Below are 71,694 nucleotides of genomic sequence, written 5' to 3'. Positions count from 1 at the left end.
TTTATACAGATTTTTTTGAAACAGATTTTTTGACAGGGATAAAATTGGATAAATTAGCATGAGATACATAGCAGTTAGATACCAGGCCAGAATGTACTGTAGCCAGTGATTGAACGCTGCCTGTCATGAGTTAGACTTGGCCTTACCCATTTAATTTCCATGAACTTTTGCATGGCAAGTTGCCATAAATGAGCAATGGAAAGAGTGTGGTACCCTCTACAGGGCATCTGGGATCTGCATGAACAGGGCAAGCAACTGTTTGTCTCCTTAACCAGTCAGATTGAAGCATTGTTAATGAACAGCTTAGAGTCTGAACCAGGAAGTGTCAGTTAGAATGTTGAATTCAATATCAAATCAGGTACAGAAAGATAAATAAGGAGAGGAACAGAAACATTGAATTAAGAGAGAGAGAAAAGTAAAAAATGTATTTAAAAAAAAATCTCCAACAATTTAAAGCTAAAGGAATGAGACTCCACACTTGTAAAAGTTAATTTTCAGTGCCAGAGAGGTTGTTTTGCAGCAATTAAGAATTATCACGCTGCTCAAAAGGGCACTTAGACTGAAATGGACAAGCCCTAACTTTCTGTGGCAAGTTTTGTTTGTATGAACTGTGCAAGTCCGGGAACTTTGCGCTGTTCAATGCATTTCAATTGTGAGGCAGATAGTGAGATGCTGTTTTCACGAAGCTAATGGCATCTCGGACAGCAACTTCCGGATTTTCGTATTTAACCTCTCATCTGCCCTCACCTGAAATTGCTGTGTGATTTGCACATTAGCCTCCCCATTGTTTTGACAGTAAATTTTGGCCTTTCGGCTTCCTCAGCTGACAACACATATTGTGTGCTTTGGAATGAGTTTCTTATTTTATTTTATATTATCACTTTTTGCTTTTTTCCTAAACTATGTTATCTTTCTTCAGCTAGCCAGCTAGGGAGTCGGCAATAATTTGTTTGACTGAAGGTTTAAAATAGGTATCCTTAATGATTTTTCTCTACCTTGAAATGGAGCGGTCTGTTGCCTTGAGGCACCCAGTTTAATGATCCAGGAAATAACCAACACTTGATTGATCAAGACTAGACCAATATGAATGTCAGTGGAGGATGGGAATTAACTCAGGACTCTTTTGGGAGTATGCCTTTCTGCTATTAAAGTTATTGGCTGCTCAAGTCAATGACATATCTGAGTTACTATGCCTCTATCAAGCAACTGTTTTAGTGCATGGCCTTAGAGGACCTCAGGCTTTAGTCCTTTTGATTCCTTCTCATCTACCTGGCTCACACTTAGATGGATTCCTCAGGGAAGTGTGCTTACTCCCACTTTGTTGTTTAACCTTGATCCATGACCTGGTGGGCATCATCAGAAGCAATCTTGCTTTCTTTTGTAATAATGCAGTTAACTGATAGACAAGTGGCAACTGATTCTTTGAAGGCAGATATAGGAAGAATGGGACAACAATGAAAACTTGCATTTATATAGTGCCTTTAACATAGTAAAATGTCCCAAGAAGCTTCACAGGAGCATTATCAAACAAAATTGGACACCGAGACACATAAGGAGATATTAGGACAGATGACCAAAAGGTTGGTCAAAGTGGATGGTTTTAAAGAATATCTTAAAGGAGGAGAAGTAGAGAGGCGGTGATGTTTAGGGAGGGAATTCTAGTGCTTAGGGCCTAGACAGCAGAAGCCATGGCCACCAATGGCAGAGCAGTGGAAACGGGGATGCATAGGGGGTCAGAATTGGAGGAGCTCAGAGATCTTGGAGGGTTTTTGGGCTGGAGGAGGTTAAAGAGAGGAGGTGCAAGGTCATGGAGGGATTGGAAAATAGGATGTGAAATTTAAAATTGAGGTGTTGGCAGACCAGGAGGCAATGTAGGTCAGCGAGCACAGATGGGTGGATGGGACTCGGTGCAAGTTAGGATATGGGCAGCAGAGTTTTGGATGAGCTCAAGTTTATGGAGGGTGCAAGATGGGAGGCCAGCCAGAAGAGCATTGGAATCATCAAGTCTAGATTTACAAAGGCATAATGTGGGTTTCAGCAGCAGATGAGCTGAGGCATGGGAGGAGACAGGCAGTGTTACAGAGGTGGAAAGAGGCGATCTTGGTGATGGAGAGGATATGGGGTCAAAAGCTCAGCTCAGGGTCAAATAGGTTAGCAAGGTTCTGAACAGTCCAGTTTAGTCTCTGTAGGGTTCTCAAAATTCCCACATTCCCCAAATGTTATGGATAAAGGGACCCTGTATGGACAAGTTATTAAAAAAGGGTACCCAAAATGGCTTCTGAAACCTTGTGACCAAAACCAACAGGATTTTAAAAGCAAGGCCCTGCAAAAGGCAGGCCCTTCCAAAACCTGAAACGAAACCTAACATGCATGGATCTGTGAAAGACTTTGTAAAGCCAGACAGCTAGGTAAACACAGAATATGCATTCTTCATCTTGGAACAGATCAAGTCAGGATGGACATAATCTTGAGGCCATTAACTTTCTGCTTAAATACTCAGTAACAGCTCAAGATAGCTACCAAGCCAGGAAAGACGATTAAATTTCATAAATAACAAACAGCCAGGATATTGAAGCCATTAAACCAGTAAACAACCACCCCAAAACCCATTAAAGTGGATGAATGTAATCACTTTAGGCGAGCCCGCCAAAATTTAGACAAAGAACTGACCTGATTTGGTGTGCAGATAAGGGGTGAAGAACCGGGTATAATTATAGGCCGACCGGTAGCCAAGCTCTCTCTTGCCTCGTCGCTGGCTCTCTTCTCCCTCCCCGTGCTGCTCGACACCGAGGGCGCCCATCACAACACGGGGGGCCAAACGTGGGAGAAGACCGGCAAAACCGATAAAGCAGAGAAGGGCAGCGAAAAGGAAGCGTTGGGGAGGAGCGGGTACACACACTAGCCTAGTTGTAAGCTGGCATTTGAAGCACGAGTAGGAAGATTAAAGTAATGAGATAAACCGCCAACCAAAACAAAACTGTCGGCGACTAAACCACCACCAGAAGAACAACCATCTCTGCAAAGTAAGGTACCCAAAAAAGACTTTACACCATTTCTCTAACGGGGGAAAAAGAAGGGTACTTTACACAGATGACTCCACCGCCGCGCCCTGGGACCACATGATGATGGCAGGCCCCAAAGGACAACAAGAGTGAACCCCAAAACCACAACCGGTTTAATCGACAGGTTTCGAATTGGTGAGCATGAATCCCTGGCCCCTCATAGCTTAATCTAGTTAGGTATTGGGGGTGGGATAAGGATAAGGGGATTGTTCCCTCGATGTGCCGTGTGTTCCCCATTCCAATATAAGTGTACTTTTATTTGCCTGTAATTATTCTAGCAATTCTCAGTGTTGTGACTTTATTGTGCCTTTAATAAAAATTACGGTTTTCTTGCACCAAGCCAGTTGTCTACTCTATTTTCTGTATCGCCGCCCGTACCTAAGTCCGGTGTCTAGAACCCAGGGGTGTGGGAGCGATTCAAACCGCTCAGAGACAGTCAGGGGCAGAGCTGACTGGGCACACGCCACCCCCTACAGAAATGGCGACCACGGCAGGACACCGGCAACAGGGGTATGATACAGTAGACAATGGTTCAGAAGAGCAAACCATGATGGAGGAAAGGATTTCTGATTATGTGTTCAGCAAGGTGAATATCACGAAGAAGTGGATCACCAATCTGTTAAAGGCTGGGCGTCCGGTAGATGCCGCAGCTAAATGGACAGAAGGGAAGAGGCACAAGAAATCCCTAGAGAAGGCAGTCTGGCTGATGTGCTTCAAGAAGCAGGTCCAGCTTTTGGACAGGCTCGTTGCAGCACAGGCAGCCGAGATAAGGGAGGCAGCCCTGGAGGTCCAGGACAAGGCTCTAGCAGGGGAGAAGTTACTGGTAGCATTGCAGGCCCTGAATCAGGAAAGGGTAAAGTTAATGGGAGAACATAAGGCCAGGTTGGAATACCTACAGTGCCAGGTCACCGAAGCCAAGGGTAATGAGCTGAGGTTGTGGGAAAAGAATGCCCGCCTAGCGAGACAAGTAAGAGAGCAGGAGGAGAAAGTAAAAGATGTGAAGGCAGCCTATAAGTTAGCGAGCGAACAGGGGTTTGAAGATGCAGACCATGGCCCCTGCAAGGAACAGATAGAGAATCTGAGCCTGGCCCTAAGGAAGGCAAAGGGCATGGTGTGCCTCATAAGCCCGAAGGCAGGCCAGGCGGATTTTACCGGGAACGAGAGGAGAGCGGTTCAGACACCACAGGTAGTGCCAAGGGACGACCCGGTTGAGGAACAGGAGGTCCCACGACCACCACCCGTAGCGCCAGGTTTTAGCGGGGTCTGGCAGCAAGGGGGGGGTGAAGTCAGGGGTAGAAGCGGAGCTGGAGCAACCCCCGCAAGAGAGGCTGGAACCAGGCCCGATGTGCCCAGCCCGGCATCGGAGGTTCGGCCTACCCATTAATGGTGAGGATGTGGGACCCCTCCAAAACCAGTTCGTATTGCCCTATAGCACCCAACAGCTTAGGGCTATGGTGAGCCATATCCCAAAGCTCGCTGAAAAAGGGGACCCCTCGGTCCACTTCAGGGAAGTGGAACAGGCAGCCAGCATCAACGAGTGCGACGATGCTGAGCAGGCCAAAATGCTGCTGTTCTCTTTGGAGAGTAGGCTCCTCCAGTTCCTCTCTGATGAGTGTAAGAGGGGGCAGAGCGGGAATGAGGAGCTCAGGGATGAAGTTCTGGAGGCCATGGGGATGAATGAGGGAAGTCCTTTCTCCCGTGTGGAGAAGACAGTGCAGCTCGCAGGGGAAGCCCCGCAGGCTTTCGCAGACAGGTTATGGCCGGTATAAAGGAATGCCTGTCCTGGGGCACCTAACCGGGCATTCCTGAACCGGGATCAACTGGCCCACTGGCTCCGTTGCCTGGTGGCAAACAGCTTGCCACAGGTCCGGGCCAAGGCGGAAGTCTGGTTCGACCCTAGGAATCCCCAGATCACCGAACTTACGGTGATCAGACAGTTGACCCTAGCCTATAAGAACGGTAGGGGAACCGATGCGCACCCACCTAAGGGGAAGGTGCATGAGGTAAAACCCGGACAGGGTAGGAAGGAGTGGCATCAGGAAGGGAATAACCCTTCGAGCACTAAGCTCAATTGTTACGGGTGTGGGAAGGATGGACACTGGAGGAAGGAGTGCAAAAACCCTTGGAAAGATAACAAGGGAAAGAATTCCACAGCCCCAGCACAAAAGGCAGAGACAGGAATCTCTCCCGCCATGGTCGAGTCATTTTTGGACACCATGAGGTCCCTATGGACTGGCCAGAGGAGAGTAGCAGCCGCTACCGGTGCTCTGACCCCGCTCAGCCCCATCCAACCCACAGCCATGACTAGAGCCAGCGCAGCCTGTTTACCTGTGTTCCGTTCGGTACGATGTGTGGAATAGACCCCTCGTGGAGATGGAGGTAGAAAAGGTGAAGGGGACCTACCTGTTGGACACAGGGGCATCATGCACCGTGGTCCATTCAGCTAACTCCACCACCTCACCTCTATCTAGCGGGGTCCCATACAATCTGGCGGGATTCACAGGCAGAGAACAGGCCGGCTCGTTTTCCATCCCGCTCTCCATTTGTTTAGGTACGCTCCGCTCTAAATGGACCTGTATCCTAATGAAGTGGGAACAGAAGGGTGGAAAGGGGATCCTGGGAGGTGACTTTATTGTAGGCCACGGGATCCTGGTGGCTTTAAGAAATCATTGCCTATGGGGGGGCAAGTACAGGAAAGGAAGGCGAGGTAGTAGTCATCCCAGGGAAAGAAGGGAAGGGGACCCTGTGCACCATGAAGCCTAAAGAGGGTTATAACCTTGAGCTCATGGTCAGTAATACCCCAAAAGAGTTCCAGGCATTTGTGAGAGCTCACCTAGCCGCATTTGCCACGTACAAACATGACTGTGGGAGGGTCAATGGGTTTGAGGTCAGCTTAGACGGGGACCCCATGGCCTGACTACAGAAACAGTATAACTTCCCCAGGGAAGCGGAGCCAGACATGGAAGCAGCCATGTCCTCCTTAGTGCAGCAGGGGTCTTGAGACCGAGAGCCACCCATGTAAACTCTCCACTGTGGCCGGTTAGAAAGCCGGACAATTCCTGGAGGGCCGCGGTGGACTATCGGGTGTTCAACAGCAACATCCCAGCCTGTGCACCCACAGCAGCAGCAGTTGCCGACCTGATAGGAAGTATCCCAGCATATTTCAAACGGGTTTTGGTCCACCCCTTTAAGGAGGGAGGATCAGTACAAGTTTGTCTTTACATTTAAAGGGCAACAGTACACCTGGAATTGTTTGCCTCAGGGCTTCCACAACAGCCCCAGCATTTTCCATCAGTGCATGGCAAACATTTTAAAGGGCTTCAGCCAGCCCAGACAGTTGGTACAGTATGTGGATGACCTGCTCCTGTTCACGGATTCGAGAGAGGAGCATGGCCCACTATTGGCCGAACTGCTGGAGCTGCTCAGGCAGGAGGGTTTTAAGGTAAACCCGAAGAAAGCGCAGATCGGCTAGCAGGAGGTGAAATTCCTGGGCCTGATCATACGCACTGAGGAAAGGGCCATAGATAAGGCTAGGAGGGAAGCGGTACAGTAGTTACCAGTCCCCAACACAGTCACAGGTGTGAGGTCATGTTTAGGGCTAACCGGGTACTGCAGAGACTTTATTGAGGACTATGCAGCCAAAGCAGCCCCTCTGCTCCGACTCCTACACAAGGGAGTGGAGTGGGCGTGGGATGCCGGTTGCCAGGCAGCATTTGTCAGGCTCAAGAAAGACCTGCAGACCGCACCAGCTCTAGGGGCCATAGATTGGGGGAAAGAGTTCATCCTGGAGGTAGCAGCCAGCGGGGACAGCCTGAGTGCTGTGCTGCTCCAAGAGCGGCATGGCAGGCTGAGGCCGGTGCTCTACTCCTCCAGGATACTCACGGATGTGGAGAAGAGCTACTCCAATTGAGAGGCACCTCTTGGCCACACATTGGGCTGTGAAAAGATCACTGATCTTCACAGGCACCTCTCCCATCACCCTTCTCACCCATCACACACTCACCCAGATGCTCCTGGATGGGAGGATCAAGGATGGGGCAGTGAGCAGTGCCCGCATTGCTTGCTGGACCCTGCTCCTCTCACAGATGGACCTAAAGGTGAAGGGTCTCTGCGAGCAAAAGCTCACAGCCTACCTGGTATATCCTGGAACAGCCCACCGGGGGCTACCACAGTATGTGGAGTCCGACCAAGGGAGCCACTTTACCGGGCAGGTAATGCAGAATACCCTTATGGTGCTCGGCATCAAGGGGAGGTGGCACGTTGCTCACAACCCACAGTCATCAGGGATTGTGGAGAGGATGAACAGGACCTTAAAGGAAAGGCTAAGGAAAGAGATGGTGGACTCACCTAGAAAATGGGCCGAGGTTCTACCGTTGGTCCTGATGGGGATCCGAGCCAGCCAGTCAAAAAGCACGAGGTACTCCCCGCATGAGCTGATGACTGGCAGGGTTATGCGGAACCCCACCCATGTACTAGCCCCAGTGCTCACAGAGGGTCAGCTCAGGGAGGTAAACTGGGACAGGTTCACCAGGAACCTCTTTGAGTACCTTAAGCAGGTCCACGGGCGGGCAGCTTGGAACATGGGAAAGCAGCATCGGAGTAACCGATTGCTGTTAGAACCCCGAAAACACCACGAGTGGGAAATAGGGGATCAAGTCATGGTGAGGAATTTTGCTCGGGTAGGATGTCTAGAACCGCTATACATGGGGCCCTACAATATTGTAGACAAGGCCAGCCCCATGGTATACGTCATTAAGATGCCTTGGTGCACCAAATGGTTCCATATTTACCAGTGTAAACTGTTTAAGCCCGAGAGGAGAGAACAGCCAGTTGGGGCAAGGTCTGAGGATAGAGATCCTCAGCCTGCAGCAGGAGCAAGTTCACAGACTGCACAGGCAGGCGCTGTGGCTTGTTTAAGGGGAGGGGCCATCCTGCCCACCACTTGGGACACTCCCCCACTCTTCTGGGATTCAGATGAGGAGGGACCCGAGGGCGAAGACCCCGCCCCTGACCCAGGTTTAGAGGAGGAGGGACCCGAGGGCGAAGACCCCGCCCCGGACCCAGGTTTAGTGGAGGTGGGACCCGAGAGCAAAGACCCTGCCCCGACTCAAGTTTAGAGGAGGAGGGACCCGAGGGTGAAAATCCCGCCCCGGACCCAGATTTTGGACCTGAGGGCGAGGACCCTCAGCCTGCAGCACCAGGCTGCGAAGAGCTACCTGCCCCTAGCCCAGGTTCAGGACAGGTAAAGCCTGAGGAGGAAGATGCCCAGCCAGCGGTAGTGGTAAGTGCACAGACTGCACAGGAGGGGGCAGTAGCTCGGGATAAAGAACCACCAGCCAGGAAAACCCCACCCGCCCAAGTCCCCAGAAGGTCCCACGGATGCCCCAGCCAAGGAAACCATGGTCACTGGCTCCCCATATAAAAAGGGCAGCCTCTCGAGTGAGGGATCGGTATGAGGGCAGAGGTCCCCAGCCAGTAGCCACAGGCTGTGAGGGAATGAAAGTACAGGACAGTGCGGCCACACTGAAGGGAGCGGTGTGTCGCAGCCCAAACAGGAATTAGGCTGGCCGCCCGGAGATGGGCGGCAGATGTACATAGTTTATGCAATTTAAGTGTGATATTGTTAAGTTTGGGTGTTTAGTTTAAGTTTAAACGAGGTGATTGGTAGTTTTATATAAGTAGTAGTATTGTTAAGAATGTTCGTATTGAGTAGAGGTCGCAAGACCCGACTATGCTTCACCCAAGCTAGAGAATCTCCTCAGGACCTGACTATATGTTCTTGTATCTCTTTGCAGAGAGGATTTCAAGATGAAGGGGGCGTATTCCTACTCACCCTGATAGGAATGAGCATTGGAATGCGAGGTGACGTGGAGGACTCCCACATCTATGGGTGCTCAGGAGAGAGAGCACCAATAGTTACCGATGGAAGTGGTGAACGGGATGTGGAGGAGCTCGCTATCTACTTCCACGAGGGAAGGTGGCCAGCGTGGTTGGGGTCCAATTCGACTCAGTACTCCAGCCAGACCGGGTTCACGTATGGGGAGGCCTCCCTCCTATGCCCCAGTGTACAGGTCGTTGCCACAAGGGTCAGCGTCACTGTAGGGAAATGTGTATGTTTAACATGCAAGGGACAGATTCCTTTGGCTAGGTGGTGCTGGCTCAGAAAACTGAGCAAGAATATAGGAAATGCCACGGTCGAGTGGGAACGATTGGGGAACAATACCCATCAGACTATTACAGGGACTCACGGGGGATTGAGTGTGTGCTGGGACAAGTGGTGGGAACCGAATCAGGGGATTTATGTCTGTATGTGGGGGTCAGAGAAGATCTGCCCCACAGGCATATCCATCATTTTCCACCGGCAGTGGCAAGATGCCGGGGAGGGGGTGGAGTGGGATTCCAGCCTGAAGGCGTGCACGGTCCCATACTCCCCGATCCCAGTGAATGCCACTGAATTTGTGGCCTGCCCCCGAAAGCCCCTGCCCACGACCCAGGCAGCAAGGACACACAGGGAGGGGTGCCCCGCCACCACCAAGGGACCAGGGAATGGGCTGGTACTAGTGCCTACGGAACAGGTGCTATACCAGGGGGTATGCTACGCGGTAGCCTCCGTGATTTTAAACCTCACTGAGGTACACTTACCGGAGTGGTGCCCCAAAGAGACAGAACAGCTAAAGCAGGCCCTGCTAAAAGAGTTGTTTAGGAAATTCTACGAGTTCGATTTTGCCAATGTAGCCAACCCAAAACTGTACACCACACACCATGATTTTTTTGGTAATACGGGGAGACAAAGAAGGGGTGCCTGGAGTGATGTTTTCACAGTGTTTAACACAGGATCCTCTGTCATCAACAGCGTGGATGACATAGAATTGCAGACACAGATAAACGGTCTAAAGACACAATTGAGGAAAATCTTGATGGATGAAAATAAGATAGTAGGCTCAGAGTTACACGAGGACCAGGCCATGACGGTCCATTTAAAAGAGACCATAGCTGAGCTGGAGAGACACGCCAAGACTGTAAATGCCCTTATAAGAGAGGACAGAAATGCTTCAGACCAGGCTGCACAGAACGAGGTGTGCGTACTGTATGGGACATGGTTGCTCGGCGAGGGCCACAGTAATCTGGAGGATTTAAAACAGGGTTTAGTCCCCTCCTGGATCAGCAACAAGCACCTCACAGCCCTCCATCCATTCGAGAATGCATTAAGCCTGTGTCAACTCCGGCTAGCTTCTGAGGCCTACCCAGTCCCAGTAGATTGTGGACGTTCAAACCATACTATCATGGATATAGTAGTAAAGATGCCGGTCATGGGTGGGACAGCCCGACCCGCACCGGTATACAGAGTAGAGAACATTGGAGTCATTCAAGGGGGTGCACACATCCGTTTCACAGCGGTCCCACCTTATGTCATAAAGTGGGAGCATGCTATGACAGGTACTGACCTCTCGGGGTGCCTGAGCCGGGGAGCACACATAATCCTGTGTCCCTAGCACTTGAACGCCTATTTAAAACCACAGTGCGGGTTTAAAGCTGCTGGCGCAAAACCTATAAACTGTACCATGGAGGTAATGGCACAAGACCATGTTCCCCCACAGGTAGCATATATAGGAGGTGGGACATATTGTGTCACCACAGGTGCGCCCCACTACCAGCATGGATAGCATAGCTGGTGTCCGGTAAGTGACAGCAGTTTCTGCTTTAAACCCGAAGCAGAAGTTCAAGTGGCCCAGGAACGAATTGACCCATTGAACCCTCCACTGTTCACCTCACTGTAAAAGAGAATTTCACCAACCTGCAAAATTATGTAGCTCCAGCAACGGTTCCGCTGTCTGGAGCATTCTGGAGGAGCCCTGAGCGAATCTCCCACTTTGTTGTTGTGTGCTGCATGCTGCATAACTTGGCAATCCTCAGGACCCAGCCAATGCCACCAGGCCTTGGAGCACCAGCAGTGGAGGAGGAGGAAGAGGAAGAGGAAGATGAGGAGGATGATCATCAGCAGCACCAAGGCGGGAGGGAGGCACACAATGTAGAAACTGAAAGGGCCGTCCATCAACGGCTGATAGCAAGCTGCTTTTAGGCCCCTGCTGAGAAAATGGCTTCTGCCATTGAGAACAACATGAATAAAACCTGATGTGCCATCAATAACTCAAAGACAAGAAGTTAAAGGATTCAACTGAAGGCTTTTAATCGCTAAGAACATTGCACGCCATTCCACATCAGATTCGTCTGGCAGAATGACTCATACAGCTCTTGAGACCTTTATATGAAAAAAGACAGGGGCGGAGCCAATACACACAATACAATGCAGGTAAAACACAGGGGCTGATGAAGACATATATTTCATCACATTCACCCCTTCTACAGATTTAGTCTGTCCGGGGGTGTGATAGTCCTTCCTGAACGTCGCAACAGTACCTCGGGTTCCGACCGGGAGTCCGTGGTGCCCTCCTGGGCATACCCATGTGCTGGGGGTGTTGCAGGTGCTTCAGGGGGTGGTGAGGATACCTCTGGAGATGGTGGAGGTTCTTCTGGGGGTGGTGAGGATGGGTCGTTGTCACTTCCTGCCGAGGCGAGGTCCTTTATGGACACGGTGTCCTCACGCCCGTCGGCGTGCTTGACGTACGCGTACTGTGGGTTTGCGTGGAGTAGGTGTACTGCCTTCATGAGGGGATCCATTTTGTGGCCCCTCACATGCTTCCGTAATAGGACTGTCCCTGGGGTGGAGAGCCACGAAGGTAGGGACACTCCCGAGGTTGATTTGCGGGGAAAAACAAACATCTTCTCGTGAGGAGTGGCGTTAGTAGCAGTACACAGTAGCGACCTTATCGAGTGGAGTACGTCTGGGAGGACCTCTTCCCAGTGGGAGGTAGGGAGGCCTTTAGACCTTAGTGCTAAGGTGACCGCCTTCCACACTGTCGCGTTCTCCCTCTCCACTTGCCCATTACCCCAGGGGTTATAACTAGTGGTCCGACTCGTGGCTATCCCCTTCGACAGCAGGTATTGGCGCAGTTTGTCGCTCATGAACGACGCCCCCCTGTCAGTGTGGATGTAGTTCGGCATGCCGAACGTGCAAAACAGGCTGCCGAGGCACTTGATGACCATGGCACTGGTCATGTCTGGGCAGGGGTAGGCGAATGGGAAGGGGGAGTACTCGTCCACAATGTTGAGAAAGTACACATTGCAGTCGGTGGAGGGGAGTGGTCCCTTGAAATCTAAGCTCAGGCGCTCGAATGGCCGTGTAGATTTGATCAGGTGGGCTCGGTCGGGCCTGTAAAAACAGGGCTTGCATTCCGCACAGGTGCGGCAGTCCCTGGTCATAGACCGGACCTCCTCGATGGAATAGGGCAGGTTACGGGATTTTATAAAGTGGAATAGCCGGGTGACCCCCGGGTGGCAGAGGCCATTGTGGAGGCCCTGTAGCCTGTCCCCCTGGATGCTGGCACACATCCCTCGTGATAGGGCATCGGGGGATTTGTTGAGGGCCCCCGGCCTATATATTATGTCGTACTCAAACGTGGAGAGTTCGATCCACCACCTGAGAATTTTGTCGTTCTTGATCTTCCCCCTCTATTTGTTGTTAAACGTGAAGGCTACCGACCGCTGGTCGGTAAGCAGGGTGAAGCGTTTGCCGGCTAGGTAGTGCCTCCAGTGCTGCACTGCCTCCACTATGGCCTGGGCCTCCTTCTCTACCGAGGAGTGCCTGATCTCGGGCCCTTGGAGGGTTCTTGAGAAAAAGGCTACGGGCCGCCCATCCTGGTTGAGGGTGGCTGCTAAAGCGAAGCCGGACGCATCGCTTTCGACCTGGAAAGGGATGTTTTCGCCCACTGCCCGCAGCGCGGCCTTCTCAATGTCGTGTTTAATGCTGTTGAAGGCGGCGTGGGCCTCAGCCGTGAGCGGGAAGGACCTTGATTTCAGGAGGGGACGGGCCTTGTTAGAATAATTGGGGACCCATTGGGCGTAATAGGAGAAAACCCCATGCACCTTTTCAGGGCCTTGGGAGTGTTTGGTAGGGGTAGCTCCCGTAGGGGGCGCAATCGGTCGGGGTCCGGACCGATTCCCCCGTTTTCCACCACGCAGCCCAGGATACAGAGGCGCGTGGTGCTAAAGACACACTTATCCTCGTTGTAGGTGAGATTGAGTCTGAGGGCGGTTTTCAGAAATCTCGCAAGGTTCGAGTCGTCGTCTTGCTGGTCGTGGCCGCAGATGGTGACGTTGTCTAGGTATGGATAGGTGGCTGTTAACTGGTTCCCATCGACCATGCGGTCCATCTCCCGCTGGAAGACCGAGACCCCATTCGTTACCCCAAAGGGGACTCTGAGGAAGTGGTAGAGGCGTCCGTTCGCCTCGAAGGCGGTGTATGGACGGTCCTCCGGCCTAATGGGGAGCTGGTGGCATGCCGATTTTAGGTTGATGGTGGAAAAAACCCGGTATTGCGCAATTTGATTAACCATATCCGCTATGCGGGGCAGAGGGTAGGCATCTAGCTGGGTGTATAGATTAACCATCTGGCTATAATCTATCACCATCCGCTTCTTTTCGCTACCCTTAACTACTACTACCTGGGCGCGCCACGGGCTGGTACTTCATTCGATGATACCCTCCCGCTTGAGTCTTTCTACTTCAGACGCAATGAACCGTCTGTCCTCCCAGCTGAACCGCCTACTCTTGGTCGCTATGGGTCGACAGTTGGGTGCGAGGTTGGCGAACAGAGAGGGCGGCTTGACCTTCAGGGTAGCCAGATCACACACTGTGAGGGGCGGCTGGGACCCACCGTAGGTAAGCGTGATACTTCGGTGGTGGCACTGGAAGTCCAGACCCAAGATCACGCTCACACAGAGATCTGGCATTATCAACAGTTTAAAATCTCTGTAATCAGTGCCTTTTACCGACAACATAACCGCGCAGAAACCTGTAATTTTTGAGGTATGAGTCTTATCAGCCATGGCGATTTTGCCCTGTGTAGGGACTATCATTAGTGAAAGTTGTTTTACCAGGCTAGGATGAATAAAGCTTTCAGTGCTCCCGCAGTCAATCAAGCATTTAACCTTGTTCCCGTTTACCGCTATGTCCATCATCGATCTAGACAACGGATGCGGCCTGGATTGATCCACTGTGATTGAGGCCACCAGTGGGCCCTGGGGGTCCGTGTAGTCGGGACAAGATGGTGGACTCCATGAGGGTGGACAAGATGGCGTCCAAGATGGCCGCCCCCACGGCGCGCACGCGGCGGTGGCGGAGTTGGAGGCGGGGTTCCCTCTGCAGACTTTACTGAAATGTCCTTTCTTCCCGCATTTAAAACAGGTGGTGCCCTTCGCTGGGCACAGATGCCTGGAGTGTTTGTCCTGGCCGCAGAAGTAGCATTTCGGGCCCCGATGCATCGCGGCAGTAGTGGGGCTCCTGGGTGGAGGCTGGGGCTCCGACGGTGCTAGGCTGGCCTGAGACCTGGGAGGTGAAGATGGCTTCCAAGATGGCGGCCCCCACAGCGTGCACGAGGCGGAGTGGGCCGCGTGGCCTGAGGAACAGGGTTCAGAGTTCCTCTGGGCCATATCCAGCGATCGCGCTATGCCCATAGCCTGTTTTAAGTCCAGTCCCTCCTTTTCAAACAGTTTCTGCCGAATGTAATTTGAACTGAGGCCCGCAATAAAGGAGTCTCGGATCAGCTCCTCCGTGTACACGGTGGCAGACACGACCTTACAGTTACAGTCTCTGCCCAGTACTTTTAGGCTTAGCATGAAGTCCTCTAGTGACTCACCATGCCGCTGCGTGCGAGTAGTCAGAAGATGCTTGGCGTACACCTCGTTTATTGGCCGCACGTAGTGGGCCTTCAGAATGGTGCAGGCATCCTCGTAGCTGGTGGCATCTCAGATGAGAGGGGAGACCCGATGACTCACCCGGTTTCGCAGGATTCCCAGTTTCACGTCTCCGGTGGCGGTCGCGGCTGCTATGGCGGTGGCTGAGGTTTCGATGAAAAATTTGAATTATTGGAACCAGTGTCCGAACTGTGTGGCTGCGTCTGTGGCATGGGGGTCCAGGTCCAAGCGCTCTGGTTTCAGGAGTCGATCCATCTTGGTGTTTTAGCGATTAAAATTGATGTGCCATCAATAACTCAAAGACAAGAAGTTAAAGGATTCAACTGAAGGCTTTTAATCGCTAAGAACATTGCACGTCATTCCACATCGGATTCGTCTGGCTGAATGACTCATACAGCTCTTGAGACCTTTATATGACAAAAGACAGGGGCGGAGCCAATAAACACAATAGGGGAAAAGGGGACGGTACACACAATACAATGCAGGTAAAACACAGGGGCTGATGAAGACAAATATTTCATCACAAAACCAACCCGCAACTCCTAAGCCGGCCAAGGCAACAATGATTGCAAAGACCAAACATGTACATTTTGAATACAAAAACGTATCTATTTTACAAACTCTGTGTGTGTCACTTCCGCATGACAAACTAATAGAAAGAAACACAAAAAAAAGTCATTAACATAACTGGTTCTCACAACCTGGAGATAATGTCCAAAACACCAAAAAAAATTTGACCATGAACATAGAAACGTAGAAACATAGAAGATAGGAGCAGGAGTAGGCCATTCGGCCCTTCGAGCCTGCTCCGCCAATCAATGAGATCATGGCTGATCATCCAAATTCAGTACCCTGTCCCTGCCTTTTCTCCATATCCCTTGATCCCTTTAGCCTCAAGAAATATATCCAACTCATTCTTGAATATATTTAATGAACTAGCCTCCACCGCCCTCTGTGGCAGAGAATTCCACAGGTTCACCACTCTCTGGGTGAAGAAATTCCTCCTCATTTCAGCCCTAAATGGCTTACCCCTTATCCTTAGACTATGACCCCTGGTTCTGGACTCCCCGGCCATCAGAAACATCCGTCCTGCATCTAGCCTGTCCAGACCTGACAGAATTTTATAGGTTTCGATGAGGTCCCCTCTCAATCTTCTATACTCCAGTGAGTATAAGCCCAATTGACACAATCTCTCCTCATACGTCATTCCTGCCATCCCAGGTATCAGCCTGGTGAATGTTCGCTGCACTCCCTCCATGGCAAGAACGTCCTTCCTCAGGTAAGGTGACCAAAACTGCACACAATACTCAAGGTGCGGTCTCACCAAGGCCCTGTACAACTGTAGCAAGACATCCTTGTTCCTGTACTCGAACCCTCTTGCTACGAAGGCCAACATACCATTTGCCTTCTTAACCGCCTGCTGCACCTGCATGCTTACCTTCAGCGACTGGTGCACAAGGACACCCAGGTCTCTTTGCACTTCCCCTTCTCCCAATGTATTGCCATTCAAATAATAATCTGCCTTCCTGTTTTTGCCACCAACCTTGGCCTTTAATAAAAAAATGAACTACATTTTGTCACAACTACTTTTTGCCCTTCGAGGGTGATCTCCTTCCCTTGCGCACTTCCACCCTTCTCTCCCTACTGCTCCTCCATAATGGGACCCCAGTGGCTGCAGCAAGACTGCTGGAAGGCTGCTGATTGTCACTACCTGAGACTGCAGATGCCCTTGAAGGACGGCCTCGACCAGCTCTGGGCCTGGAGGGCCCAGCTGCAGACTGCACCAACTCTGCATGGGCGGCAGCAGTCTGTCCTACAGGTGGTGGCAAGTGCACTGGAGAAGTGACAGTGGTGGCAGCAGGAATGCTGTCATCTTGAGAGAGGACAGCAACTCCCTGCTCGGCCGACACACTGGCACTCCCACGGGGCAGCACTTCAGCATCCGGAGCAATCTGCTGGAGCACAAATTGCTGGCCTGCTGCGGCGTGGTGAGAGCCCTGGGGAAATGTGTCCGAACCAGCAAGGATGGCAGCAGTCAGTGCTCGCGTGGCCTCAATCTGAGTCTGCATGAGAACAGTCAGAGATGGGCTCATGGCAGCCAGTGACTGAATTGCAGCACTAAGCATTTGCGTGGCATCCGCCTGTGCTACAGCAAAGTGCTCCACACTCCTTGCCAGTGATTCAATGGCTTCGGGCACCCTTCCCACTGCACCCATGAGCTCAGTGTGCATGTCCACCGCCTGGGTGTTCATTTCAGCGATGAGCCGCTCCTCCTCTGCATCCAGTGCAGCAGGAGTCACTGGCATACTCTCCCTCCGGGGAGAAGGCCCCCAAGCTTCCCTACCCCCATCGCGTTGCTGCAGCCTGCTGGGCCCTGGAGCTTCACCCTCATCAGATCCTTCCCCCTTGCTCCCCTCCAGGGAAGGCGTGTTCCCAGTGTGGGCATGGGCTTCCTCGGGACAGGGTGGTGCTGATGCTCTGGCTTCCTCTTCCTCCTTGCCGGCAGCTTCACTCCCACTGGCAGCTTGAGGGCCTGTCTCCTCAACTGGTGAATCACCATCTGAAAGCAGGGAGGTACAAGAGTGGTTTTAGTGTGAGGACAGGGTGGCAGTAAGGAAGGAATGAGTGCAGCGATTTAGTAAGTTTGATTGAAAGTGTCAAAGGCTGGTGTTGTGAGGAACAAGTGGAAGGAGAGCGGACAAAAAGGTGATGACCTTACCATTGCTGTCCAGATCAGGGTCGGCGTCTCCAGTGGCGACGGGACCGATCACCCGGCTTGCCACAATCCTGTGGACGCACACCTCAAGATCGCTGACGGGTTGCAGCTGAGGCTGCCCTCCACCCATCCGTTGCTGCTGTCTCCTATTATGAGATAGCTTGGCCTGCAAGAAAAGGGACGGCGTCTGAGTAAATATACAGCCATGATCTTGCCTGACATGCCTCCCATAGTTGAGTAGCTCTTAATGTATGCAGTCATGGTCTTGCCTGATGTGCCTCTCATAGTTGAATAGCCCTTACTGTATGCAAAGTGTGGAATGTGCGTGTGTGTTTGATTAAAGGGCCATAGGTGTTGGATGAGTGTTGGGCATTGGAGCTTTTAAGACCCTCTGGCCATAGAGTGATGTTGAGATGAAGGGATGGAGAAGTATTGAAAAAAAGCCACTCACCCTGACGACCTGAGTGAGGTCGTTGAGCTTTTTTCTACATTGGATATTGTTGTGTATGTGACTTTAAGAGAAGAACTGATTCGATACTGCAGTACCGGCAGTGACCACCCCTGTATATAAAGCCATAGCAGGCTTCTGTATTTGAGTCTTAAGTTACCCTCTGTTCAGCTGCAAGCACGAGCAGAGGGAGCAGCTAGACTTTGGAGAGTGGATTAAAGTGGTGGTCCCCTGACCAGGAAGAGGAGGAGAACGTTGGACCACCACCACCAACTCCACCATCATTACATCAACTGAGGTGCCTGGAGAGAGAGGACAGAGGAGGAGAAGGAGAAAGGAGGCCTACATCAACATCAACCAGGGGAGAGGCCTTTCTATCACTGCCTCCCCAATTTGGCCTCCACTTCAGGAGAGGGAGAGAGGGGAGAGAAACCAACTGCTTGAAAGGAGGGAAGAAAACTTCATCCGGAACATCTACAGGTGGGTGTTATTTGGGGCACTCTCCCAAGACTTTGTATTTTAGGTGGGGGGAGAAAAGAAGAAGCAAGGCCGGATCATCAAGGGGTGTAGTGTGTGTGTGCTCTTGTTAAAAGCTAGGCCACACACACCACTAATTAGCATCCCTTCTATTGCCTGCCCTGGGAGAGCTTGGAGCTGCCCAAGGTGAAGTCCTTAATTTAATTTAATTACATCGTTAAGACCTGTTGCAGGACTAAGCCTGGGCTTCTCCAGCTTTTCCAGGTGAAGACGTCTTCTCCCCCTGCCAGAAGACCACCATCACCAAAGACTTTTTCCATCGGAGAGTGCAACCCTGCCAACACCCACCCACCATCCTGAGTGGCAACACTGCCCTTTGCGGCCTCCCTCCTTCCCACCCCCCCACCTCTCTCTCTCTCTTTGTCTCTCTCTGCCTGTCTTTCTAAGGCACCTTAGTTTCATCTATTTTATTAATTGCCAATTGAGCAGAGGGGAGAGGCCACTCTCCCAATTTAAATCAATAAGGAGAGAGGTGTGTCCTCATTTTAATCAGCTCCCTCTGCTCAATAGAGGACAAAAAAAATATATATATATATACACCGAGGCCATTAACACCTTCAGGCCTGTGACTTGGGGTGAGTGTAGCCCTTAAAAAAAAGCACCCCAGAATGGCGACTGCATCTTCGCCGGTGGCGGGGCCAGCCGGGACCTATGCGAGAGTGGTAGCCACAGCCACAGCTGCTCCCGCTGTTCCTGCTGCCCCGTCACCTTTTCGATTAATAACGAAAAAGCTTGGGGTGAAGAGCTACACTCACCCCACTATGACCATCGAGGCCTGCGTCAAGGCCATGGCTGGGGTTGTCGGCCCCTCAGCCATCGTCGCGGCCTCGAAAATGTATGGGAAGGCTGTGTTCTTCCTGGGGTCGGAGCGGGCGGTGTCCCTGGCTGTCGCCAAGGGGCTCACCGTGGGCGGGACCTTCCTGCCGGTGGATCCTCTCGAGGCCACCGCGCAGAGGATCATTATTTCCAACGTCCCGCCCTATGTTCCTGGTGAGCTCCTCCTTCCCCATTTGCGACAACTTGGGGAGGTGAGGTCGGGGATCACGCCCATCCCGCTCGGCTTCCGGGAGGCCAGCCTTCGCCACGTCTTCTCCTTCCGGCGCCAGCTGTTTATCCAGCTGGCGCGGGAGGAGGACACTGAAGGGGCGTTCGTCGTCCTCCACGAGGGGACCGCCTACCGCGCCTTTTGGACGTCGGACGGTGTGAGGTGCCATGCCTGCAGGGAGGTGGGGCACATCAGGAGGAACTGCCCTGCCTCCAAGGCCACCGGATCATCTCGTGCGGCCGAGGCTGGCGCCGCTGCCGCCGCCCTTCCCCCCGGATCTGCCCGCGCGTCAAGTACGTCTGATGCGCGGTTGACGTCGGGGGCCGATGCCACCAAGGCCTCCGGCGGGGGGGAGGGAGCGTGTCCGGCCGGAAAGAAGGCGCGGGGAAAAAAGAAGCACCTTGGGGCAGGCCCCCCCGTGGATGGTGAGCCCTTGCCCCTTGAGCCCCTTACACCCGCGCTCCTCGCGGAGTTGATCAGGGCAGATGTGAGCGGGAGGGGCCCCGTGCCCGAGCCTGTGGCCGCAACCGCCGCAGCGGTAATGCCAATACCTGCGGCCGGGCTCGGGCCCGAGGAACCCGACAAACCTGCTCCGCCGGAGGGAGTCGAGGAGGAGGCCTTTGCAGACATGGAGGTCTCCCTCGCTCCCTCCGTGCTAAAAAGAAGGCGCGACCCCCTGGATGAGGAGGAGGACCGGGAGGAGGAAGGTCCCTCCGAGCAGGGGGAGTCGTCGCCCGCCGCGGGTACTGCGCCCCCCCGCCCCCCCAGCGCTGTCGTCATCACCAGCGATCGGCAGGGGTCGCCTGTCCCTCGGGAGGCTGAGGCAGATGTGTCTGTCCAGCACGTGCCTCCCGGGGATGGGGATGAGACCCTGCCCGTGGGGGGGGTTGCAGAACAACCCGCGGCAGTAATTGAAGTTGACCTTTTATCGGTGTCGTTACCACTCGCCGGGTCGGGCAGCCTGGGGGCTGGGTCGGGCGAGCTCGAGGACAATGAGCTCGCCCAATGCGACCCGGACGTCTCCCAGGGGATGCTCGTCCTGGTAGAGCTTTTAATTCAAAACCCCCCGTCCGCTGGGTCGGAGGTTGGTGGCGGGGAGGAGGATGGCCCCCTGGCTGCGTCTCTGGTGCCGGACGTACTGGAGGAGCTGGAAATTGTTCTCTCCCCGGTTTCTCCGGTCGTTCCGGCGTCTGAGGCGGAGGGGAGCTCTGAACCGCCGCCGTCTTCTGGCCCGGCACCCCTAGAGGAGCCCAGGGAGAAATCCTCTGCCGCCGATCCTGGGGGTGGGATCCGGGCGGAGGCGGGGCTGGCTGGCGCGGCCGAGTCGTTCGCTTCGCACTGCGCGGCGGACGGGTCGGCCGCTGGTGACGACCCCCTGGAGGAGGATGGGGACTCGGTGATGGGCACGGAGGACGATTCGGACTCCAGCGCCGACGTGGCGATGGATGACCTCGTGCCCCTTGCCAAGTCTCCCCTCATTTCCGTAAGGGAACTCCGGGATTTTATGGCCACGTGCCTGGGTCAGCGCAATAAGGTCCGGCTGGCCCTCGACAGGTGGTCGGAGCTGGCGCTGCTCATCGATTCCGTCCGCGCCGCCGTTAAGATCTTGGGCGCGGACGAGGGTGTGAACCCGCTCGAGCTGCGTCGGCTCACAACGTTTCTCACTGGGCTGCTGAGGAAGTGGCGGCGGACCAGCGGCTGCGCTTCCTCGCCCCGTTAGGTGTAGGTAGAGGTTGCACTATGCTTCTGACATGAAGATAACCATAGCCAGCCTCAACATCAACGGCAGCAGGGAGGCGCGCCGCAGATTCAATAACTTCTCGGTCCTTCGGGACGGGAAGTATGCGGTGTGCTTCCTGCAAGAAACCCACACCGTTCCGGGAGACGAAGCCACGTGGCTCCTGGAGTGGCAAGGAGGGGTCAGCATGAGTCACCTCTCCAACAATTCCAGCGGGGTGGCTATCTTGCTGGCCCCGCATTTTCAGCCGGAGATCTTGGGGGTCAAGGAGCACGTGCCGGGCCGCTTGCTCCATGTCACTGTTCGCCTGGGGGGCGTGCCGCTCCATCTAGTGAACGTGTACGCCCCTCAGACCAGTGCGCAGCAAGTGCGCTTCTTCGAAGAAGTGTCCGCTCTCTTGGGCTCCATCGACGTGGGCGAGTGCGTCATCCTCGGGGGGGATTTTAACTGCACCCTCGAGGCGAGGGACCGTTCGGGTCCCCCGCGAAGCCCGGCGGCGATGGAGAAGTTGAGGGACCTGGTTGGGTCCTTCGACTTGGTGGACGTCTGGCGAAATCTCCACCCCGACTCCAGCGGCTTCACTAGCGTGAGGTCTGGGGGAGGAAGGTCCAGAATCGACCGCCTCTACATTTCCCGGGCGTTCGTCTCCTGCGTTCCGGCAGTTTCCATGCGGCCGGTGCCGTGCACGGACCACCACCTGGTGTGGGCGGAGCTCGCTCCGCTGCGCGCGCGGGGGGGGTCCGTGTACTGGCATTTTAACAACCTGCTGCTGGAGGACGCACGGTTCCGGGATTCGTTTCGTCGATTCTGGGCCGACTGGAGAAGGAAGCAGGGGGGCTTCCCCTCCTTGAGGCTATGGTGGGATGTGGGCAAGGCTCACATCCGTCTCTTCTGTCAGGAGTACGCGAAGGGGTCGACCAAGAGGCGGGAGGCCCGGGTCGGGCGGTTGGAGAAGGAGGTGCTCGACCTGGAGTCCCGTCTCGGTCAGGTCGTCGAGGACCCGGCCCTGCGGAAGGTGTACGAAGAGAAGAAGGGCGCGCTGAAGGACCTGCAGCTCGTCGGGTCCCGAGGCGCGTACGTGAGGTCGCGGATCCAGCTCCTGCGGGACCTGGACCGCGGCTCCCCCTTCTTCTACTCGCTGGAAAAAAGACGGGGGGTCCGTAAGCAGCTCTTGGGGCTGCTGGCCGACGACGGATCTCTGGTCTCGGATCCGGAGGGAATCAGCGCGGAGACCCGCGCCTATTACGGGGCTCTGTTCTCTCCGGATCCGTCCAGCGAGGATGCGCGCAGAGTTTTGTGGGAGGACCTGCCGAAGGTTGGCCCGGAGGGCGCCGAAAAAAGAAAAAAAAAAAAAAAAATAAGGGGGCGACTACGCGCGGGTCCTGGGGGAAAGTTTGGCGACCGGGGAGATGCCCCTCTCTTGGCGCAGGGCGGTCATTGTCCTGCTGCCTAAGAAGGGCGATCTCCGCCTCCTTAAGAACTGGCGCCCGGTCTCCCTCCTCAGCACGGACTATAAAATCTTTGCCAGGGCCATGTCTGCTCGCCTTGGCACCGTGCTGGCCCACATGATCCACCCCGACCAGTCCTACACGGTCCCGGGCCGGACCATCCACGATAACATCCATCTGGTCCGGGACCTGGTCCACCACTCCCAGAGGGCTGGTCTGTCGGTCGCCTTCCTTTCCCTGGATCAGGAGAAGGCGTTCGACAGGGTGGATCACGAGTATCTCTTCGGGACTCTGCGCGCATTCGGGTTCGGGACGCATTTCGTCGCCCGGATCCGACTTCTGTACGCCGCCGCGGAGTGTCTGATTAAAGTTAACGGGTCCTTGACGGCGCCCCTTCGCTTCGGGAGGGGGGTGCGTCAGGGATGCCCCATGTCCGGCCAGTTATATGCCATTTGCGTGGAGCCTTTCCTGCGCCTCTTGCGGAAGAGGTTGACGGGACTGGCTCTGCAAGGGCCGGGCGTGGAGGTGGTCCTCTCGGCTTACGCCGATGACGTGCTCCTCACGGTCACGGATCCCGCTGACTTGCGGAGGATGCGGGAATGCCAGCAGATTTACTCGGACGCATCCTCCGCCAAGATCAACTGGGAGAAATGTTCCGGACTCCTGGTGGGTCAGTGGCGGGTGGACTCCCTGCCGGAGGAGTTCAGGCCTTTCGCCTGGAGCACCACGCACCTCCTCTATTTGGGAGTCTACCTTAGCCCTGCCGAGGACGCTTGGCCGGCGAACTGGCAAGAGCTGGAGGCCAAAGTCACCGCTCGCCTAGGACGCTGGACAGGACTGCTCCGAGTGTTGTCCTACAGGGGTCGAGCGCTGGTCATAAACCAGCTGGTGGCCGCCATGTTGTGGTACCGGTTGGTCACTTTGATCCCTCCCCCTGCGTTTGTCGCCAAGATTCAGAAGAAGCTCATCGACTTCTTCTGGGACAAAAGGAAGCACTGGGTCTCTGCCGCGGTTCTGTGTCTCCCGCTTAGGGAGGGCGGTCAGGCGCTGGTGTGCCTTCGCACCCAGGCTGCGACTTTCCGTCTTCAGACGCTGCAGAGATACCTGTACGTCGAGAATCCTCCGAGATGGTGTGCGCTGGCGACGTTTTTCTTCCGCCAGCTGCATGGCCTCAATTACGACACGCAGCTCCTGTTTGCGAAAGTGGGCAGCAGGCGTGCCGGCCTGCGGGAGCTGCCTGTCTTCTACCAGGAACTACTATGGGTTTGGAACTACGTCGCTTCCAGGCGGAGCTCTCCCCCGTCAGGAGCGGCGGCTCTCCTTCGGGAGCCGCTGCTCAGGAATCCGCACCTCCACGAACACGGGTTCGGGCGGCTGGCGGAGGGTAGGGCTGTGGCTGGCAAGGTGACCAGAGTCGGGGACCTGCTCGATGGCGGAGGAGCGGGCTGGATGGCGCCGGAGGAGCTGGCGCGGCGCCTGTCCTGGGCCAACGTCCGGCTCGCGGTCGAAACCATCGAATCGGTAAAAGCGGCACTGGGCCCCGACTCCACTAGGTGTATCGAGGCGGCTCAAGCACGTGGGGCGATCCCGTCCGAGCTTACCCCCGTTCGGACGGAATTCCTCATCGGCGCCCGGCCCCGAAACTCCCCTCGGGAACCGGCGCCTCACAACTTGAGCCGTCTCGAGGAAATACCCTCCGTGCCTTTTCATTCCGCGCGGAGGGGTTTCCTGTACGGGCTGCTCCTGCACACTCTCCACTTTGCCATCTTCGTCTACCGTCCGGACACGCCTTGGCGTGGCGTTTTGCCGACCGGCGGTAGCGGAGGTCCCCAATGGAGGGCTCTCTATGCGGGAGTCCTCCCTTGTTCCATCGGGGACTTGGCCTGGAGGGTGTTGCACGGAGCGGTCCCATGCAATAAGGTTTTAAGTAGGTTCACGGACTCCCAGGCCGCCTGCATTTTTTGCGGCCTGGAGGAGTCCGTGTTTCACGTTTATATGGATTGTGAGAGGTTGCAGCCCCTCTTTCACTACTTGAAGGGGCTGCTCCTCGATTTTTGGTTGCACTTCAGTCCCACGCTCTTGATCTACGGTCACCCGGTGCGGAGGGGAGCGGACAGGTTGGAGGACCTCCTTGTGGGCCTGCTCCTGGGCCTGGCTAAAAGAGCCATCAATTGGTCCAGGCAGCGGGCGGTCGAGGGGGTCGTCCAGCCGGATTGCCTGCATCTCTTCCGCGGCCATGTTCGCGCCCGGGTGGCCCTGGAGATGGAGCACGCGGTGTCCGCCGGTGCGCTTGAGTATTTCCGCGACCGGTGGGCGCCGCGGGGACTGGAGTGCATCATCAACACGGATAACCAAATTTTAATTTGATTTGTTAAGCTTTCGTTGAACTTTTGTTTATTTACAGTCGAATTGGTTTTTTTTGGGTCCAAATAAAAGAGTACCCTCTGTTCAGCTGCAAGCACGAGCAGAGGGAGCAGCTAGACTTTGGAGAGTGGATTAAAGTGGTGGTCCCCTGACCAGGAAGAGGAGGAGAACGTTGGACCACCACCACCAACTCCACCATCATTACATCAACTGAGGTGCCTGGAGAGAGAGGACAGAGGAGGAGAAGGAGAAAGGAGGCCTACATCAACATCAACCAGGGGAGAGGCCTTTCTATCACTGCCTCCCCAATTTGGCCTCCACTTCAGGAGAGGGAGAGAGGGGAGAGAAACCAACTGCTTGAAAGGAGGGAAGAAAACTTCATCCGGAACATCTACAGGTGGGTGTTATTTGGGGCACTCTCCCAAGACTTTGTATTTTAGGTGGGGGGAGAAAAGAAGAAGCAAGGCCGAATCATCAAGGGGTGTAGTGTGTGTGTGTGCTCTTGTTAAAAGCTAGGCCACACACACCACTAATTAGCATCCCTTCTATTGCCTGCCCTGGGAGAGCTTGGAGCTGCCCAAGGTGAAGTCCTTAATTTAATTTAATTACATCGTTAAGACCTGTTGCAGGACTAAGCCTGGGCTTCTCCAGCTTTTCCAGGTGAAGACGTCTTCTCCCCCTGCCAGAAAACCACCATCACCAAAGACTTTTTCCATCGGAGAGTGCAACCCTGCCTACACCCACCCACCATCCTGAGTGGCAACACTGCCCTTTGCGGCCTCCCTCCTTCCCACCCCCCCACCTCTCTCTCTCTCTCTTTGTCTCTCTCTGCCTGTCTTTCTAAGGCACCTTAGTTTCATCTATTTTATTAATTGCCAATTGAGCAGAGGGGCGAGGGCTCCTCTCCCAATTTAAATCAATAAGGAGAGAGGTGTGTCCTCATTTTAATCAGCTCCCTCTGCTCAATAGAGGACAAAAAAAATATATATATATATACACCGAGGCCATTAACACCTTCAGGCCTGTGACTTGGGGTGAGTGTAGCCCTTAAAAAAAAGCACCCCAGAATGGCGACTGCGTCTTCGCCGGTGGCGGGGCCAGCCGGGACCTATGCGAGAGTGGTAGCCACAGCCACAGCTGCTCCCGCTGTTCCTGCTGCCCCGTCACCTTTTCGATTAATAACGAAAAAGCTTGGGGTGAAGAGCTACACTCACCCCACTATGACCATCGAGGCCTGCGTCAAGGCCATGGCTGGGGTTGTCGGCCCCTCAGCCATCGTCGCGGCCTCGAAAATGTATGGGAAGGCTGTGTTCTTCCTGGGGTCGGAGCGGGCGGTGTCCCTGGCTGTCGCCAAGGGGCTCACCGTGGGCGGGACCTTCCTGCCGGTGGATCCTCTCGAGGCCACCGCGCAGAGGATCATTATTTCCAACGTCCCGCCCTATGTTCCTGGTGAGCTCCTCCTTCCCCATTTGCGACAACTTGGGGAGGTGAGGTCGGGGATCACGCCCATCCCGCTCGGCTTCCGGGAGGCCAGCCTTCGCCACGTCTTCTCCTTCCGGCGCCAGCTGTTTATCCAGCTGGCGCGGGAGGAGGACACTGAAGGGGCGTTCGTCGTCCTCCACGAGGGGACCGCCTACCGCGCCTTTTGGACGTCGGACGGTGTGAGGTGCCATGCCTGCAGGGAGGTGGGGCACATCAGGAGGAACTGCCCTGCCTCCAAGGCCGCCGGATCATCTCGTGCGGCCGAGGCTGGCGCCGCCGCCGCCGCCCTTCCCCCCGGATCTGCCCGCGCGTCAAGTACGTCTGATGCGCGGTTGACGTCGGGGGCCGATGCCACCAAGGCCTCCGGCGGGGGGGAGGGAGCGTGTCCGGCCGGAAAGAAGGCGCGGGGAAAAAAGAAGCACCTTGGGGCAGGCCCCCCCGTGGATGGTGAGCCCTTGCCCCTTGAGCCCCTTACACCCGCGCTCCTCGCGGAGTTGATCAGGGCAGATGTGAGCGGGAGGGGCCCCGTGCCCGAGCCTGTGGCCGCAACCGCCGCAGCGGTAATGCCAATACCTGCGGCCGGGCTCGGGCCCGAGGAACCCGACAAACCTGCTCCGCCGGAGGGAGTCGAGGAGGAGGCCTTTGCAGACATGGAGGTCTCCCTCGCTCCCTCCGTGCTAAAAAGAAGGCGCGACCCCCTGGATGAGGAGGAGGACCGGGAGGAGGAAGGTCCCTCCGAGCAGGGGGAGTCGTCGCCCGCCGCGGGTACTGCGCCCCCCTGCCCCCCCAGCGCTGTCGTCATCACCAGCGATCGGCAGGGGTCGCCTGTCTCTCGGGAGGCTGAGGCAGATGTGTCTGTCCAGCATGTGCCTCCCGGGGATGGGGATGAGACCCTGCCCGTGGGGGGGGTTGCGGAACAACCCGCGGCAGTAATTGAAGTTGACCTTTTATCGGTGTCGTTACCCCTCGCCGGGTCGGGCAGCCTGGGGGTTGGGTCGGGCGAGCTCGAGGATAATGAGCTCGCCCAATGCGACCCGGACGTCTCCCAGGGGATGCTCGTCCTGGTAGAGCTTTTAATTCAAAACCCCCCGTCCGCTGGGTCGGAGGTTGGTGGCGGGGAGGAGGATGGCCCCCTGGCTGCGTCTCTGGTGCCGGACGTACTGGAGGAGCTGGAAATTGTTCTCTCCCCGGTTTCTCCGGTCGTTCCGGCGTCTGAGGCGGAGGGGAGCTCTGAACCGCCGCCGTCTTCTGGCCCGGCACCCCTAGAGGAGCCCAGGGAGAAATCCTCTGCCGCCGATCCTGGGGGTGGGATCCGGGCGGAGGCGGGGCTGGCTGGCGCGGCCGAGTCGTTCGCTTCGCACTGCGCGGCGGACGGGTCGGCCGCTGGTGACGACCCCCTGGAGGAGGATGGGGACTCGGTGAGGGGCACGGAGGACGATTCGGACTCCAGTGGCGATGGATGACCTCGTGCCCCTTGCCAAGTCTCCCCTCATTTCCGTAAGGGAACTCCGGGATTTTATGGCCACGTGCCTGGGTCAGCGCAATAAGGTCCGGCTGGCCCTCGACAGGTGGTCGGAGCTGGCGCTGCTCATCGATTCCGTCCGCGCCGCCGTTAAGATCTTGGGCGCGGACGAGGGTGTGAACCCGCTCGAGCTGCGTCGGCTCACAACGTTTCTCACTGGGCTGCTGAGGAAGTGGCGGCGGACCAGCGGCTGCGCTTCCTCGCCCCGTTAGGTGTAGGTAGAGGTTGCACTATGCTTCTGACATGAAGATAACCATAGCCAGCCTCAACATCAACGGCAGCAGGGAGGCGCGCCGCAGATTCAATAACTTCTCGGTCCTTCGGGACGGGAAGTATGCGATGTGCTTCCTGCAAGAAACCCACACCGTTCCGGGAGACGAAGCCACGTGGCTCCTGGAGTGGCAAGGAGGGGTCAGCATGAGTCACCTCTCCAACAATTCCAGCGGGGTGGCTATCTTGCTGGCCCCGCATTTTCAGCCGGAGATCTTGGGGGTCAAGGAGCACATGCCGGGCCGCTTGCTCCATGTCACTGTTCGCCTGGGGGGGGTGCCGCTCCATCTAGTGAACGTGTACGCCCCTCAGACCAGTGCGCAGCAAGTGCGCTTCTTCGAAGAAGTGTCCGCTCTCTTGGGCTCCATCGACGTGGGCGAGTGCGTCATCCTCGGGGGGGATTTTAACTGCACCCTCGAGGCGAGGGACCGTTCGGGTCCCCCGCGAAGCCCGGCAGCGATGGAGAAGTTGAGGGACCTGGTTGGGTCCTTCGACTTGGTGGACGTCTGGCGAAATCTCCACCCCGACTCCAGCGCCTTCACTAGCGTGAGGTCTGGGGGAGGAAGGTCCAGAATCGACCGCCTCTACATTTCCCGGGCGTTCGTCTCCTGCGTTCCGGCAGCTTCCATGCGGCCGGTGCCGTGCACGGACCACCACCTGGTGTGGGCGGAGCTCGCTCCGCTGCGCACGCGGGGGGGGTCCGTGTACTGGCATTTTAACAACCTGCTGCTGGAGGACGCACGGTTCCGGGATTCGTTTCGTCGATTCTGGGCCGACTGGAGAAGGAAGCAGGGGGGCTTCCCCTCCTTGAGGCTATGGTGGGATGTGGGCAAGGCTCACATCCGTCTCTTCTGTCAGGAGTACGCGAAGGGGTCGACCAAGAGGCGGGAGGCCCGGGTCGGGCGGTTGGAGAAGGAGGTGCTCGACCTGGAGTCCCGTCTCGGTCAGGTCGTCGAGGACCCGGCCCTGCGGAAGGTGTACGAAGAGAAGAAGGGCGCGCTGAAGGACCTGCAGCTCATCGGGTCCCGAGGCGCGTACGTGAGGTCGCGGATCCAGCTCCTGCGGGACCTGGACCGCGGCTCCCCCTTCTTCTACTCGCTGGAAAAAAGACGGGGGGTCCGTAAGCAGCTCTTGGGGCTGCTGGCCGACGACGGATCTCTGGTCTCGGATCCGGAGGGAATCAGCGCGGAGACCCGCGCCTATTACGGGGCTCTGTTCTCTCCGGATCCGTCCAGCGAGGATGCGCGCAGAGTTTTGTGGGAGGACCTGCCGAAGGTTGGCCCGGAGGGCGCCGAAAAATTGGACGCTCCGCTAAGTCTGGCGGAGCTGACCGGCGCCCTCCGCCAGCTCTCTAGGGGAAAGTCCCCGGGGCTGGACGGGCTGACCGTGGAGTTCCACAGGGCGTTCTGGGACGTCTTGGGGGGCGACTACGCGCGGGTCCTGGGGGAAAGTTTGGCGACCGGGGAGATGCCCCTCTCTTGGCGCAGGGCGGTCATTGTCCTGCTGCCTAAGAAGGGCGATCTCCGCCTCCTTAAGAACTGGCGCCCGGTCTCCCTCCTCAGCACGGACTATAAAATCTTTGCCAGGGCCATGTCTGCTCGCCTTGGCACCGTGCTGGCCCACATGATCCACCCCGACCAGTCCTACACGGTCCCGGGCCGGACCATCCACGATAACATCCATCTGGTCCGGGACCTGGTCCACCACTCCCAGAGGGCTGGTCTGTCGGTCGCCTTCCTTTCCCTGGATCAGGAGAAGGCGTTCGACAGGGTGGATCACGAGTATCTCTTCGGGACTCTGCGCGCATTCGGGTTCGGGACGCATTTCGTCACCCGGATCCGACTTCTGTACGCCGCCGCGGAGTGTCTGATTAAAGTTAACGGGTCCTTGACGGCGCCCCTTCGCTTCGGGCGGGGGGTGCGTCAGGGATGCCCCATGTCCGGCCAGTTATACGCCATTTGCGTGGAGCCTTTCCTGCGCCTCTTGCGGAAGAGGTTGACGGGACTGGCTCTGCAAGGGCCGGGCATGGAGGTGGTCCTCTCGGCTTACGCCGATGACGTGCTCCTCACGGTCACGGATCCCGCTGACTTGCGGAGGATGCGGGAATGCCAGCAGATTTACTCGGACGCATCCTCCGCCAAGATCAACTGGGAGAAATGTTCCGGACTCCTGGTGGGTCAGTGGCGGGTGGACTCCCTGCTGGAGGAGTTCAGGCCTTTCGCCTGGAGCACCACGCACCTCCTCTATTTGGGAGTCTACCTTAGCCCTGCCGAGGACGCTTGGCCGGCGAACTGGCAAGAGCTGGAGGCCAAAGTCACCGCTCGCCTAGGACGCTGGACAGGACTGCTCCGAGTGTTGTCCTACAGGGGTCGAGCGCTGGTCATAAACCAGCTGGTGGCCGCCATGTTGTGGTACCGGTTGGTCACTTTGATCCCTCCCCCTGCGTTTGTCGCCAAGATTCAGAAGAAGCTCATCGACTTCTTCTGGGACAAAAGGAAGCACTGGGTCTCTGCCGCGGTTCTGTGTCTCCCGCTTAGGGAGGGCGGTCAGGCGCTGGTGTGCCTTCGCACCCAGGCTGCGACTTTCCGTCTTCAGACGCTGCAGAGATACCTGTACGTCGAGAATCCTCCGAGATGGTGTGCGCTGGCGACGTTTTTCTTCCGCCAGCTGCATGGCCTCAATTACGACACGCAGCTCCTGTTTGCGAAAGTGGGCAGCAGGCGTGCCGGCCTGCGGGAGCTGCCTGTCTTCTACCAGGAACTACTATGGGTTTGGAACTACGTCGCTTCCAGGCGGAGCTCTCCCCCGTCAGGAGCGGCGGCTCTCCTTCGGGAGCCGCTGCTCAGGAATCCGCACCTCCACGAACACGGGTTCGGGCGGCTGGCGGAGGGTAGGGCTGTGGCTGGCAAGGTGACCAGAGTCGGGGACCTGCTCGATGGCGGAGGAGCGGGCTGGATGGCGCCGGAGGAGCTGGCCAGGCGCCTGTCCTGGGCCAACGTCCAGCTCGCGGTCGAAACCATCGAATCGGTAAAAGCGGCACTGGGCCCTGACTCCACTAGGTGTATCGAGGCGGCTCAAGCACGTGGGGCGATCCCGTCCGAGCTTACCCCCGTTCGGACGGAATTCCTCATCGGCGCCCAGCCCCGAAACTCCCCTCGGGAACCGGCGCCTCACAACTTGAGCCGTCTCGAGGAAATACCCTCCGTGCCTTTTCATTCCGCGCGGAGGGGTTTCCTGTACGGGCTGCTCCTGCACACTCTCCACTTTGCCATCTTCGTCTACCGTCCGGACACGCCTTGGCGTGGCGTTTTGCTGACCGGCGGTAGCGGAGGTCCCCAATGGAGGGCTCTCTATGCGGGAGTTCTCCCTTGTTCCATCGGGGACTTGGCCTGGAGGGTGTTGCACGGAGCGGTCCCGTGCAATAAGGTTTTAAGTAGGTTCACGGACTCCCAGGCCGCCTGCATTTTTTGCGGCCTGGAGGAGTCCGTGTTTCACGTTTATATGGATTGTGAGAGGTTGCAGCCCCTCTTTCACTACTTGAAGGGGCTGCTCCTCGATTTTTGGTTGCACTTCAGTCCCACGCTCTTGATCTACGGTCACCCGGTGCGGAGGGGAGCGGACAGGTTGGAGGACCTCCTTGTGGGCCTGCTCCTGGGCCTGGCTAAAAGAGCCATCAATTGGTACAGGCAGCGGGCGGTCGAGGGGGTCGTCCAGCCGGATTGCCTGCATCTCTTCCGCAGCCATGTTCGCGCCCGGGTGGCCCTGGAGATGGAGCACGCGGTGTCCGCCGGTGCGCTTGAGTATTTCCGCGACCGGTGGGCGCCGCGGGGACTGGAGTGCATCATCAACACGGAAAACCAAATTTTAATTTGATTTGTTAAGCTTTAGTTGAACTTTTGTTTATTTACAGTCGAATTGGGTTTTTTTTGGGTCCAAATAAAAGAGTACCCTCTGTTCAGCTGCAAGCACGAGCAGAGGGAGCAGCCAGACTTTGGAGAGTGGATTAAAGTGGTGGTCCCCTGACCAGGAAGAGGAGGAGAACGTTGGACCACCACCACCAACTCCACCATCATTACATCAACTGAGGTGCCTGGAGAGAGAGGACAGAGGAGGAGAAGGAGAAAGGAGGCCTACATCAACATCAACCAGGGGAGAGGCCTTTCTATCACTGCCTCCCCAATTTGGCCTCCACTTCAGGAGAGGGAGAGAGGGGAGAGAAACCAACTGCTTGAAAGGAGGGAAGAAAACTTCATCCGGAACATCTACAGGTGGGTGTTATTTGGGGCACTCTCCCAAGACTTTGTATTTTAGGTGGGGGGAGAAAAGAAGAAGCAAGGCCGGATCATCAAGGGGTGTAGTGTGTGTGCTCTTGTTAAAAGCTAGGCCACACACACCACTAATTAGCATCCCTTCTATTGCCTGCCCTGGGAGAGCTTGGAGCTGCCCAAGGTGAAGTCCTTAATTTAATTTAATTACATCGTTAAGACCTGTTGCAGGACTAAGCCTGGGCTTCTCCAGCTTTTCCAGGTGAAGACGTCTTCTCCCCCTGCCAGAAGACCACCATCACCAAAGACTTTTTCCATCGGAGAGTGCAACCCTGCCTACACCCACCCACCATCCTGAGTGGCAACACTGCCCTTTGCGGCCTCCCTCCTTCCCACCCCCCCACCTCTCTCTCTCTCTTTGTCTCTCTCTGCCTGTCTTTCTAAGGCACCTTAGTTTCATCTATTTTATTAATTGCCAATAGAGCAGAGGGGCGAGGGCTCCTCTCCCAATTTAAATCAATAAGGAGAGAGGTGTGTCCTCATTTTAATCAGCTCCCTCTGCTCAATAGAGGACAAAAAAATATATATATACACCGAGGCCATTAACACCTTCAGGCCTGTGACTTGGGGTGAGTGTAGCCCTTAAAAAAAGCACCCCAGAATGGCGACTGCATCTTCGCCGGTGGCGGGGCCAGCCGGGACCTATGCGAGAGTGGTAGCCACAGCCACAGCTGCTCCCGCTGTTCCTGCTGCCCCGTCACCTTTTCGATTAATAACAAAAAAGCTTGGGGTGAAGAGCTACACTCACCCCACTATGACCATCGAGGCCTGCGTCAAGGCCATGGCTGGGGTTGTCGGCCCCTCAGCCATCGTCGCGGCCTCGAAAATGTATGGGAAGGCTGTGTTTTTCCTGGGGTCGGAGCGGGCGGTGTCCCTGGCTGTCGCCAAGGGGCTCACCGTGGGCGGGACCTTCCTGCCGGTGGATCCTCTCGAGGCCACCGCGCAGAGGATCATTATTTCCAACGTCCCGCCCTATGTTCCTGGTGAGCTCCTCCTTCCCCATTTGCGACAACTTGGGGAGGTGAGGTCGGGGATCACGCCCATCCCGCTCGGCTTCCGGGAGGCCAGCCTTCGCCACGTCTTCTCCTTCCGGCGCCAGCTGTTTATCCAGCTGGCGCGGGAGGAGGACACTGAAGGGGCGTTCGTCGTCCTCCACGAGGGGACCGCCTACCGCGCCTTTTGGACGTCGGACGGTGTGAGGTGCCATGCCTGCAGGGAGGTGGGGCACATCAGGAGGAACTGCCCTGCCTCCAAGGCCGCCGGATCATCTCATGCGGCCGAGGCTGGCGCCGCCGCCGCCGCCCTTCCCCCCGGATCTGCCGGCGCGTCAAGTACGTCTGATGCGCGGTTGACGTCAGGGGCCGATGCCACCAAGGCCTCCGGCGGGGGGGAGGGAGCGTGTCCGGCCGGAAAGAAGGCGCGGGGAAAAAAGAAGCACCTTAGGGCAGGCCCCCCCGTGGATGGTGAGCCCTTGCCCCTTGAGCCCCTTACACCCGCGCTCCTCGCGGAGTTGATCAGGGCAGATGTGAGCGGGAGGGGCCGCGTGCCCGAGCCTGTGGCCGCAACCGCCGCAGCGGTAATGCCAATACCTGCGGCCGGGCTCGGGCCCGAGGAACCCGACAAACCTGCTCCGCCGGAGGGAGTCGAGGAGGAGGCCTTTGCAGACATGGAGGTCTCCCTCGCTCCCTCCGTGCTAAAAAGAAGGCGCGACCCCCTGGATGAGGAGGAGGACCGGGAGGAGGAAGGTCCCTCCGAGCAGGGGGAGTCGTCGCCCGCCGCGGGTACTGCGCCCCCCCGCCCCCCCAGCGCTGTCGTCATCACCAGCGATCGGCAGGGGTCGCCTGTCCCTCGGGAGGCTGAGGCAGATGTGTCTGTCCAGCACGTGCCTCCCGGGGATGGGGATGAGACCCTGCCCATGGGGGGGGTTGCGGAACAACCCGCGGCAGTAATTGAAGTTGACCTTTTATCGGTGTCATTACCCCTCGCCGGGTCGGGCAGCCTGGGGGCTGGGTCGGGCGAGCTCGAAGTTAATGAGCTCGCCCAATGCGACCCGGACGTCTCCCAGGGGATGCTCGTCCTGGTAGAGCTTTTAATTCAAAACCCCCCGTCCGCTGGGTCGGAGGTTGGTGGCGGGGAGGAGGATGGCCCCCTGGCTGCGTCTCTGGTGCCGGACGTACTGGAGGAGCTGGAAATTGTTCTCTTCCCCAGTTTCTCCGGTCGTTCCGGCGTCTGAGGCGGAGGGGAGCTCTGAACCGCCGCCGTCTTCTGGCCCGGCACCCCTAGAGGAGCCCAGGGAGAAATCCTCTGCCGCCGATCCTGGGGGTGGGATCCGGGCGGAGGCGGGGCTGGCTGGCGCGGCCGAGTCGTTCGCTTCGCACTGCGCGGCGGACGGGTCGGCCGCTGGTGACGACCCCCTGGAGGAGGATGGGGACTCGGTGATGGGCACGGAGGACGATTCGGACTCCAGCGCCGACGTGGCGATGGATGACCTCGTGCCCCTTGCCGAGTCTCCCCTCATTTCCGTAAGGGAACTCCGGGATTTTATGGCCACGTGCCTGGGTCAGCGCAATAAGGTCCGGCTGGCCCTCGACAGGTGGTCGGAGCTGGCGCTGCTCATCGATTCCGTCCGCGCCGCCGTTAAGATCTTGGGCGCGGACGATGGTGTGAACCCGCTCGAGCTGCGTCGGCTCACAACGTTTCTCACTGGGCTGCTGAGGAAGTGGCGGCAGACCAGCGGCTGCGCTTCCTCGCCCCGTTAGGTGTAGGTAGAGGTTGCACTATGCTTCTGACATGAAGATAACCATAGCCAGCCTCAACATCAACGGCAGCAGGGAGGCGCGCCGCAGATTCAATAACTTCTCGGTCCTTCGGGACGGGAAGTATGCGGTGTGCTTCCTGCAAGAAACCCACACCGTTCCGGGAGACGAAGCCACGTGGCTCCTGGAGTGGCAAGGAGGGGTCAGCATGAGTCACCTCTCCAACAATTCCAGCGGGGTGGCTATCTTGCTGGCCCCGCATTTTCAGCCGGAGATCTTGGGGGTCAAGGAGCACGTGCCGGGCCGCTTGCTCCATGTCACTGTTCGCCTGGGGGGCGTGCCGCTCCATCTAGTGAACGTGTACGCCCCTCAGACCAGTGCGCAGCAAGTGCGCTTCTTCGAAGAAGTGTCCGCTCTCTTGGGCTCCATCGACGTGGGCGAGTACGTCATCCTCGGGGGGGATTTTAACTGCACTCTCGAGGCGAGGGACCGTTCGGGTCCCCCGCGAAGCCCGGCGGCGATGGAGAAGTTGAGGGACCTGGTTGGGTCCTTCGACTTGGTGGACGTCTGGCGAAATCTCCACCCCGACTCCAGCGCCTTCACTAGCGTGAGGTCTGGGGGAGGAAGGTCCAGAATCGACCGCCTCTACATTTCCCGGGCGTTCGTCTCCTGCGTTCCGGCAGCTTCCATGCGGCCGGTGCCGTGCATGGACCACCACCTGGTGTGGGCGGAGCTCGCTCCGCTGCGCGCGCGGGGGGGGTCCGTGTACTGGCATTTTAACAACCTGCTGCTGGAGGACGCACGGTTCCGGGATTCGTTTCGTCGATTCTGGGCCGACTGGAGAAGGAAGCAGGGGGGCTTCCCCTCCTTGAGGCTATGGTGGGATGTGGGCAAGGCTCACATCCGTCTCTTCTGTCAGGAGTACGCGAAGGGGTCGACCAAGAGGCGGGAGGCCCGGGTCGGGCGGTTGGAGAAGGAGGTGCTCAACCTGGAGTCCCGTCTCGGTCAGGTCGTCGAGGACCCGGCCCTGCGGAAGGTGTACGAAGAGAAGAAGGGCGCGCTGAAGGACCTGCAGCTCGTCGGGTCCCGAGGCGCGTACGTGATGTCGCGGATCCAGCTCCTGCGGGACCTGGACCGCGGCTCCCCCTTCTTCTACTCGCTGGAAAAAAGACGGGGGGTCCGTAAGCAGCTCTTGGGGCTGCTGGCCGACGACGGATCTCTGGTCTCGGATCCGGAGGGAATCAGCGCGGAGACCCGCGCCTATTACGGGGCTCTGTTCTCTCCGGATCCGTCCAGCGAGGATGCGCGCAGAGTTTTGTGGGAGGACCTGACGAAGGTTGGCCCGGAGGGCGCCGAAAAATTGGACGCTCCGCTAAGTCTGGCGGAGCTGACCGGCGCCCTCCGCCAGCTCTCCAGGGGAAAGTCCCCGGGGCTGGACGGGCTGACCGTGGAGTTCCACAGGGCGTTCTGGGACGTCTTGGGGGGCGACTACGCACGGGTCCTGGGGGAAAGTTTGGCGACCGGGGAGATGCCACTCTCTTGGCGCAGGGCAGTCATTGTCCTGCTGCCTAAGAAGGGCGATCTCCGCCTCCTTAAGAACTGGCGCCCGGTCTCCCTCCTCAGCACGGACTATAAAATCTTTGCCAGGGCCATGTCTGCTCGCCTTGGCACCGTGCTGGCCCACATGATTCACCCCGACCAGTCCTACATGGTCCCGGGCCGGACCATCCACGATAACATCCATCTGGTCCGGGACCTGGTCCACCACTCCCAGAGGGCTGGTCTGTCGGTCGCCTTCCTTTCCCTGGATCAGGAGAAGGCGTTCGACAGGGTGGATCACGAGTATCTCTTCGTGACTCTGCGCGCATTCTGGTTCGGGACGCATTTCGTCGCCCGGATCCGACTTCTGTACGCCGCCGCGGAGTGTCTGATTAAAGTTAACGGGTCCTTGACGGCGCCCCTTCACTTCGGGAGGGGGGTGCGTCAGGGATGCCCCATGTCCGGTCAGTTATATGCCATTTGCGTGGAGCCTTTCCTGCGCCTCTTGCGGAAGAGGTTGACGGGACTGGCTCTGCAAGGGCCGGGCTTGGAGGTGGTCCTCTCGGCTTACGCCGATGACGTGCTCCTCACGGTCACGGATCCCGCTGACTTGCGGAGGATGCGGGAATGCCAGCAGATTTACTCGGACGCATCCTCCGCCAAGATCAACTGGGAGAAATGTTCCGGACTCCTGGTGGGTCAGTGGCGGGTGGACTCCCTGCCGGAGGAGTTCAGGCCTTTCGCCTGGAGCACCACGCACCTCCTCTATTTGGGAGTCTACCTTAGCCCTGCCGAGGACGCTTGGCCGGCGAACTGGCAAGAGCTGGAGGCCAAAGTCACCGCTCGCCTAGGACGCTGGACAGGACTGCTCCGAGTGTTGTCCTACAGGGGTCGAGCGCTGGTCATAAACCAGCTGGTGGCCGCCATGTTGTGGTACCGGTTGGTCACTTTGATCCCTCCCCCTGCGTTTGTCGCCAAGATTCAGAAGAAGCTCATCGACTTCTTCTGGGACAAAAGGAAGCACTGGGTCTCTGCCGCGGTTCTGTGTCTCCCGCTTAGGGAGGGCGGTCAGGCGCTGGTGTGCCTTCGCACCCAGGCTGCGACTTTCCGTCTTCAGACGCTGCAGAGATACCTGTACGTCGAGAATCCTCCGAGATGGTGTGCGCTGGCGACGTTTTTCTTCCGCCAGCTGCATGGCCTCAATTACGACACGCAGCTCCTGTTTGCAAAAGTGGGCAGCAGGCATGCCGGCCTGCGGGAGCTGCCTGTCTTCTACCAGGAACTACTATGGGTTTGGAACTACGTCGCTTCCAGGCGGAGCTCTCCCCCGTCAGGAGCGGCGGCTCTCCTTCGGGAGCCGCTGCTCAGGAATCCGCACCTCCACGAACACGGGTTCGGGCGGCTGGCGGAGGGTAGGGCTGTGGCTGGCAAGGTGACCAGAGTCGGGGACCTGCTCGATGGCGGAGGAGCGGGCTGGATGGCGCCGGAGGAGCTGGCGCGGCGCCTGTCCTGGGCCAACGTCCAGCTCGCAGTCGAAACCATCGAATCGGTAAAAGCGGCACTGGGCCCCGACTCCACTAGGTGTATCGAGGCGGCTCAAGCACGTGGGGTGATCCCGTCCGAGCTTACCCCCGTTCGGACGGAATTCCTCATCGGCGCCCGGCCCCGAAACTCCCCTCGGGAACCGACGCCTCACAACTTGAGCCGTCTCGAGGAAATACCCTCCGTGCCTTTTCATTCCGCGCGGAGGGGTTTCCTGTACGGGCTGCTCCTGCACACTCTCCACTTTGCCATCTTCGTCTACCGTCCGGACACGCCTTGGCGTGGCGTTTTGCCGACCGGCGGTAGCGGAGGTCCCCAATGGAGGGCTCTCTATGCGGGAGTCCTCCCTTGTTCCATCGGGGATTTGGCCTGGAGGGTGTTGCATGGAGCGGTCCCGTGCAATAAGGTTTTAAGTAGGTTCACGGACTCCCAGGCCGCCTGCATTTTTTGCGGCCTGGAGGAGTCCGTGTTTCACGTTTATATGGATTGTGAGAGGTTGCAGCCCCTCTTTCACTACTTGAAGGGGCTGCTCCTCGATTTTTGGTTGCACTTCAGTCCCACGCTCTTGATCTACGGTCACCCGGTGCGGAGGGGAGCGGACAGGTTGGAGGACCTCCTTGTGGGCCTGCTCCTGGGCCTGGCTAAAAGAGCCATTAATTGGTCCAGGCAGCGGGCGGTCGAGGGGGTCGTCCAGCCGGATTGCCTGCATCTCTTCCGCGGCCATGTTCGCGCCCGGGTGGCCCTGGAGATGGAGCACGCGGTGTCCGCCGGTGCGCTTGAGTATTTCCGCGACCGGTGGGCGCCGCGGGGACTGGAGTGCATCATCAACACGGAAAACCAAATTTTAATTTGATTTGTTAAGCTTTAGTTGAACTTTTGTTTATTTACAGTCGAATTGGTTTTTTTTGGGTCCAAATAAAAGAGTACCCTCTGTTCAAGTAAATACCTGTTCTTTTGTTCTCCTGCAGTCTGAGTATAATTGATCCTCGGATACTACACTGGCGACGGGCAGGTTTGAACTCACCTGCAGTACTGCATCACCTCACGGGGATCTTTACCCTGAAGAGAAGCTTCTTGGAGGTCGAAGTCTGAACAGCGGGCGTTGACTGCGGGCAACCGCCCAGGGATCCATCAGAGAGTTGCAGGGGAGGCTGTGGAGAGCTGGGCCTGGCTCCCCAGTCGAGGTGTTCCAGCAAGTCGTGCTGGTAGCAGGTAGTGCGCTGACCCTCCGGACTGCGGCGGGCTCGGGTTCGATCGAGCAGCTCTGCAAAGGGGCCGTGCAGCGTTGTCGGGAGGAAGAGAGAGAGAGAGAGGGTGGAGCGCATAGGGCGCGGTCGGTGCTCAAGAACCGGGCAGCGTGGAGAGAATAGAACGCGGGGAAGGAAAAGTGAGACGCGCCGAAGCCGCGGGTCGCCACCATTACCCTGTAGAACGCTAGGAGCAGCATGGCAGCAAGGGGAAGAAGGAAAAGCATGGGAGGCGCCATTTTATTATATTGGGGAAGAAGGAAAAGCGCGGGAGGCGACATTTTATTCCATTGGGGAAGAAGAAAAAGCGCGGGAGGCGCCATTTTAAATCACTCAAGATGCCGAAGAGTGGCAGTATCACTGCTTTCGACAACGAGGTAGAAGACTGGACCACGTATGTGCAAAGAATTGAAGTGTACCGCAAGGCAAATGAGGTGGGTGATGGAAAGAAGGCGTCGGTATTATTAAATGTGATGGGCGCGAGAGCGTACAGCCTATTGTGGAATTTAATCACCCCAGCTAAACCAATGGAGAAAAGTTTTGAAGAGATTCTTAATATCTTACAGGAACACCTAAACCCTAAAACGCTGCTGATAGCAGAAAGATTCAAGTTCCATAAAAGAAAGCAGCACAAAGATGAGAGCAATGCTGACTATCTTACGGAACTACGCAAGTTATCGAAGCACTGCCAGTTCGGAGCAGGACTGGCAGACACCTTGCGGGATAAGTTTGTCAGCGGGCTCCAGAGTGAAGGAACCCATAAACGACTACTTTCGGAAAAGGGCCTGACGCTAGAACAGGTTTTCAGCGTGGCAGTATCTTACGAAGCAGCAGCACGGGGAGCTGCGGAAATACAACAGAAACCACAGGAATACAGCACCAACAAAATGGCGTATGGAGCAGAAAAGTGCTATCGCTGCGGCAGAACAACCCATGATCAGAAGGACTGCTGGGTTAAGGACAAAGTATGCAGGCAATGTGGGAAAATGGGACACATAGCAAGAGTCTGCAGGTCGGGAAAGAAAACAAACACTACAAGAACTACTAAGGAAAAGTACAAGAAAGTAAAGAAATTGACAGACAGTCGTTCAGAAGATCAGGAGCGTGATAAGGGCTCTGGCAGCAGGAGATTAAGTTGTCTAAAGTTACACAATGTGATCGCAAAGGAGGATCACCGAACCATTTGGGTCACCCTCATGATAGCAGGGTCCCCAGTAAAGATGGAATTGGACACAGGATCAGCCCTAACTGTCATGAATCGACGAGACTATGAGCGGCTATTCTCACACATACCCTTGAAGGACACGTCCATTGTATTGAAGACATACACGGGGCAAAAAGTCTACCCCAGAGGAAAAATAAGGGTGCCAGTTGAATACAACGGCAAGGAAACACAGAAACTGTATCTATATATACTACCAGATGGAGGACCACCATTACTGGGACGTGAATTGATCCGAAAAATACAATTGGATTGGAATTCCATTCAGGGGCTAACTGTGACTGATAAAAAGGATGATGACGTCACACCTGGACGACTGTCAAAAATTCTAACTGACGCGAAAGAGGTGTTCCAACAAGGACTTGGGACTCTAAAAGGAGTAACGGCAATGAGAAAAATCGAAGATAATGCAAACCCAAAATTTTTTAAGGCCAGACCGGTACCTTACGCGATCCGCCCAGCCATTGAAGCAGAGCTGGAGAGTCTGGAGCGTTCGGGTGTGCTGTCCAAGGTGGACTGGAGCGAGTGGGCTACACCCATCGTTCCTGTAATGAAGAAATCATTGAGCACACGCCTGGGGAACCGAAGAAGGTTCGCATCTGTGGGGACTTCAAGGTAACTGTGAACCCAGTCCTGCACACAGTACAATATCCACTTCCACGGATAGAAGATATTTTCGCCTCACTATCTGGAGGGAAACGCTTTACAAAGATTGATCTGGCCCAAGCGTATCTACAAATGGAGGTGGAAGAAGCATCTCGGAAATACCTCACGATAAACACTCACAAAGGCCTTTACCAGTACAATCGACTGGTATTTGAGGTAGCATCAGCCCCGGCTATTTGGCAGAGGGTGATGGAACAAGTCCTGCAAGGGATCGCGGGGACCCAGTGTTATTTGGACGACATCATGGTTACGGGCGAAAATGGCAGTGAACACCTTGCCAACCTGGAGCAGGTGCTCACGAGATTACAGGAATATGGGCTACGAGCCAACCGCCCCAAATGCGAGTTCTTCAGGAGACAAATCATGTATTGTGGCCACATGATTGATGAGGAAGGGTTGCATAAGTCGCCGGACAAGATTGAGGCTGTAGTCAAGGCTCCAGCATCGGAAAATGTGTCGCAACTGAGGTCGTTCCTCAGGTTGGTGAACAATTACCATAAGTTCTTGCTAAATTTATCCACAATTCTGCACCCACTGAACGCCCTACTGCAAACTGGAGTAACATGGAAATGGAGTGATGAGTGTAAGCGTGCCTTTCAGAAATGTAAATGCCTAATCACTTCAAAAGAAGTATTGGCCCACTACATTCCAACACTACCGATTCGGTTAGCATGTGATGTTTCTCCCTATGGCATCGGAGCGGTGCTGTCACACAAATTCCCTGACAGTTCAGAGAGGCCAATAGCCTTTGCGTCGCGCTCGTTAACCTCAGCCGAGCGTAACTACACCCAGATTGACAGGGAGGCCCTCAGCCTGGTGTGGGAGGTGAAGAAGTTCAATCACTATCTGCACGGGCAGAAATTCACCCTACTGACTGATCATCAGCCCCTGGTCTCCATTTTTAACCCAAAGAAGGGCGTTCCTGTGATGACGGCACAACGGCTGCAAAGATGGTCACTTTTTCTAGGGGCACATCAGTACGACATAGAGTACAAGGGTACGAAACAGCATGGAAACGCTGATGGGCTGTCGCGCCTACCGTTGCCTACGGTAGAGGAAGCACCTGCAGTGGACCCTCTTGAGATATTCCATGCGACCATAGTCGGATGTCTACCTGTTACAAACTCAAGTATAGAGAAGGAAACCCGAAATGACCCGACACTCTCTCGGGTCTATGATTTGACGGTGAAGGGATGGCCAGCACATGGCGACTCACTGTTGCCAGCATTCTCGCCAAGGAGAGAACAGCTGTCAGTGTGCCGGGGGACCTTGATGTGTGGATCCCGAGTGGTAATTCCACCCAAGTTGAGAGATAGAGTGCTCAATGAGCTTCATGAGGGTCATCTGGGAGGGGTAAAAATGAAGAGCCTAGCCAGGGCGTTTGTGTGGTGTCCGGGAATTGATAAAGAAATCGAGGATATGACCAAGAGATGCACAGGATGCCAGAAGGTCCAAAACGCTCCACCACAGGCCCCGCTACATCCATGGGAGTGGCCCTCATCTCCATGGCAACGGGTACACATTGATTTTGCTGGTCCATTTATGGACTCAATGTTCCTAATCGCTGTGGACGCCCATTTGAAATGGCCAGAGGTCATCAAAATGTCCTCCACCACCACGGAGAAAACTATTGCAGTCCTAGGGACCATCTTCACCGGGAATGGCTTGCCAGAACAGATTTGCTCCGACAATGGGCCACAGTTTGTGTCAGAGGATTTCCGGAGGTTTCTGAGGAATAATGGGGTGAAGCATTACACATCTGCCCCATATCATCCAGCCACAAATGGATTGGCTGAGAGGTTTGTTCAGACCTTTAAAAAGGCCATAAAGGCAGTGCATAATGACGACATACCACTACAACACAAGGTGGATAATTTATTGTTTGCTTACCGGAATGCGACACATGCAGTCGCCAACCAAGCTCCAGCCATAATGTTCTTCAACCGAAGGCTAAGATGTCGCCTGGATTTGCTCAAACCAAACATAAGATGAGATGTTGAGGATAAGCAATTCCAGCACATAAATGAGAAGCCAACCAAGAGCTTCAAGATAGGGCAACCAGTCTTGGCCCGTGACTACCGAACAGAAAAATGGCAGCCAGGAACGATATGCACACAGCAGGGACCACTAGTGTACACAGTGGATGTTGGAGAGAGCATCGTGAGACGCCATGCTGACCAGATTCGAGAGTCACAGGAACAAGCCAAACCCATACCACGAGCAGGTGCACCTGGTAATCAACCCGAAGTACAGATTGCGTCTGCCTCAGAAGCAATGGTATTGGAAGCTGACGAACCAACCAATGACAATGAGCCAGAACAGGATACTCGAGAAAGGCGCTATCCAGTCAGGATCAGGAAGCCTCCTCAAAGACTGAACTTATAAATGATTATTTCAGTTGATGTATATAGTACAGAGAAAATTTTAATTGTAATTAGTTATTATTTAGTTGTCAAATGAATGTTATGTACTGTTATTCTAAAAGGGGAGGAATTGTTGGTTATGTGCCTTTAAGAGAAGAACTGATTCTATACTGCAGTACCGGCAGTGACCACCCCTGTATATAAAGCCATAGCAGGCTTCTGTATTTCAGTCTTAAGTTACCCTCTGTTCAAGTAAATTCCTGTTTTATTGTTCTCCTGCAGTCTGAGTATAATTGATCCTCAGACACTACAGATATGGGTCCTGGTCACCTTGCTCCTTGAGGAGACGCTCGGAGCCACCTCCCTTCATACTCTTCTGTAATTGCGTGGCAAAGGCCTCCTGCCACTCTCTGGGTACAGTATAGATCTTCTGCGCTCCACCGCACCAACCAGAGCCTCCAAGGCCCGCTTGCTGAAGCGCTGTGCTCGCTCCCTGGCCCTCTCCATAGTCCTTGCCTGCAAGATTTAGCCACAGGTCTATCCAGGCCGAGATTCAAAGCTCCAATGAGCAGGGTGTAGCTGGAGAGCAAGATCGACCCTCCCCTTTAAGAACTGACCGGCGCCAGTGTGTCTGTGTTCAATCGGTAACTGACAGCACCTGCGCTGCACCCGCGCTCTGAGGTAGTGCCTTGCTCCTCGGTCGTTGCACCTAAGAGAGGTGTGTAGCACCTGATTTAGCGCTCCAATCAACCCCAGGGGCGATAAAAGCCAAGTTTGCCATCGGAGGCAATAATTAGCGCCAGGCGCTAAATTTTGCGCATGGCCGATAACGGCACCCCAAACAGGGCGATACTGGATTTCTCCCCCAACGTATCTCTTTTTCATAAATTTAGTGCAATTTAAAGTCACTGGCCTAGAAGCATCTGCTTTACAGGTGTAAGACGGGCAACTGAGGGTCCAGAATGGCGGGCGGCCTGCACATCCAGCATCCTAGGCATGTGCCTGGAACAAGCATTAGGCCCTTCGCATATGCAAATAAGGGGCCTTATGCTTGTTTGAAGCCCCTGGTCAAAATTGGTTTATGCATGCGCCGTGCATACTGTGGCTCGCCAGCCAAACCAGTGCTGCTTAAATACCTGACTGGAAAGGTAAGTTTGAACATTTCACTTACCTTACTGTAGTGCCGAGAGGAGAAGGAGTGTTGTCCTAATGACCTCGGTTGTTGTCCGTGCTAGCTGATCTTCCTTCCCCTTGCCCCAATAACTGTCACTGGCAGCTCACCAGTAATAAGCAAATGCAGCCAGTGGACTATTTGCCATGGTCCTGCTGATGGCCTCGTTTAGGCGCATGCAGGGTTTTGGGGCAAAAGCTGGGGAGTGGGACTAAATTGGACAGCTCTTTCAATGAGACATAACAGGCCGAATGGCATCCTTCTGTACTGTTAGATTCTATGATTCTACATATCAAAATAGGTCACATTTTTTCAACAAAATGAGTATCTGTCAATCCAGTGTGTGACATTTGTTGGATTTGGTTTCATTGTGAATTACAATTTAAGATATTCAGCACATTTGCAAATATTCAAGTTCCCAATTATTACTTTCACTGCAGAAAGCTGTTTTTGTTCTCATAGACGTTTGCACTGTTTGCACTGTTTGCAGCTAAATGTCGTTTCAATGTAAAAATGATAACTATTGACTTCATTAAACAATCATCATCCTGATTCAGTAGCTCACAATATATTGTGATGAGCTCTTTTTGTTTTATGCTATATTTTAAAAAAAATACGCATTGCAAGCAAGAGTCTAAGTAACAGATGGGAAATTAAAGATTTACCTAACAGTGCAAGTGAAATGTTAAGCTTAGTCTAAGGTATTATGCACATTCACTTTCTTACAAATGGAAAGATGTCACATCCATTTGGTATTACAAACAGACAAAGTAAATACAGTGGGGTCGATTTTAACTCAGCCATGAGGAAGGCTTTGAGGCGTGTGGGGTGTTAAAATCGCAAAAACTGGGGGTCGGGACCCCCCCCGCCTGGTTCCCGACCCCGAGTCATTTTAACCCAGGCATGTCTGATGGTCCCAAATCAGTCCCGCCTCCAACAGGCGGGACTGGTCTTTAAGGCCCTTAATCAGCAATAATTGGCCTTTATAATCCCATTTTAACAGGCCCTTGCATTTTTAACCCTTTTCCCACGTAAAACACGACTGGTGGGGATCACGCCTGTGAAACCTGGCGTGAGCACTATTGGCTTGCTGACTATCAGCTGCAGGTCAACCATTGAAGAGGAGATTTGATCAGTCATCATTTGCAGGTGGCAGGACTTTGTTTCAGGCCTGGGGCAACTTTTACCAGGCTTAACCACGCCTGCGAGAGGTTGGAGCCGCACACACATCTCCAGTGTGACCTCCTGGGAAACCCCGCTCGCCATCTTCACTCAGTGCTTCCTCAACGGAGGCATATACCAGAAGCATGGGAGCCATTTATTTCCTTCCCTTTTGGGCATTAGATGAGCTTGAACACCAGCCGCGGCACCAGCAGAACCAGGAACAACAGCAGCAGCAACAGGGGCGCCAGGCTGCTGCTCACCCACCTGAAGCTGCACAGGCCAGAAGGGGCCAGCCCTTGGAAGTGGCTAGAGAGCACCTTGCTGCACATCAGTGGGCCATGGGGACCCGTATCTGCACTGGCAGTCCTACTCAGAAGGACTTCCATGAAGGTCTGGTTTCTCTGTTCAATAGATGCCTATCGCTCCTCAAGAGATGTCATTCTATTATGAACACTCAACATGTTTTCCATATCCTGGCGACTTATCTCCTCCATGGAGGTTGCCATCCTTTCCATGGTGTTGCGTTCATGCGCCAATGACTCCACAAAGGCTCTGCTCATGTTCGCTATGGACTCCACCATTCGTTCCACACTCACATCGACCCTGGAGACAAAACCTGCCAGACACTCCTGCATCTGTTCCTGGAGTTCCAGCCCATGGCACTGATCTTATGGATGGATCCAGAGGCAGAGGGTCAACATGCAGCTGAGCCGAGCTGGCAGAGTCCTGCGCCCTCCGACTAGGACTCTCCACTGCTGTCCCTGTCTCCACAATCTGCTGATGCTCACTTGTGAGCTGTGATACATCAGGTGACAACACTACTCTGGTCCGAAGGTCCCACCGAGGTGTGTGTGTCTGCGCTGTTGCTGGGTGCGCTGAATTCTGCTAACGCTGTGCCCTCAGAGGTTGCAGATTCCTCTGAGGAGTCTGGAAGCTCAGGCTCTTCCTCCTGGACAGTGGGGACGGGGGCTCTCGATGGTCCTGTGGGGGAGTAAAGGAAAGAGTTAGAGATGCGAGGTCAAGGTTACATGCATATTGCATATTGCAGATGATCATAGGTCCATCTGTTATAGCTTCAGAATCATTATCAGCGACTCATGCAATGTCAATGAGAGAGATGGAAAACTATTCCATCACCAGCTTGCTGTGAAGCACCCGTCTGTCGGTCCCCCACTTACGCCTCATCCTCCAGTCCTACGATCTCCAGGACCGCCTCCTCCCAGGGGGTGAGGTGGGCTACTGATGGTGGCCCTCCTCCTGTCCTCGCTCGTTCTCTTTTCCTGCAATGAGGGAGACAAGTGGAGTTTGAGTGTGAATGAAGCAGTGAGTGTAGAGAATCCATAGCATAAATGCTTAGAAGGAGACAAAGATGGAGTGAGGTGGCAAGACCAAGGGCCCTCCCTGTGTGTTGTCAGTTGTTTTCATAACATCAGAGTGATAGGGAGTGTGAGGGCTGCATAGTCGAATAATAAGGTGAATATGAGCATAGAGAGAGAGGGAATGGGTAAGGGTGCATGGATGTCAGTGCCAAGTGGGATGTGGAGGAAGAGATTGCTAAAGCTGAGTGCTGGTGAGGAGAGGCAGTGCAGATCAGATTGAGAGTGATGGGAACTTCATACTCACTTTTCCAGTGGCTGAAGGTCATGAAATCTCTTCCTGCACTGTATCCAGGTTCTGCGGGTAGCTGATAAGGAGTTGACTTCCTCTGCCACTTGCAGCCACGCAGCCTTTGTCTGCTGGGGCGGCATCTTCCTCCCTGATGAAGGGAAGAGCACCTCCTTGTGAGCTCTTGCTCCCTCCACTAAAGCCTGCAGGGCAACGTCGTCAAAACGGGGGGCAGACCTCGGTCTTTCTCTTGCCATTCTGCTTCCAGCTCAGTGTATCAGCAAATGCCAAAACGTTGGCAGCCTGCAGAAGAAGCAAGCTTGTTGCAGACCCTAAATGCAGCAGCAATAATGATGTCATATTATGCGACTTTGAGTGGAAATACTCATTTGCCAAGGGTTCCCACATGTTGGAAATCAATTGGCCAATTGAGTTAAAATTGCATCAATCTCACACACCCATTTAGATTTGTGTGGGAAACACCTAATTCGGGGAACCCGACAATTCCCTGCACCGGAGTTAAAATCGACCCCAGTGTGTTCAACAAAATGGAAAATTACAACAACTGAGAGAAGTTACCTTGCAAACATAATTTCTTATATAAGTAGAAGTATTACGTGTGATTCATGTACATTTTGTGATGAAAGCTTAGTATGAATCAAACATTACTACCAATTTATAATAAAAGCAAAATCAATATCCTATTTCCTTTGGTGGAATGCATTTTTATGGCACTCATAAGGTGAAAGATGGCATTACTGGAGAAGTCAATCAGTTTAATGTTCAGCGTTCTGAGAGTTTGAAGTTCTGTTAGGTCATTGTGGGATATGGATCTGTGTGTAAAAATGATGCTCTCAACACATTTTGAAAATCAAATTTCACCATTATACAGTACTGCAAAAAGTGACTATCATTGTAATAGACGGTATTCCCATTATTCTCTGTATTCAAACATTTCTGAGATATTGGGCTCGATTTTGCCAGGCCCGAGGAGGCGGGATTAGAGGCGTGTAAGTTGTTAAAATCACCAAAAATGGCGGGCAGGCCTGATCCCGCCTCTAAACAATTTTCCCAAATGTGTGTTTTCTGACCCGCTTTCCAGCCCGCCTCCAAGAGGCGGGATAGGCCCTTAACAACCACTTAAATGCCTCTATAATCCCATTTTGAGAGGCCTTTCCGATTTTAACATATTTCCCCCATCCTACACGCCTCCTCAGGAACACGCCAGGTAATGCTAGCGGCCTCACAAGTGGATTGCTTACAAACAGCTGCAACTCCACCATTATAAAGGAGTTTTCACCAATGATCGTTTTCAGGTGGCAGAACTTTGTTGTTTCAGGTCTGGGGGAACTTGTGGCAGGCATACTCAGTGTTGTGGAAGTTTGGAGCCTGACTCCCATCTCCAGTGTGACCACCTGGGAAACCCCTCTCGCCACCCTGACTAAGCGCTTCCTCAACTGAGGCATATACCAAAAGCATGGTGACTATTTATTTCCTTTCCTCCTGGACATCAGATTCGGATGAAGACCAGTCACAGCAGCAGCAGAACCATGAGCAATAGTAGCACCAACAGCAGGAGCATCAACAGGAGCACCAAGCTGCTAGTCACCCACCTGAAGATGCACAGGCCAGAAGACGCCAGAGCGCGACCATATTGCTGCCCGGGATGCAAGAGATGCACTCATGTTTGTCACATTTGCTTAGCTTGTACAATCAAACACTTTTGCCTCGCACCTTCTTACCAGAGCATCGACAATGGAAAAGAACCTGTGGATTCCTATCACTTTGACCACCATACTGACAATTGCAAGTCGCTCTAAGCCCTCAATGTGGAAGTCCCACTTGTAAAATGACACAGGCCACAACTGCAGCAGTTTAGCATCAGAATTTTTTTTTATCACAACAGGCAACTGGTGGCATTTCAAAACTAAACGCAACATAACACCCAAGTGACTACCCTTGTGACTACTTGTGTATTATCTTCCTCTTACATGTGCTCCTACGTGGTGCTTCCCCTGTGGATTCAGCAGATGTGAAGGCTCTTTCTCACTTTCTTGCTGCTCCTGTCTCGACACCTTTGGTGGCCGTCCTCTGGGGTTGCAAACCTGTGAGGGCTCGGCAACAGTCTGCTGCTCCTGCGGCTGTGCAGGGGATGAGACGCCCATCTCAGTTGGGTGAGGACTCTGGTGGGGCTCTGACTGAGGGCTTTGCAGTGGCATGGTCGTGTGAGTACTTGCAGAGGAGCCCCCACTTCCTTGTCTGCCACCAACATCCCTCTCATGGGTCAGCCCCATTTCAGAGCAAGCACGTGATGCGACAACACCTTGCTGCACTTCAGGGGGGCCTTGAGGACCCGTTTCTGCACTGGAAGTCCTACTCCAGAGGACTTACATGATGGTCTGGTTTCTATGCTCAATAGCTGACCATCGCTCCTCAAGAGATGTCAGTCTATTCTGAACAATGACCATGTTTTCTACACTCTGACGACTTACCTCCTCCATGGCCATAGCCATCCTCTCCTCTACTGTAGCCATCCTTTCCACGGAGGTTGCCATCCTTTCCGTGGTGATGCGGTCATTTGCCAATGCCTCCACAAAGGCTCTGCTCAAGTTCGCGATGGACTCCTCCTGTAGGGGGTTTCTCTTGCTCTTTCTGGTCTCCTGCCAGGCTTCGTGCAATAATTACCCTTGAGTGGTTCGACCCACTCCCCCCTACGGTTCTAGACCTTGGACTTAGGTGCAGAGAACAGTAGTGCAGAGAAAGAACTCAATAGACCAGGTTGAATAGCACGAAATGGATGCTTTTATTTTTAAACAGTTTGAAGCATTACAAAATACATATCATAGGCACAGATTAAAGTTACTACAATCATGCACAAATTTATGAACTTGACTCTATGGAAATGGGGAACACACGGCACATCGAAAAAGGGGAAACACATTACGATTTCCCTTAACTCCCTCCCCTATACCTAAACTAAGTTTCGACCTGGGGAACTTGGGATCATGCTCACCACTCTCGAAATCGCGAGAAAGGGGGGTTCGCAGCCTTTTTGGCACCGCTTTCCGTCGTCACGTGGATTTGGAAACTTCTGGCGCAGTCGATATTCTCTCCTCCCTCGAGGCGGTGGGGTAGACCCAGCCTCGATGAGCGCTCGTTAAGGTTGAGATCCACCAAGTCAATTTGGGTTCATGGAGCAGACCCAGATGCAGGCTATGCACTTGGGAGAATCTTGTGGCATCGATCGCCGGTTCTCCAGAGGGTTTCTTCTCCGTCGGCCTGGGTCGTCGATGATCTCCCGACCCCAGTACCCGGGCCACCCTCGTCGTCTTCTCGTCGTGGCCGAGCCTTGTTTGGCTGAACACCGACCACGTTGTCCTTTTACCGAAACCGTCCGTCTTTAAAAAGACGAAAACGTTTTCATCGATCTGCCGAAGTGGAAGAGGCGCCGATCCGGGCACCGTCCGCCCTTCGTTCGTTCCTCGTAGAAGAAAGTTCTTGAAGAAAATGGAAGCCTGAAGTCGCCCAACAAGAAAGCCGTGGCAGTGAAGAAGAAGTTGTTCAAGTAACCCGGAGTCCGAAGTTTTTTAGATGGACTTTCAATCCATAGTTATACTCTTTTGGGACAGTCTTATCTCCCGCCAAATCATAGTCCTGTCTTTGTATTAATTTTGGCGGGCAGAAATCTCTGCAGGGGCGCTTTGTCTTGTAACGGAGCCGGTGATAACTTAAACTGGCCTTCCTGGCCGATAATGTCTTTCAATGTCTTTTGCATTGTCACCGTGGCTCGGTTCGCATATTGATCGGTCCGGACATTTTCCTTGATGGCTGCTAAACGGTTTTTCCTTTGTACGATAAATGGGTATAAGTGTTTTTACATTGTCCGCCCATATCTTGATGGGCCCCATCCTGTACTTATAATCCATTGAATATGTATGCTGTTGCTCTGAGTTTCGGTTCCCAGAGATTGGCTTTCGTGGGCTCACTGTCTTCAATCCACAAGCCTGTCTGGCTTGCAGTAACAGAAATAAAATGGTTCATAAACTGATCACGGGGCCTGGCGGCCATTTTGTATGCCCTTTTATCAAAGGTTTTTCTGTGCAAGCTTACTTTGGTCAATAAACAGTCTTAATTTTATCCAGTTTTCTTGCGTGATTTTTGCTGAAAATTGCGAATCTTACAGGCCCCCCTGTGATACTGATAGCTTGCTTAAAGTATCAATAATCCTTGATGAGCAAATTTTCCCTGATTCCCCACATCCAAACATTCCTGGCACTTAACTATCTATGCCCCTCACGACACATGCAGTTCCCATTTCCGGAGAAAAATGAAAATTACCTCATGCACATTTGGAATCATAGACAGCAAATCTTAAACTATAACACCTTCACCTGTCAGATGGGCAGGGGTTGATACCCTTTTGCGCCATCTGCATGCATCTTTTATTAATCCAAAAAAACTTAAGAACAACTAATAACATGACAATACTTATTTCCTTATAACCCAAAACAATCAAAAAAAAAAAAAAAATTTTTTTTTTTAAATGGAGGGACGCTTAATCTTATACTAGTAGCTTAGAGTGGGGTATCTGCTTCCCCCATCTGCACATAGCGTTCTCTCCATTCTCCTGTGTTCTCGTGCCTCTGGAGGCGTTTGCCTCTTTTGCAATGCACGAAGAGCAAAAATATCACAATTAAAACCTGACACACTACTAGGATGTGGGATGCTATTCTAATCCAGGCGGGGACCTCTATGTTGGTGAACAAGTCCCACCATGGTGGGATGGTTATATCCAATATGTCTTTTCCTATCTCTAAAGTCTTCTGCTCGAGTGTATAGAAATGTTTCTGCGAAACTATAACGGCTTTTAAAACCTTGGTGAGGTGTTCGGGAAGAGGGGGAATGACATAACCAAAATGCGCGACAAATCGTTGTAAGTCTGTGAAATTCTCTTTGATAGTGATGTGTACAGTGGAGGGCGCAGGAATGGGAACAATTCGTTGTTGTGCCACTTGAACCTCGGCCCTGGGTTTGAAACAGAAACTGCTATCACCGACCGAACACCACTCGTGTTGTCCATATCGGTACTGAGGCGCTGCAGTGGTGACGCAGTATGTCCCACCCCCGATATATGCTACCTGTGGGGGCACATGGTCCTCTGCCATTGCCTCCATGGTGCAATTCACCGGCTTCGCGCTAGCGGTTCTGAACCCGCACTGTGGTTTCAAAAAGGCATTCAAGTGCTGGGGACACAGGATGATGTGTGCTCCCCGGCTCCGACATCCCGAGAGGTCGGTGCCTGTCATCGTACGCTCCCATCTGATGACGTAAGGCGGGACCACTGCGTAACGAATGTGTGCGCCCCCCTGAATGACTCCAATGTTCTCTACTCTGTATACCGGGGCGGGCTTTGCTGCGGGACCCAACACCGGCATTCTTACTACTATTCCCATAATAGTGTGATTCGAATGTCCGCAGTCCACTGGAACTGGGTATGCTTCTGCGGCTAGTCTGAGCTGGCACGGGCTTAATGCATTCTCAAAAGGGTGGAGCGCTTGCAAGTGCTTGTTGCTGATCCAGGACGGGACCAAACCCTGTTTTAAATCCTCAAGATTACTGCGGCCCTCGCCCAATAACCACGCCCCGTACAGCACACAGGCCTCGTTTTGCGCAGCTTGATCGGACGCATTCCGATCCTCCTTAATGAGTGCATTTACCGTTCTCGCGTGTTTCTCCAGCTCAGCAATTATGTCCTTAAAGTGTAGTGTCATGGCCTGGTCCTCATGCAACTCAGAACCCACGACCTTGTTTTCGTCTGTCAATATGTTCCTTAACTGGGCTTTTAAACCGTTGATCTGTGTCTGCAGTTCCACGTTATCTAGAGCGTTGACAACAGATGTCCCGGTATTAAAAGCAGTGAATATGTCATTTACAGTACCCCTTCTTTGCCTCCCGACTCGATCCAAAACTTCTGGCGGTGTGGTGTATAATTTGTCTCTGTCGATGTCGGCAAAATCAAATTCGTAAAATTGTCTAAACATACTGGTTAACAGGACCTGGTATAATTGTTCCGTTTCTTTGGGACACCACTCCGGCAATCTTACCTCAGTGAGATTTAAAATCACTGAGGCCACCGCGTAGTGTACCCCTTGGTACAGCACCTGACCGGTGGGTACCAATACTAAACCGTTCCCGGGTCCCCTGGTGGTGGTTGGGCACCCTCCTTTCTGGGCTAGTGCTACCGGAAGCGTGGGCAGGGGCTTGCGTGGGCGGGTGATGAGTTCAGTGGCGTTCACCGGAATAGGGGAGTATGGGGCTCCGCACGCTCGAGTGCTAACATCCCATCTCATCCCCTTCCCTTCATCCTGCCACTGCCTCTGGAAGAAGATGGACACGCCCTTGGGGCAGACGCGTCTCGAACCCCACATACAGACATATATTCCCTCATCCGGTTCCCACCATTTGTCCCAACACACACGTAATTGTCCATGAGTTCCCGTAATAGTCCGATGGGTATTATTACCCAGTCGCTCCCACTCGACCGTAGAGTTTCTCATGTCCTTTCCCAGCTTTCGTAGCCACCACCATCGCCTTGGTGGTACGTTCCCATTGCACACCAGACAAATCCTCTTTCCCACGGTGACGCTGACTCTGGGCGCTAGGATCCTCACTCGAGGGCACGTTAATGAAGTCTCTTGGTAGGCAAAACCGAAATTGCTGGAATATTCCGTAGAATTCGTTCCCAGCCAACCTGGCCATCTCCCTTGGTGGAAGTAGGTGGCGGTTTCCTCTACCTCTCGCTCCCCCGTCCCATCCGTTGCGATGGGGGCCGTGTCCCCGGAGCACCCGAAAATGATGACGTCCTTGGTGCGGCCTCGGTAGGCCCACCCGCACCCGATCGCCATGAACGCGACGACAATCCTTTCCATCGTATCCCAGGTTTCTGTAACCAACAAAATGATGTAGCCGGGCTCCCGATAGGTGCTGGCCTAAATTAATTGGACGCGCGGGTTCCTGGACCCCGCTCCCTAACAAACACACATACCGGGCAGACTTCAAAATTGTACTCTTAACACCATATACTTTACATTCCTTAAACTATGACCATAATTACCAATCTTAACTTATGTACAGCGCCGCCCTCCGTGGGGCGGCTTTCCGAATCCCTGTGAGGTCTGTCGTGTGCCACACCCTGCGGTGGGGCTGCATTGATCTTTGGCCTTGATCCCCCGCAGCCTGTCGCTGCTGAACGGGGATCATGTCTTCCTGGGGCTGCTTTAAACCGTGGTTGGGGAGGATGGGGAGAATCTGGCCAAAATTTTCTGGGCTGGGGCGCTCGAGCTGACCTACGAGGGGCTGCTTTGGGTTGGGCTCCCGGGGCCGATGGACCTGGGGTCGTGACTGTTACCGTCACAGCCTGTGGTTCCTCCACAGCTGCCGGCTCCAGCTCCCCTTCCTCAGGCTCCGCCCCCCCGGGGTCGGGATCTGTGGCTTCCGACTCCACCTCACCTGTCCCTACAGGTAACGAGTCTTCACCCCCACTCCCTACCTCCCCCAAGCTTGAGTCGAGGGCGGGACTGCCGTCCTCTGACTCTTCCTCCTCCGTGATTGGGTCTAAAGCGAGGTTGAGCTGTTCGGGCTCTCCCCTGCCTAAATCCCATTCAAAAGATGAGACCTCCCACTCCAATGGGATGGCCTCTCCCTTCACGCAGGCTACTGCTCCAGCCTGTGTGGTCTGTGACTCTGTTACAGGCTGAGGATCTTTGTTCTCAGACCTGGTCCCCTTTGGTGGCCCTGGTGTACCCGGTTTAAACAGTTTACACTGGTTGATGTGAAACCATTTGGCACGTCGGGGCGTCTTCACTGCATAAACCATGGGGCTGGCTTTGTCTACAATGCTGTATGGCCCCATGTACAGTGGTTCAAAACTCCCTACCCTGGCGTAGTATCGGACCATGACCTGGTCCCCGACTACCCACTCTTGTTGTTTCCGAGGTTCCAACAACAGTTTATTTCCCTGGTGCTGTCTTCCCATGTTCCCAGCCGCCTGCCCATAAATCTGTCTCAGGCGCTCCAAGAGGGTTTGGGCGAATTTGTCCCGTTTCACCTCTCGGAGCTGGCCCTCAGTGAGCACCGGGGCTAGCACATGGGTGGGTGTTCGCATGATCCTTCCAGTCATTAACTCGTGCGGGGAATACCCCGTGCTTTTGGACTGGCTGGCTCGGATCCCCATGAGGACTAAAGGCAGGACCTCCGCCCATTTCTGGGGCGAGCCCATTGTCTCTTTCCTCAGCTTTTCCTTGAGGGTCCGATTCATACGCTCAACAATCCCGGATGACTGGGGATTGTATGCTACGTGCCACTTTCCCTCAATGCCCAAGAGCCTGAGGGCGTTCTGCATTACTTGACCGGTGAACTGACTCCCTTGGTCGGACTCTACAAAACGGGGGAGTCCCCACCGTGAGAACACTTCCCGAATCAAGATCTTAGCAGTACCCAGTGCCGTAGCTGTTCTGCACGGGAAGGCTTCTACCCATTTGGTGAACACATCTACCAGGACAAGGCAGTACTTATAGCCTCCCTGGGCGGCGGGCAGGGGCCCTATGTAGTCGACCTGAATCGACTGCCATGGACCCTCTACCCTCCTGATGTGCCCCATGGGCACCTTCCTTTTGTGGGGGTCTGGGTTGTTAGCAGCACACACAAGACAGCTTGCGCAGAACTCGCGGACATCGTCCCGAAGTCCCGGCCACCATCCCGCCTGTTCCACCCGTTGCCAGGTGACCTCAGGTCCGGGGTGTCCCGCTCCTGGACCCTCGTGGGCCAATTGCAGGAATTCCCTTTGGTGCTGCTGCGGCACAACCCACTGCTCCTTTCGGAACAGCATACCTTCCTTGACTGTGAGGGCTGCCGTACTGTACGGACCTTCTACCTGTTTGCCCTCTGTGATGGCTTTTAGGACTGCTTTTAGGGCGGGATCCAGGGTTTGGACGGTCTTTAGGTCTGGGGGCGGTGTCACCCCTGTGTTCCCGGGAATTCCCTCCCTGCCTTGGATCGCCGCCACGGGTCCGGGTTCGTATGGGTCCCAGAGAATGCCGCTGCGGGCACCCTCCCTGGCTAGCGCATCCGCCTGCTGGTTGCCCTGACTGCGGGGTTCTGTAATGGAGTGAGCCTTCACCTTATGGATGAACACCTCTCCTTTCTCCCCCACAGCTGCTAGGATCTTCTCCAGCAAGGGCTTAACTGTTAAAGGCCGCCCGTCCGCGGAGGTGTACCCGCGTCGGGACCAGATGGCGAGGTACTCCGTACACGAATTGCACGTGAACATGCTGTCTGAGCAAATCGTGTATGGGGTTGGGAAAATCTCGGGGTGGGTAACCACGTACGCCACCGCGGACAGTTCAGCCTGCTGCGCGCTCATAGTGCTGGGGAGCTTAATTGCCAGGGCAATGTTTGCCGCAGGGTCATAAACTCCACACCCTGTGAGTCGCTTGCCGTCAGCTACAGTGCTAGAACCGTCTACGTAGATCTCGCGGCCCGTGGGATGTATCCCGGCCCGTAAACCTATGTTAACTTCCCATACCCCTTCTACGGAACATTGATGGGCTGTCCCGGGATATGCCATATTGGCTGCGAGCCTTGGCGCGCAGAGGCCTTTAACTTTGAGATCCATCTGGGAAAGGAGGAGGGTCCAGCGCGCAATCCGAGCGCTGCTTACGGTCCCATCCTTAATCCTCCCGTCCAGAAGCATCTTCGTGGGGGTGTGATGGGTGAGGAGCGTAATGGGAGAGGTCCCTGTGAAGATCACTGATCTGTTCACAGCCCAATGCGTGGCCAGGAGATGCCGTTCGCAATTGGAGAAACTCCTCTCCACATCCGTGAGCACCCTGGAGGAATAAACTACTGGTCTTAGCTTGCCGTGCCGCTCTTGGAGCAGTACTGCGCTCAGGCTGTCCCCACTAGCGGCTACCTCCAGAAAGAACTCCTCTCCCCCATCTATGGCCCCTAGGGCTGGCGCGGTCTGCAGATCTCTTTTCAACTTCTCGAATGCTGCCTGGCACCCCTCGTCCCAAGACCACTCGACTCCCTTGTGTAAGAGTCGAAGTAGCGGGGCCGCTGTGGCAGCATAGTCCTCGATGAAATCTCTGCAGTACCCGGTCAATCCCAAAAAGGACCTTACACCCGTTACTGTGTTGGGAATCGGCAGATCTTGTATAGATTCCCGTCTGGCCTTATCTATGGCTCTTTCCCCAGCGCGGATGGCCAGACCCAGGAATTTAACTTCCTGCTGGCCGATCTGCGCTTTCTTTGGGTTTACTTTGAAACCCTTCCTTTCTAACAGTTCCAACAATTCGGCTAACAGTGGGCCGTGCTGCTCCCTTGTATCTGTGAACAGGAGTAAGTCGTCCACATACTGCACTATCTGGTTGGGCTGGCTGAACTCTTTCAAACTCCCCGCCATACACTGATGGAAAATGCTGGGGCTGTTGTGAAAACCCTGTGGTAAGCAGTTCCAGGTGTACTGTTGCCCTTTGAAAGTAAAGGCAAACTTGTACTGGTCCTCCCGCCGCAGCGGAATGGACCAAAAACCGTTCGAGATGTCCAGCACCGTGAATGTGGTCGCCGATGCTGGAATACTCCCTATTAAGTCTGCAACTGCTGCTACCGTGGGCGCGCAGGCTGGGATATTACTATTGAGGACTCTATAGTCCACCGTGGCTCTCCACGAATTGTCCGGTTTCTTTACCGGCCATAATGGGGAGTTCACGTGGGTGGCTATCGTCCTCAATACGCCCTGCTGTACCAATGAAGATATTGCTGTCTCCATGTCGGGTTCTGCCTCCTTGGGGAAATTATACTGCTTTTGGGGTCGGATCATGGGGTCCCCGTCTACGCTGACTTCGAACCCAGTGACTCTCCCGCAGTCGTGCTTGTGGGTGGCGAACGCGGTCAGATTTTCTGACACACGCGCCTGCAAGTCCGTTGGGACGTTTGTTATCATGAGCTCGAGATCGTAACCTCCTGATGGCTTCATAGTGCACAGGGCCCCCTTTTCTTCCTTCCCCGGGATTACGACTACCTTACCTAAACCGCCCTCGGCTCCCCAGAGACAGTGATTTCTCAGGTCCACGAGGATCCCGTGTTCCACCAAGAAATCAGCCCCGAGGATGCCTTTCCCCCCCCCCTCTTTCCACTTCAATAGGATGCACGTCCATGTGGTGTGGAGCGCTCCCAACTGAATGGAGAGCGGGAGGGAGTGCGCGCCAGCCTGTGCTCTACCCGTGAAACCCGCTACTAAATATGGAGCCTGGGCGGACAGAGGTGAGGCAAAAGGTTTGTCCGTGTGGATCAAGGTACACGAAGCTCCCGTATCCAACAGGTAACTACCCCTTTGTTTCTCCACCTCCATCTCCACCACAGGTCTTCTCCAAGCGTCATAGCGGAGCGGACACAAGTAGATGGGCTGCGCGGGCGTCAGTCATTTAGGTGTTTCGGCTGGGGTCTCGGGGGCGATAGGGCTGTTAGCAACCGCTACCTTCCCCTGCCAGGTCATCAGAGACCGCATAGTCTCCAAGACTGACTCGATCGCAGCGGGGTCCACAACCGCACCACCCCCTTCATTCGGGGCAAAAGCTACGGTTGGGTTCTGGACTGGTGTTGGGGCAGCGGCCTGCACTTGTGGTTGTGCTGGTGTTGGGGAAACTCTCGGGCCATTGGCGACTCGGGCTTGGGCTCGATCTTGGGCTGCGGCGAACTCTCTCTCCCTCTTATCCTTCCAAGGATTCCTACAGTCCTTGCGCCAATGACCCTCCTTCCCACACCCGTAACAACTGCTATTTGCTTGGGGATGGCGATTTCCCTCCTGACGCCATTCCTTTTTAGCAGAGGCTGCGGGTCTCACCTCATGCACCTTTCCTTTCACAACAGGCGTTTTCTTGCCCTTGTTGTTTCTATAACTGATCGTGAGCTGATCTAGTACTACTTCCTCCGTGGAGCGGGCGTTAGTGGGGTCAAACCATGCTTTGGCCTGTTCCTTCACTACTGGCAGGCAACCTGCTACCAGGCACCGAAGCCAGTGAGCCCTTTGTTCGCCATCCAGCCCGGCCCGGGCCGGCCCGCCCGGGCAGCTGCGCCGATACACTGGCCACAACCTGTCGGCGAAAACCCGTGGGGGTTCTCCCTCTAGCTGCACTGTCTTTTCTAAACGGAGGAACGGAGTTCCGTCCCCCTCTCCCATGATCTCCAGAATCTCATCCCGTAGCAACTCATAGTCCCTGTGCCCTCTCTTGCTCTCGTCAGGGAGACACTGGAGGAGCGAACTGTCCAGGGAGAACAGCAGCATTTTAGACTGTTCAACCCCGTCGCAGTCATTGACTGCTGCGGTCTGCTCCACGTCCCTGAAATGCACGGAGGGATCTCCTGACTCGGAGAGTTTTGGGATGTGACTTATCATCTCTCTTAGCTGTCGTGCGCTATGAGGCATTATGATCTGACTCTCAAGGGGTCCGTCATCGCCATTTTCTTCATTTGGACCGATCCTCCGGTGTCTCGTTGGACACATTGGCGCCGACCCCGACTCTACTGTCTGGGGTTGCTCTACCTCAGGGCTCTTTTCCTCTACCGTCTCCGTCTCCTGTCCCGGAGTCCAAGACTCCTCATAGGCAGGAGGCGCAGAAGGTTCGGGGGTTGGTACCCCAACTGCCTCTTGTGGAATCGGTCTTTTGGATTCCTTGGCTAGCAACAGCTGACTCGCTGGTGGATTTATGAGACACACCAACCCGTTTGCCTTCGCTAGGGCCTTTCTCAGGTCCTCTAGCTCCCGGCGGCAAGTGCTGTGGTCGGTGTTCTCAGATCTATCCTCCATGGCCATTTTATATGCTGCCCTGGCTCCCAGGAGCTTTTCCTCTTGGGCATCTACTTGTTTGGCTAGACGGGAACACCTCTCTCTCATTCTACCTTCACTGGCCTTGGCCTCCACGACCTGACATTTTAAATATTCTACCCGGGTTTCGTGGCAGCGAATTACAGAGCGGCGTTCCTGGTTCAGCGCGTCAAGCGATTCAATCAGTTTTTGACCTCCCGCAACCTTTTCCTCCACGCCTTTAAGCAAGCCGTTGATCTGGACTGTCTGTGCTGCAACTACCTGGTCCAAAAGCTGGACTTGCTTCTTGTAGCACATCAGCCAGACCGCCTTTTCTACAGATTTCTTATGCTCTCTACCCGCTGTCCACTTGATGGCTGCGTCTAGCGGGCGCCTATCCCTTAGTAGATCAGATATCCATTGTTTTGTGAGGTTGACTTTTCCGAAAACATAATCTGCTATTCTTTCATCCATCACATTTCGTCTATTCAGATCTTGATCTAACACACTACTTTCCTGCTGCCAAGGTCCTGCCGCGGTCGCCATTTCTGTAGGGGGTTTCTCTTGCTCTTTCTGGTCTCCTGCCAGGCTTCGTGCAATAATTACCCTTGAGTGGTTCGACCCACTCCCCCCTACGGTTCTAGACCTTGGACTTAGGTGCAGAGAACAGTAGTGCAGAGAAAGAACTCAATAGACCAGGTTGAATAGCACGAAATGGATGCTTTTATTTTTAAACAGTTTGAAGCATTACAAAATACATATCATAGGCACAGATTAAAGTTACTACAATCATGCACAAATTTATGAACTTGACTCTATGGAAATGGGGAACACACGGCACATCGAAAAAGGGGAAACACATTACGATTTCCCTTAACTCCCTCCCCTATACCTAAACTAAGTTTCGACCTGGGGAACTTGGGATCATGCTCACCACTCTCGAAATCGCGAGAAAGGGGGGTTCGCAGCCTTTTTGGCACCGCTTTCCGTCGTCACGTGGATTTGGAAACTTCTGGCGCAGTCGATATTCTCTCCTCCCTCGAGGCGGTGGGGTAGACCCAGCCTCGATGAGCGCTCGTTAAGGTTGAGATCCACCAAGTCAATTTGGGTTCATGGAGCAGACCCAGATGCAGGCTATGCACTTGGGAGAATCTTGTGGCATCGATCGCCGGTTCTCCAGAGGGTTTCTTCTCCGTCGGCCTGGATCGTCGATGATCTCCCGACCCCAGTACCCGGGCCACCCTCGTCGTCTTCTCGTCGTGGCCGAGCCTTGTTTGGCTGAACACCGACCACGTTGTCCTTTTACCGAAACCGTCCGTCTTTAAAAAGACGAAAACGTTTTCATCGATCTGCCGAAGTGGAAGAGGCGCCGATCCGGGCACCGTCCGCCCTTCGTTCGTTCCTCGTAGAAGAAAGTTCTTGAAGAAAATGGAAGCCTGAAGTCGCCCAACAAGAAAGCCGTGGCAGTGAAGAAGAAGTTGTTCAAGTAACCCGGAGTCCGAAGTTTTTTAGATGGACTTTCAATCCATAGTTATACTCTTTTGGGACAGTCTTATCTCCCGCCAAATCATAGTCCTGTCTTTGTATTAATTTTGGCGGGCAGAAATCTCTGCAGGGGCGCTTTGTCTTGTAACGGAGCCGGTGATAACTTAAACTGGCCTTCCTGGCCGATAATGTCTTTCAATGTCTTTTGCATTGTCACCGTGGCTCGGTTCGCATATTGATCGGTCCGGACATTTTCCTTGATGGCTGCTAAACGGTTTTTCCTTTGTACGATAAATGGGTATAAGTGTTTTTACATTGTCCGCCCATATCTTGATGGGCCCCATCCTGTACTTATAATCCATTGAATATGTATGCTGTTGCTCTGAGTTTCGGTTCCCAGAGATTGGCTTTCGTGGGCTCACTGTCTTCAATCCACAAGCCTGTCTGGCTTGCAGTAACAGAAATAAAATGGTTCATAAACTGATCACGGGGCCTGGCGGCCATTTTGTATGCCCTTTTATCAAAGGTTTTTCTGTGCAAGCTTACTTTGGTCAATAAACAGTCTTAATTTTATCCAGTTTTCTTGCGTGATTTTTGCTGAAAATTGCGAATCTTACACTCCATTCGTTCGACACTCGCAGCGACCCTGGAGACAAAACCTGACAGAGACTCCTGCACCTGTTCCTGGAGTTCCAGCACCGCTCTCGTTCTGGATGGACCCGGAGGCAACAGGGTCAACATGCAGCTGAGCTGAGCTGGCAGAGTCCTGCGCCCTCCGATGAGGACTCTCCACTGCTGTCCCTGTCTCCACCATCTGCTGATGCTCACTTGTGAGCTGTGATACACCAGGTGCCAACACTACTCTATCTTGTGATGGTCCCACTGAGTTGTGAGTGTCTGCGCTGGTGCTGGGTGCTCTAAATTCTGCTGACGCTGCGCCCTCAGAGGTTGCAGCTTCCTCTGAGGAGTCTGGAGGCTCAGGCTGTTTCTCCTGGACAGTGGGGACGGGGGCTTTCGATGGTCCTGTGGGGGAGTAAAGGAAAGAGTTAGAGATGTGAGGTCAAGGTTACATGAACATTGAATAGTGCAGATGATCATAAGTCAATCTGTTAGAGCATCAGATTCATTATCAGTGACTCATGCAATGTCAATGAGAGAGATGCCAAACTATTTTGTCACCAGCTTGCTGCGATGCGCCCATCTGTCCGCCCCCCACTTGGGAATCCTCCTCGATCCCGGCGATTTCCAGGGCTGACTCCTCCCAGTCGGTGAGCTGGGCTACTGAGGGTAGCCTTCCTCCTGTCATGGCTCTTTCCCTCTTATTGTGGGCTCTCTTTCCCTGCAATGAGGGACACAAGTGGAGTTTGAGTGAGAATGAAGGAGTGAGTGTATAGAATCCATAGCGTAGATGCTTAGAAGGATACAAAGGACCCTCCCTGTGTTTTGAAAGTTTTGTTGTCATGGCATCACAGTGATAGGGAGTGTGAGGGCTACATGGTCAAATAGTTAAGTGAATGTGACCATAGAGAGAGAGGGAATGGGTAAGGGTGCAGGCATGACAGTGTCAAGTGGGATGTGGAGGAAGAAGTTGGCAAAGGAGAGTGCTGGTGAGGAGAGGCAATGGGGATCAGATTGAGGGTGATGGGAAAGTCATACTCACTTTTCCTGTGCGGAGAAGGTCATGAAACCTCTTCCTGCATTGCAGCCAGGTTCTGCGGCTCAGCAAAATGGAGCTGACCTCCTAGGCCACTTGTAGCCACACAGCTTTTGTCTGCTGGGGTGGCTTTTTTCTCCCTGAGGAAGGGAACTACACCTCCTTATTGCATCTGGCTCCGTACACCAGAGCTTGGAGGGAGCGCTCATCAAATCGAGGAGCACACTTTTGCTTTATCATGGACATTGTCGCAAAATGAACTCCCCCTTCATACAGGTTGCAGAGCCTTTGCAGTCTCCAGAGAAAGCAAGGCTGCTTGCAGGTCTTAAATTCAGCAGCATTGATGACATCATTGGAGGCAACTTTCTGTATTAAAAGACTAATTGGGCCAGGGGGTTATTATGTTCGTGTATAATTGAGACACGGACTGCAGGAGTTGATTATAACAAGTCTTTACTGAATGGAGACAACCTGGAAACTGAAACTACAGAAGCCTGCTAGGGCCTTTTATACAGGGGTGGTCACTGCCGGTACTGCAGTCTGAGACCAGTTATTCCCTTAAAGGTACATACACAACAATTCCTCCCCTTTTAGATAAACAGTACATAACATTCATTTAACAACTAAATAATAACTAATTACAATTACGGTTGCGAGATACATTGGTTGAAGTTAAGCAATTATAAGTTCAGTCTTTGTGGAGGCTTCCTGATTCTGTCTGGATAACGCCTCTTTGGGATATCAGGTTCTTCTGGCAAGGTTGAGTCGGGATCAATGTCGTTGTTTGGTTCGTCTGCTTCCAATATCACCGATTCTGCGGTAGATGCAATTGGCACTTCGGTTTCATCACCAGGTGTATCAGATCGTGGTGTGGAGTTGACGTTTTCCAGTGACTCTAGAATCTGGTCAGCATGGCGTCTTACAATGCTCTCTCCAACATACACGGTATACATTAGAGGTCCTTGCCGTGTACAGATCATTCCTGGCTGCCATTTCTCTGTGCGGTAGTCCCGGGCCAAAACTGGTTGACCTATCTTAAAACTCCTGGTCGGCCTTTCATTCACATTCTGAACCTGCCTGTTCTCCACATCTCTTCTGATGTTTGGCTTAACCAAATCCAAGCGGCATCGTAGTCTTCGATTGAAGAACATCATGGCTGGAGTTTGGTTGGTAACCGCATGTGTCGCATTCCGGTAGGCAAACAAGAAGTTATCCACCTTGTGTTGTAGGGGTATACCTTCATTACACATTGCCTTGATAGCCTTCTTGAATGTTTGAACAAACCTCTCGGCCAATCCATTAGTGGCTGGATGATATGGGGCGGATGTGTAATGCTTAACACCATTGTTCTTTAAGAACCTCCGGAACTCTTCAGACACAAACTGTGGTCCATTGTCAGAGCAAATCTGTTCAGGCAGCCCATTCCTGGCGAATATGGTTCATAACACTGTGATAGTTTTTTCTGTGGTGGTTGAGGACATTTTTATTACCTCTGGCCACTTTGAATGTGCATCCACCGCAAATAAAAACATCGAGTCCATAAAGGGACCAGCAAAATCAATGTGCACCCTTTGCCATGGAGATGAGGGCCACTCCCATGGATGTAGAGGGGCTTGTGGTAGGGCGTTTTGGACCTTCTGGCATCCTGTACAGCTCTTGGTCATCTCTTCGATTTCTCTATCGATTCCCGGCCACCACACAAACGCTCTGGATAAGTTCTTCATTTTTACCCCTCCCAGATGACCCTCATGAAGCTCATTGAGCACTCTATCCTTCAGTTTGGGTGGAATTACTACTCTGGATCCACACATCAAGGTTCCTCTGCACACTGACAGCTGTTCTCTTCTCGGAGAGAATGCTGGCAGCAGTTGTTCGCCATGTGCTGGCCATCCCTTCACCGTTAAATCATAGACCCAGGAGAGTGTCGGGTCATTTCGTGTTTCCTTTTCTATGTTTGCATTCGTCACAGGGAGACATTCGACTACAGTCGAGTGGAATAACTCCACTGGATCCACTGCCAGTTCTTCTTCCACCATCGGCAACAGTAGGCGCGGCAATCCATCAGCATTCCCATGCTGTTTAGTTCCTTTGTACTCGATGTCATATTGGTGTGCCCCTAGGAAAAGGGACCACCTCTGCAGCCGTTGTGCCGTCATTATCGGTACGCCCTTCTGAGGTTTGAAAATGGAGACGAGAGGTTGATGATCAGTTAGTAGAGTAAATTTCTGACCGTGCAGGTAGTGATTGAACTTCTTCACCCCCCACACCAGTCTGAGGGCCTCTCTGTCAATCTGGGCGTATTTACGCTCGGCTGAAGTTAACGAGCGTGACGCAAAAGCTATCGGCCTCTCTGAACCATCAAGGGTTTTATGTGACAGTACCGCCTCAATGCCGAAGGGAGACGCATCACACACCAGTCTTATCGGTAGTGATGGGTTGTAGTGAGCCAATACTTCACTTGAAGTGATTAGGTCCTTACTCTTCTGAAAGGCCCGCTTACATTCATCGCTCCATTTCCATGCTACTCCCGTTCGTAGTAGGGCGTTCAGTGGATGCAGAATTGTGGACAAATTCGGCAAAAATTATGGTAGTAATTCACCAATCCGAGGAATGACCTCAGTTGCGACATATTTTCAGGCGCTGGAGCCTTAACTACCACTTCAACTTTGTTAGGGGACTTATGCAACCCCTCTTCATCAATCACGTGGCCACAATACGATATCTGTTTCTTAAAAAACTCGCACTTGGGGCGATTGGCTCGTAGCCCATGTTCACGTAGTCTAGTGAGCACCTGCTCTAGGTTGGCATATGGGATACTTGCCTTCATTAGCCGAGGCATAGAATATAAGAGCAGGGAGGTTATGATGGAGCTGTACAAAACGCTGGTGAGGCCACAGCTGGAGTACTGTGTGCAGTTCTGGTCGCCTCACTATAGGAAGGATGTGATTGCTTTGGAGAGGGTGCAGAGAAGATTCACCAGGATGTTACCTGGGATGGAGCGCCTCAGCTATGAAGAAAGACTAAACAGGCTGGGGTTGTTTTCCTTGGAGCAAAGAAGGCTGAGGGGGGACCTGATTGAGGTGTACAAAATGATGAGGGGCATAGATAGGGTAGATAAAGAGGAACTTTTCCCCTTAGTAGGGGGGTCAATAACAAGGGGGCATAGATTCAGGGTAAGGGGCAGGAGATTTAGAGGGGATTTGAGGAGGAACTTTTTCACCCAGAGGGTGGTTGGAATCTGGAACTCACTGCCTGAAAGGGTGGTAGAGGCAGGAACCCTCACAACATTCAAGAAGCATTTGGATGAGCACATGAAATGCCATTGCATACAAGGCTATGGACCAAATGCTGGAAAATGGGATTAGACAGGACAGGGGTGGATGGGCGGCGCGGACACGATGGGCCGAAGGGCCTCTTTCTGTGCTGTAAAACTCTATGACTCTATGACTGTCATCTTCACCTGTCACTAGGATGTCGTCCAAGTAACACTGAGTCCCCGGAATCCCTTGCAGGACTTGTTCCATCGCTCTTTGCCATATCGCCGGAGCTGATGCTACTCCGAATACCAGTCAATTATACTGGTAAAGACCTTTGTGAGTGTTTATCGTGAGATACTTCCTAGAGCATTCTTCAACCTCCAGCTGCAAATATGCTTGTGCTAGGTCAATTTTTGTAAAACGCTTCCCTCCAGATAGTGAGGCGAAGATATCTTCTATCCTTGGAAGAGGATATTGTACTGTGTGAAGGACTGGGTTCACCGTCACCTTGAAGTCCCCACAGATGCGAACATTCCTTGGCTCCTCAGACTTATTGTTTAACGTTTTCTTCATGACAGGAACGATAGGTGTCACCCACTCGCTCCAGTCTACCTTAGATAACATGCCTGCATTCTGCAGATTCTCCAGCTCTGCCTCGACGGCTGGGCGAATTGCATATGGTACCGGTCTTGCTTTGAAAAACTTGGGAATTGCATTCTCCTCTATTTTTATCGAGGCGGCTACGCCTTTAAGAGTGCCCAGTTCTTGTTGAAATACCTCTTTGGCGTCAGTTAAGATTGTTGACAATCGTCCAGGAGTGATGTCGTCATCCTTTTTACCAGCAACCGTCAGTGCCTGAATGGAGTACCAGTCTAAACTGATCTTTCTGATCCATTCACGTCCCAATAACGGTGGTCCACCATCTTGCAGAATGTAGAGATACAATTTCTGTATTTTCTTGCCGTTGTATTCGACAGGCACCCTTATTTTTCCTCTGGGGTATACTTTTTGCCCCGTATACGTCCTCAAGACAATGGCTGTCTCTCTCAAGGGTATGTGTGAGAATAGCCGCTCGTAGTCTCGTCGATTCATGACGGTTAGAGCTGATCCTGTATCCAATTCCATTTTGACTTGGGACCCTGCTATCGTGAGGGTGACCCAAATGGTTCACTGATCCTCTTTTGCGATTACATTGTGAAGTTTGAGACGGCTTTGTCTCTTGTTCCTGGATTCACTACCGCTCATCTGGTCTTCGGAACTACTGTCCGTCATCTTTTGTACTTTCCTGTACGGTTCCTTAGTAGCCTTTTTGTTGTCGTTGGTCTTCTTCCCAGACCTGCAAACTTGTGCAATGTGTCCCATCTTTCCGCATTGCCTGCATATTTTGTCCTTGGACCAGCAGTCCTTCTGGTCATGGTTTGTTCTGCCGCAGCGATAACATTTTGCAAATCCCCGTGTCATTTCGTGGGTGCCGTATTCCTGTGGCTTTTGTTGTATTTCCGCAGCTCCCCTTGTTGCTGCTTCGTACAATACTGCCACGCTGAAAGCCTTATCTAGCGTGAGCTCTTTCTCTGAGAGTAACCTCTTCTGGGTTCCTTCGCTCAGTAAACCACAGACAAATTTGTCCCGTAATGTATCTGCCAGTCCTGCTCCGAACTGGCAGTGCTTTGATAGCTTGCGTAGTTCCGTAAGGTAATCAGCATTGCTCTCATTTTTATGCTGATTTCTCCTGTGGAATTTAAATCTTTCTGCTATCAGCAGCGGTGTAGGATTTAGGTGTTCCTGTAGGATAGCAACAATTTCGTTAAAACTCTTCGCCTTCGGTTTGGCTGGAGTAATCAGGTCCTGCAATAGGCCATACGTTCGTAAGCCCATTAAATTTAGCAATACGATGCCTTTTTCTCATCGGCTATTTTGTTTGCCTCGCCATATACCTCGACTCTTTCCACATACGTGGTCCAGTCTTCTATTGCATTATCGAAGGCAGTGATATCGCCAGTCTTTGGCATCTTGAAAATCTAAGATGGCACCTCCCGCGCTTTGCCTTCGTCCCCGATGGATCAAAATGGCGCCTCCCGCGCTTTTCCTTCTTCCCCGCCGAGTTAAGATGGCGCCTCCCGTGCTTTCCAGCCGCTGCCGCTGCTCTCCGCGGTATTTTTCTTTTTCTATCGCGCTTCAATATTTGCTCCGTTAATTGAAGAACTGTTCCCGTCGTGGAGCGGACCCTCTGGGACACTTCCCTCCCTCTTCTTAGGTCGGAACGCTGCCCGGCTTCGAAGCACCGGCCGTGCCCTGTGTGCTCCATCCTCTCTCTCTCTTTGCTTCCCGACTCGCTGCCCGGCCCCGTTGCAGAGCCACCCGATCGAGCTCTAGCCCGCCGCAGCCCAGGAAGGATCAGTGCACTACCTGCCACCAGCCCGATTAGCTGGGAAACCACAGACTGGAGAACCAAGCCTGGCTCTCGACAGTCTCTCCTGCACTTTTCAATTCGATGATTTGGAGGGCGGTTGCCCACGGTCGACGTCTGTTTCTCGAGTTTCTTTGGATTATTTTTTTTTTCTTTCTTCTGGCTTTGACCTTCAATAACGCTGTCTGAGGTGCTGCCGAGTTGCAGGTAAGTTTGTTTCTTACTCGTCGCCAGTATTATGTCCGTGTATAATTGAGACACGGACTGCAGGAGTTGATTATAACAAGTCTTGACTGAATGGAGACAACCTGGAAACTGAAACTACAGAAGCCTGCTAGGGCCTTTTATACAGGGGTGGTCACTGCCGGTACTGCAGTCTGAGACCAGTTATTCCCTTAAAGGTATATACACAACAGGGGTCCCACACACAGGAAATCAATTGCCCAATCAGGGGAAAATCCCACTTTTTCAACACTTCACTTAGGAGGCGGGGTCCTGACACGATTTCCACCTGACACGTCACATCTCGCCCACACTGACAAAATCCAGCCCAAACACTTCAAATTGTTGTTAGTTTGCTCTATAGTGGATATAATTCTTGCTTAGTGCATCGATAAGAAATCAATGATTACACTCAACATTTATTGAAGCTAAAACATTTAAAAAGCTTAACTTAAAAATTCTTCATTACTAAATATCACCAAGAAGGCAAATTTAAATGTGAATATCATACTAAATTTTACTTACATTTCAAACCTTCACTTGAAATGTGAGGTTGTCCTTCCTGGCAAAGCAAAGAAGGTATGGAAGGTAAAGTGCAAAATAAATGATACCTCCACAGGCTGCAGCCAAGCTGGCTTACTGGAAGAAAATTTTCATAAATAGAAAGATTAACAAGATCACTGTAGTGTAGGACATTCTCAAACCATTTTAGTAATTTTTTTTTAAAGTCAATGACAAGAAAATGGTACCAAAGGTAGATCCTGTTCTTTCAGCATGGGTGCCATCTGAATATATGTGGAGTTCCCCACATGGTCTAATGAAAGGCCATCACTCTGAACCGTTTGGCTGGATTTTACCTGCCGAGACGAGTTGGGGGCGGGACTGCTGCCTTCTGGGTTCTAGTCCCACCCCCAGCGACGTCTGATGAATAGATGCTATTTTCCCTTGATTGGCCTTGTTAAGCCCACCCTGCAGGCTTGCCGGCCAATTAAGAGAAAGCCAGTGTCAGACGACATCAGTGCATGACGCTTCATCAGCTGGTTTTCTTAAAGGGACAGGCCCCATAATTTTTTGATAGATGAATTGTCAGTGTTTGACAGCATTGAGGTGCTGTCAAAGACTGACAATCACTCTCCAAAGGTGAGCCCTTTCACCCAGGCTCACCAATGACTCTCTCCTTAGGAGAAAACAGATGGCAGCTGTATGTGAGATTGCAGAAGCCATCTGACAATTCTCCTGATCAGATGAGGCTGCACAGAAAAATCAAGGGGGAGAAATTCAGTATCGCCCCATTTGGGGCACAATTATCGGTGGGGCGCAAAGATTAGCGCCTGGCGCTAATTATCGCCTCCGACTGTAAACTTGGCTTATTTCGCCCCTGGAGGTGATTGGAGTGCTAAGTCAAGCGCTAGGCACCTGTCTTAAGGTGAAAAGGCCGAGGAGTCTCTCTCTCACTCAGAATGCATGGTACAAAAATTTCACTGGCAAAAAAATGCAGGAAGCGGTCGCCTTTAAATAGCGATCCCCCAGTCCCTCCCCGACTGCAAAACGCTCCCCTCAACCTGTCATTGCTAGCGGCAGGCGGTAAGACAGGGGGCGCCACTCAATATCCGGTCCGGAGCGCTACCGGGGCATTGCACACTCGACTGACGTCACGATCTGCCGGCGCAGGAGATTGTGGCGGTAGTGTTTAGCACCACCGCAAAATATCTAGTTAATTTTGTGAGTGGTGCAAACATCGCTGCGCACGGGCGCTAGTTGC

This window comes from Somniosus microcephalus, chromosome 1 (assembly GCF_052327205.1).
Source record: "Somniosus microcephalus isolate GS21.2 chromosome 1, FLI_Smic_1.0, whole genome shotgun sequence".
Taxonomy (NCBI): domain Eukaryota; kingdom Metazoa; phylum Chordata; class Chondrichthyes; order Squaliformes; family Somniosidae; genus Somniosus; species Somniosus microcephalus.
This window is presented reverse-complemented; position numbering follows the sequence as displayed.